At 37.0% G+C, this 72,089-nt stretch overlaps 2 protein-coding genes, 1 long non-coding RNA gene and 1 pseudogene across 9 annotated transcripts; all 4 read left to right on the top strand.

Annotated features, from left to right (window-relative positions):
• The first annotated feature begins 4,469 nt into the window (after positions 1 to 4,469).
• On the top strand, positions 4,470 to 8,173 carry LOC140864195 (uncharacterized). Of its 7 annotated transcripts, none has more exons than XR_012144151.1 (8): positions 4,470 to 5,059; positions 5,510 to 5,638; positions 5,732 to 5,795; positions 5,880 to 6,052; positions 6,277 to 6,318; positions 6,409 to 6,487; positions 7,696 to 7,791; positions 7,910 to 8,173. It is a non-coding gene; the product is annotated as an uncharacterized lncRNA (long non-coding RNA). The 7 variants fall into 7 exon arrangements; XR_012144152.1 differs by having other exon boundaries at positions 4,476 to 4,623; positions 4,824 to 4,914; positions 5,732 to 6,052; XR_012144149.1 differs by having other exon boundaries at positions 4,476 to 4,623; positions 4,824 to 5,059; positions 5,732 to 6,052.
• A 1,638-nt stretch (positions 8,174 to 9,811) lies between these two features.
• LOC140867098 (probable 3-ketoacyl-CoA synthase 21) lies at positions 9,812 to 11,280 on the top strand. Its single transcript, XM_073272178.1, has one exon. It carries the CDS (start codon positions 9,830 to 9,832, stop codon positions 11,195 to 11,197), a length of 1,368 nt encoding a protein of 455 aa, XP_073128279.1. The 5' UTR covers positions 9,812 to 9,829; the 3' UTR covers positions 11,198 to 11,280.
• A 4,027-nt stretch (positions 11,281 to 15,307) lies between these two features.
• LOC140861396 (uncharacterized) lies at positions 15,308 to 41,451 on the top strand (annotated as a pseudogene).
• Positions 41,452 to 43,171: 1,720 nt separating this feature from the next.
• Positions 43,172 to 48,702, top strand: LOC140861395 (protein GAMETE EXPRESSED 2). Its single transcript, XM_073264417.1, has 15 exons — positions 43,172 to 43,309; positions 43,390 to 43,728; positions 43,847 to 44,173; positions 44,252 to 44,461; positions 44,540 to 44,613; positions 44,693 to 44,834; positions 44,920 to 45,228; positions 45,300 to 45,424; positions 45,517 to 45,734; positions 45,821 to 46,045; positions 46,153 to 46,379; positions 46,476 to 46,717; positions 46,803 to 46,959; positions 47,099 to 47,262; positions 48,601 to 48,702. The coding sequence occupies exons 1-15, from the start codon at positions 43,228 to 43,230 to the stop codon at positions 48,700 to 48,702; spliced, it is 2,943 nt and encodes a 980-aa protein (XP_073120518.1). The 5' UTR covers positions 43,172 to 43,227.
• The last annotated feature ends 23,387 nt before the right edge of the window (positions 48,703 to 72,089 follow it).

The raw sequence follows: 72,089 nt of genomic DNA, 5'->3' as shown, positions 1-72,089 counted from the left end.
ATTTTAAATAAACATCTCAATAATTATTTTAATTATGTCAAATTATTGAATAATTAACATAGAGTCTTGCAGTAACACATCTATATCAACTCACAATGATAAAAACGATCAACTTACCGAATAATATTTATAATAACATATTTTATAATAACACAATGATAGAAACGATCAAACAATAAATTATTGTTTATAATAATAATAATAATAATGGTTAGATATTGGATTTACATATTGCGACAAACCTTCTTTCAGATAATTTGTATGTATTTCGGGTCCAAGATTTTTTATTTGTGAGGAAATATTCCTGATAAGGACTATGAAAACTGTGATCCACATGTATGTTTTCGAATTCTCAACTCCTGTTCAGAGACCGTGAAGACGACGGAACATCTAGATTGGTATTTGGAAAATGTGAATAAATTAAATACATAATAACAAAATGGCATGGCATTTTCATTAATAAGATTTTTTTTATAACAAGATTTTTTACTTTTTGAGACATGGCATTTTCATTAAATAAATTAGGAATAATAATAATAATAATAATAATAATTTAATGTTTGTAATAATAATTTTGACAATAATTATATAAAATAATTACCCAATAACAATAATATATTCGACAAGTATTTTATTTGAACGAATTGTTTGTAATAATAATAACAATAATAATAATAAGGAGATTATTATTTACACTTTAAAATTTTTATTTATATAATAAATAAATAAATAAATAAATAAATAAGCAATCAATTAATTTTAGAGAAAATCTTAAAAGCAACCAATAAATAACCAAGCTTTTATTAAAATCGTGATTGGTTAACCACAATAACAATTATTTTTTAAAAACCATGGTTAAATACATAACCACGCTTTTTAAAAAAACCGTAGTTAAATAACTACGGTTTGAAAAAATCGTGGTTAATCAACCACGGTTATTAAAACTGTGGCTAATTTAGCCACAGTTTTTTTAAACTGTAGGTACTTTGCCACGGTTTTTTAAAGCCGTGGTTATTTATCCACGGTTTTAAAAAAACCGTAGTTAAATTTAGCCACGGTTTTTAAAAACCGTGAAAACCGTGGCTAATTAACCACGGTTTAGAGAAAATCGTGGTGTTAAATAGTTACGGTTTGAAAAAACCGCCACGGTTTTATAAAACCGTGGCTAAATTAACCACGGTAACTTCAAACCGTGGCTATTTAACCACGGTTTTTTTAAAACCGTGGCTAAATCAATGGTTTTTTTGTATTGGTGTCTACTCAAGATTTGAAAATACTAAGAGTTGACATATCTATAATTTTTTCATGAAATTTTTTTAGTGATTTGGCGATTTCACATGTGCAAATTAACCCTAACTTTATGACACAAGGGCAGGATTAATTGCGGGGAAAATTGTTATGTGAGTCCAGTAAGTTGGTTCGATATTTGTCTTAGTCCAGTAAGGTGGTTTTTTTTTTAGTTTTTCTCCTTTTTCTCATCTGAAGTTACTAAATCAGTCTAATATTATTTATTTGACATTGATACTTTCCTATATGGCTCATTTGGTAAAATTAACCATATGTTCAACAAATTAAAATCAATTACGCAAAAATAAAAAGGAAACATTAAAGAAAAAATGGGATCAATATTCACAAATCGGGGGAAAACTTGTCGTTTTTTGTTATATTTTTATTAGGTATCTTTTAATGTGTGTCATATATAGCTTAATTCTAGTCACACGAGTCTTATAGTAGAAAATCAACGTCAAATAAGTAATATTCGATTGATTTAGTAACTTCCGATGAAAAAGACCAAAACTCAAAAAAATTTATAAATTAAGAAACTAAGATCAAATTTGAAAAGTTATAAAACTAAAACAAAAAACAGGTCAACTTACAGGACTAAAACTATAAATTTTATTTACTCGATCGGAATGTACGAACTTGAGAGTTAGGGAAATCTGTGGCTCGAAGTGTTCAGAAGAAGCGATGTAGTTCGGAAGCGGAGGGTGAGTTCGGAAGCTCTGAACCCACGATCGAAAGTTCTGAAGCCCCGCGGTCAGATAGGTTATGAGTTTTGATTGGGTGATTAGATGTGTGAAGTTCGAAAGCTCTGAACTAGAGTTCAGAAGGTCCGAACACTATCGAAAATAGTGAGTTGTCCAATCAAGAACACTTGTTCGCCAGTGAGGGATCGGAATGGCAATTGGAATCTCCGAAGAGCGTTCGGAACATCCGAACTAGCGATCAAAAGGTCCGATCTTCGTCTATAAATAGAGGCGAGATTTCTCATAGTTAATGTGTGTTTTAGGTGTGGGTTTTGAGCCAGTGTCCGATTCTTAGTGTATTAATCATCTGTTCGAGGGTTGGGCTTTAGCGAGGTGTTCCTAAGATTGTAGTTGAGCCATGCTTGGGTCAGGGTCTTCGATATCAGTAGGCTGACGACGGAAGCAGGTAAAATTCTGGACTCTTAGTAGCTATTAGGAGTAGATATTAGTCTAGTTAAGTCTTTTAGATAATTATTAGTGTTATGGTGTTGTCTTGACTTTTAGGCGTGGATTTTAGACAGTTGTTCTACTAGACTAGTGAGTTATGGTACGTAAGTACTGACTGAGATAGCCAGTGTGTATGCTTGTTTATGTGTTGCATTAATATCTGCATGAGATGCATGATATTACTGTTCGTGGTTTATATTGAGCATTAACATATCACGTTGAGTCTGTATATTCTTTCAAAAGATAGCCTATTGTTTCTAGAGCCGCTCAACCCTAGGGTTTCTTTGTACGATCGGGTACCGTGTTTCACCCAATGTATCGACAGAGCAGCGTGTGCGGTTTTACCCAGGACTGTTATAGTCCAAGATCAGGTTTTAGTATGTGTGGCACCCATTGTATCTTGGAGCAGCGTGCGCATACTAGTGGTGCTAGTGTTTTGAACATGATGTTCCAGATCTTGATCCCAGTTAGGGCTAGGATACCGAACCAAAATACCGACTTTTTGGGATACCGTACCAAAATATTTTCGATATATATACATTTTTTTGGTATATTGAAATTCTTTTCGGTATCTATACAGTATTAGTATGGATTTTTTCCATATCAAAATTTTGGAATTTTTATATTGGTATCGGTATGAATTTTTTTCATACCAATATTTTTTATATGGTATACCGAAAACCCACCCCTAATCCCAGTGTACCAGAGCATTCATTATTTCATGTTGCATGCATTATATTGACTTGTGTACTCGTACATTGAGTTTTGGGCGCATCCCTGTTTTTATCTCGGACATCCCATTCAATGGGACATCCCATTCTCGGACATGATTTATTCAATTGGGTTGTATTGATTACATTCTAGTGCTCTCCGATTGAATTCTTCAGGGTTGTTAGATGGTTTATGTTTTCCAAATTTTTTTAATTATCGCTGTTTAAGTTTTAAATTGCATGCGTAAGATTTGTTTAGTAGGCGATTTTGGAACAGGTCGCTACATATTTGGTGTGATTTTCCACTCAACCATTGTGATATTTATAGGAAACTTAGATCAGCTGAATGCATGGTCATGATTTTAAGGACATTGCAACCCATTTTAATATCATTATCAGTCATGGATGGGCTATTACAAACCTTGATAAATGGCTCTTCAATTTCAGAATTGAATGGGGATGAAATTCTTGGTCAAAGAAGGGGTTACATTGAGCTTAATTAAGCTGAATAATCCCTCCACAATTTCGAATTTGTGGCTTTGTTTTGGTTGCATGAATTTCGAATTTTTTCTAAGGAGCTGGTTGAATCTTGATCAATCATTTATTTAATCTCTCCTTCAGATTTTCGAAAATTTGCAAGGAAACAAAAAACTTGTGTAGGGCTTTTTGTGCAGGCATGGAAATCTTGGGTCTTCACAGTATTAAATATTTTTTGCAATTTTTAAAAATCGTTGAAAATTTTTGCAACGGTTTTTTATAAACCATAGAAATACGTTTCTATTGTTTTTTGTAACTCGTTAAAATATTTTGCTACAGTTTTTAAAAATGGTACACTACAAGAAATTTGGTAATAGACTACACCAGAAGGACTACAGTTTTTAATAAAATCGTAGTATTTTTACAATTAACTACGGTTTTTACAGAAACCGTAGTTAATGGGCGTTTTTTTAAAATATATGTCTATAGTTTTGTAAAAACCATTGTTGTTTGTGTTCTACAACATCGGTTTTGAAAAACCGTAGTCTATGAGCGTTTTTTTTTATAAATAGTCTACGGTTATTTTGTACCGTAGTCTATGAGCGTGTTTTTTTAATAAATAGACTACGATTTTTTTATCGTAGTCTATGAGCGCGTTTTTTTAATAAATAGACTACGGTTTTTTTGTACCGTAGTCTATAAGCATTTTTTTTAAAATAAATAAACTACATGTTTTTAGTACCGTAGTCTATGAAAGTTTTTTTTGGTAAATAACCGTAGTCTATCAAATATACAATAGATACATAGATACATACATAGATACAACGTAAAGAATCGTTTTTCTCTACTTCTCAAATCCCTTTCCCACGATCGATCCATTTCTCCCTAGCCCTAGCCGCCGCTTCAAGACGTCGATTCGCCGCCCTAGACGCCGGAAAACTGCCGATTGAAGCTAGACAAAGGTAAGATCTCGTTCTTTACTTCGCTCTCTATCGCAGATTTAGGAACACTTTCATGGATGCGTATCGAGCGGACGATGACGGCGGTATGGGACAAGCAAGGCGATCGCTGCTAGAATTTCTGTGAAAGTCACCTTTGACTATCTTTTTGACTTGTCTTTGGATTATTATTACGGCCGATGGATTCTATTCTATTGTACCAGTATGGAACATGTCTGAGTTCACTACAGGGTGGAATTATCACCGAGAAATTCATTTGTCAATGATGGAGTACTGTTTTGATTGGCCGAAAAGGTCCACTTATTTGTGTTGATTTGTTTTTTTTTTTCGAAATCAATGAGTTCAAATGTGAATTGCATGACATTAAGTGTTTTGTGAATTGAGAAGCGGGAGTGTGGGCTGAAGTGGCCGATTGAGATGTGGAATCACAATGTCTCAGGTGGTCACCTACTTCGATTAGTTTTGTGCGTGTGTTTCAGATTAGTACCAAGACAAACTTTTGTAGATATAAGCTTACACAAGAGATTAATGATTGATGTGACCTAATTTCTGATGGAGTAAGAGTAATATTTTTTGACCTGTGCTGCTTGTAAACAAGTGCTATTCTGGTTAATTGAATTAAATTCTAGATAATAGCATGTGTTGCCAATTACTTTCAGTGCTGCCTCATCATGAAATTTTTGCTATGGCTGTAAAAATGGATGGTCTGAGCAAGTAATAGGGAAATCGTTGGAGCATATGATAGCAAATCATTGTTGTTTCCAATAAGAATGTGATGTGTTATTATTCATCAACCTCAAAATTACAATTGGACAATTCCTGTTTGACATCCTTGTGATCAAATGTACCAGAACTTTGCATCTTGATGCTTATTTTTTTATGATTTCAGAGCGCAAGGTATGCCCATGAAAAGGAAGCTTAGGGAATTTCTGGTAACCGAGGATGCTCTTATTCCAGTTGGTACAACTATTGGTGTGCGCCATTTTGTTCGACTATCTACGAACAGTTCTTGAACCAGGTACTGTGCTATGGATTTAGGGAGATGTGTCTTGTGAGTTTTCATTTTTTCAAAAGCATGATTGTTGTTTTGACATGTTTTAAGTTACTGTAGTGAAGGATCGGGTGAATTCGCTGCGGTCAAATGGAGTCCCATCCATTGGATTCCATGAAAAGTCGTACGATCTTTCCTCAATTTCCTGTAGCATATGCAAAATTGTATTTGAATTTTAATTAGTTGCTGAGATAGAAAACACTTCTAGCACGTCTTGGGAAAGTTGCTATGTTGTCCAGTGGAAAGGGCATCCTAGTGTTCCTTATGGTTTAGTTGCACGTCTTCTCTCTGGTTTTGGCGGTTGGCCCTGTGGTGGCAGCGTACAGGACCAGCTGCCGGGAGATGAGAAAGCTTCTGCTTTACAAAATTGATATCGAGGCTGTGAGTCCTTTTTCTCACCTAATCCTTTGCAATTTCACTTTGGAAAATAAATCAATAATTAATTAGTAATTGTTCTTTTATCTCATAATTATAAATTCTTTGATATAATATATATAACATTAGGTTTTTTGCTCTGCCATGAGTGAGTTATCTGTTTCTTGCCACAATGTTTTGTCTCGAGCACAAAGTTTTTTGAACTTAATTATATATCAATGCTTGTGCAGTTGAGGAGTATTGCTTCAAAGCTGACTGGTTCAGATGAACAAGTAAGTTTTATATGATATTTGGGTTGGAATGTAAATATGTAATGGAAAAAATGATGAGATTGATATTTGAAATCTCCTTGACTGTCGTAGGGGAAGGCTCAGGGGTGCATTACTGGCATATTTTCCTTAGCTGGAATTGTTGCGCCACTTGCTTTCACTCCTTTAACAGGTATGCTGATTCCATAACCCTTAGCTTAATTGCTGTGTTTAAAATAAATTAGTCGTTGAGTCGGAATCGCTGTGTTTATGGTGGCGATCACATCTTAAATACATTTATTTACATATATCCATTTATTCACATCTTAACACATGTGTATGATACTACTAACGTGACAAGATATAATTTATTAGATTTAAAATTATGTAAGTATATACCATTAGAGTAGTTTGAACTTTGAACTCAACTAATTTGACGTCAATAAATTTTAAAAACTTTAATTTGAATAAAGTCATAAGCATCAGATATCTGATTGTTTACTTTGAAATATTTACGATCAAATTCGAGGCAATTTCTATTAATTAGTCTTATGGTCAAAATTCAATTAAAAATTGAATATCTAGAATAATTAAAAAGTCAACTAAAACTCTAAGAGTTGACGAATACACTACACGTGTCTTGATTGTAGGTGCTTGCATGGTTCGAGACTTGCCTACAAAGAGGGACATAAACCACAAGTCCCCATCGATCATCACTCTTAATTGCTCTTTGACTCTTTCTTTCTTCTTTCCTTTTTAAAAAATAAAAATAAAAATAAAAATTCAAATATATAAATTTATATGTTTTTCAAAATTCAAACTTTATCAATTTTTTCAAAAATAAAAATAAAAATAAAAATTGATAACTTCAAATCATAAATTGATCTTGAGATTTCACAGTTTATTGAGATGCTACTTTTAGAGTATTATTATCCTAATCGTATATCCATTTATTCACATCTTAACACATGTGTATGATACTACTAACGTGACAAGATATAATTTATTAGATTTAAAATTATGTAAGTATATACCATTAGAGTAGTTTGAACTTTGAACTCAACTAATTTCACGTCAGCACAGTACCTGGTATTATTCTGTGCTGTCTTGAATACTCTATATCTTTTATTGTGTGCATGTAATATAACATAGTTATCATTTTTTTATTTAATAAATTTGTTAATTTTTGGGCCAAATTGTACTATTCCTAAATCCTATTGAAGTTCTGCTTGCTCTACTTGGTTTGATACGGAAACTCTCTTATCATTGGAATCTTGTGTTGAATTGGGTTATTCCTATTGAAGCCATAGTCACCCTACTTTATCTGATATTGAAAATTGCATAAGGCAGTTTCTGGTTCAGGGAAAGCTTATTTAACTGAAATCTATTGTTGTGATCTAGATTTATAGGGAGATTTGAGAAACGTATGGAGTGGAGTACTCAGAAGTTGAGATATATAGGCGTGCTTATGGTCAGCCTTGGGGTAAATCTCGCCAGGTCTCATTCTATCTTCTCTGTAAATTGTAATGAAGTTTCAATATTTAAGTTTATTTTTCATTTTGATCTATTCATATTTGTTTTATGTTTGTTTGTTATTATATTTAATAATTCACAGTATGGAGATGCAAATTAAAGGAAAAGAAACACGTGTCTTGACCAATCATGGGAAAGCCTATTCAACAGCAAGGGAGCTAGGCTTCGAGCTAGTTTTAACAGAGCAAAAAAGATTAGGAATTTAGGACCATTTTTTAATCTATTTTTTAGTGTGTATGAAATTAGGATTCAAATTTTCAATTTTGAGTAACTGACAATACTGAAAAATTTTATATTAAATTTTATTTTCAAATTTTGAGGAATTTATAATACTGAAAATTGTATTTTTTTTTTGTTTTATACATAAAAAAAAACAAGGGTGAAAAACCGTTGTGAAAGGGGTCTTTAAAACAGTTGTTAAAGGCTATGTAGTTAAAAGTGTGATAGAAAAGACTACGGTTAAAAACCGTAGTCTTTAACGACAAAAGACTACGGTTTTTTACCATAGTCTATAACAACAAAAGACTACGGTTTTTTGTTGTTAAAGACTACGGTTTTTGTTGTTAAAGACTACGGTTTTTAATCGTAGTCTATGACCGCACTTTTAACTACATGGCTATTAACTACGGTTTTAAACCCTCAATTAACTACGTTTTTTCACTGTAGTTTTTCAGCATTTTTGTTGTAGTGGTAGCAACAATTTTGCAACGATTTTAATAAACCCTGGAAAATTTCTGCAAGGGTACAAACTGTTGCAATAAATGCGACGATTTGAGAAAAACCGTTGCAATTAATATAGTGCGAAGACCCAAGTTAGGAAAACTTTACTACTTGTGTCTTGGAAATTAAACACATTACTGCTCATTTGTGTAATGTCAATAAAAACGTATATTTTCGTACAATTATAAATATTAAATTTCACCCAAATTATCATCGCATAAAACAAAAAATTCCCAATTATTCTGATTTTATGCGGTAATTAAGTAATTCCTACCCCAATAAAATCCACAATATTGCTTAAAATTGAACTTCATGACTAGCAGATCTCGTATTTTCAAATTTCAGAGCACGCTTGCCCCTGAAAATACATACGGGAAACATTGTGGTGTACCCAAGATTTGAAAACAATGTGTTGTGTCTACGTACTCAAGATTTGAAAATACCAAGAGTTGGTATATCTACCTTATTTTTCATGATATTTTTTTAGTGTTGTGGTGATTTCACATATGCAAATTAACTCTAACTTTATTACACAAGGGTGGGATTAATTGCGGGAAAAACTGTAATGTTAGTCCAATAAGTTGGTCCGATTTTTGTTTTAGTCATAGACTTTTCAAAGTTTGGTCTTAATCCAGTGAGTTAGTTTTTTTTTTTTTTTTGAGTTTTGGTCTTTTTTCTCATTTGAAGTCACTAAATCAATCGAGTATTACTTATTTGATACTGATACACTCCTACATGACTCATTTGGCAAAATTAACCATATGTTACACAAATTAAATCAATTACGCGAAAATAAAAGGAAAAAATAAAGAAAAACAAGATCACTATTCACAAATCAGGGGAAAACTTGTTGTTAATTTTGTTATATTTTTATTATGTATATTTTAATATGTGTCATATAAGCTTAATTCTAATCACACGAGTCTTATAAATACTATTCAATTGATTTAGTGACTTTCGATGAAAAAACACCAAAACTCAAAAAAAATTCCAAATTAAGAAACTAAGACCAATTAATTTGAAAATTATTAAACTAAAACAAAAAACAGATTAATTTTACAGTACTAAAACTGCAAATTTTCCTTTACTTGTCGGATAGAAAAATGATATTTGAGTTGAGACGAACGCAGAACATGACTCCACAACAGAATTCCCTTTCCGTGTAGAAAATCTCCTTGAACAAGCACAAGCTGAGTGCTTGTCCCTCCATTTACACGCCTACCTAACAAATTTATAACTCGAAGAAAATCATATTAAACACAATTCAAAACCCATCTTTCAAATGGCAGTATCTTCAACAAACAATACTTCTCATTGTGATCATCTTGCTATAAAAAATAATCATATATGGACAGGGGTGTGCTTTATCTTGGTTGTGGCCTTATTATATCACATATTCGGGAAGAAAAAAGTGATGTATTTGCTGGATTACACTTGCTACAAGCCCCCCTACTCTTGTCGTACACCGATGTCATTATATGCGGAGTATATCGAGCAGGACGACCAGTTTGATGATGATAGTGTGGCATTCCAGATCAAGGTTCTAGAAAAATCAGGCTTCAGCGACGAAACGTCTATCGCTCCATCCTTGTTCCGGGTTCCCATCACCAAGTCCCTTTCGTTCAACAAAGATGAGGCGAAAACGGTGATCTTTTCTCTTGTAAGGGAACTCTTGGACAAATGCAGCATACGTCCGAAAGCAATAGACATTTTGATAGTAAATTCCAGCACGTTTTCCGCAACCCCATCACTCACAGCAATGGTCGTAAACAAGTTCAAAATGAGAAGCAATATCATAAGCTTCAACCTTTCTGGAATGGGATGCAGTGCTGGAATCATATCTATAGGTCTTGCAAGAGATCTTTTAAGGGTTCACAGGAACTCATTGGCCCTCATTCTCAGCACAGAGTTCATGAGCATGAATTGGTACACCGGCACGAATCGTTCCATGCTGCTTTCCAATTGCTTGTTCAGAATGGGGGGTGCCGCTATATTAATGTCTAGCAGATGCCAAGACAGAAAGAAAGCAAAATATACGTTGCAACACCTAGTCCGTACAAGTATAGCTAGAGATGATATATCTTATGCATGTATCCATCAACAAGAAGACGAAGCCAATAAAACCGGAATATCTATTTCCAGGAACATATTAAGCGTGGCAGGAGAAGCAATGAAGGCAAACATGGCCATGTTGGGGCCTAAGGTATTGCCGTTTTCGCAACAACTTCATTATGTTATGTTTCTGTTTCTGCAAAAGATGAAGGTTTTGGACAAGAGTCGGCTTTATGTGCCGGATTTCAGACAAGCTTTCGAGCATTTCTGCATACATACTGGGGGGAAAGCTGTGATTCTGGCGATTGAGAAGAGGCTGAAGCTGAAGACCGAAGACGTCGAGGCTTCCAAGATGACTCTGTACAGATTCGGTAACACTTCTTCTTCGTCGATTTGGTATGAACTAAGCTATATGGAAGCTAAAGGGAGGATAAGGAAGGGGGAGAGGGTGTGGCAGCTTGCATTTGGGAGTGGATTCAAGTGTAACAGTGCGGTGTGGAAATGTGTTCGCAGTGATATTGGGAGAGATGAAAGCAATGCATGGAGTGACAGAATCCATATGTATCCGGTGGATGTGCCTGATATCAGAAAAATGTAGGATAGTTTTTTTTTTTTTTTTTTTTTTTTTTTTTTTTTTGTGTGTGTCAAAATCTTTCCTTTTTAAGTGCATGCATGGGGTTTTTTCACAGTTTACTTTAAAAATAAAAATAAAATTTGAATTTAAGGTAAAAATGGATAGGTTATTTTTCTACCGTAACACGCCGTGTGTATAGGCATGAAAAAATCCTAATCACGCTAAAAAAAATGGCGTGTCTTCATTTTTTATTTTTTTTTAAAAAACCAAGTCACGCCACTCAAAGTGGTGTGACTTGATTGATTTATTAATGTTAAAAAAAAATAATATTAGTCACTCAAATTGTTAATCACGCCGACATAATAATAACTAGCATATTTGTACACCCATTGTGTGTGTGACGAAAATTTTGATTTTTTTTATTAAAATTAATTTTTTTAAAAAAAATTAATAAATTTATGGGAACAAAAAATGAATATTTCTTGGATTAAATATTAGTCATAAGTCTAGCTACGAGGAATAGTTAAAAGACCATGAATTAATATTGTTTTAGTTTATTTCCCACCATTTTTTTTAATAATTTGAAATTCAAATTAAAGTTATACCAAGAGACTAAGTTGGCTTCTCTAAGGCCTTCTCACTTAATAAATAAGTATAGATAATTAAAATAATAACACTTTTCTCCATCTCTCACGGTGACAGAGATATATCAATTAGAAGTATTCAAAATAGACCAAATTGAGTCAAATTATTACAGCAACCGAATTGTTAAGATCCGTTGTATATCAACTAAAAATTGATGGAAAAATTATTTTATCATCAATAATATTCATGATACAATCATTTGTTAAGTTGTTAAATCATTTTTCAATATATATCACAAATATGACTTAAAATTGACTTTTACGATTGTTGCAATATTTTTGTTGGCAAACGTACGAGATATTTGGGGAAATGGACTCAGTTAAATATTTTTTTTTTAAAAAATGACATTCCCCAGTGATTTGAATTACACTACAAAAGGTCATTTTTTTTAAAAAAAATGTTTGACCGATGTTAGATAACATAATACCCTCAAACGTACGATATGCCAAGTTTAATTATTATCTAACATCGGTCAATATTTTTTAAAGAAAATGACCTCCTGTAATGTATTTCAAATAAACTTGGAGAAGTTATTTTTTTTTTTTAAAAAATGTTTGACCTAGTCTGTTTCCTCAAATATCCCTATTTTATTTTTTATTATATATATATATATCTATATTTATCAATGTTCAATTATAAAAAACAAACAACATTTAATAAAATATTAAAATACAAAATTATCTATTTTTAACAACAAAAATAAATTAAAATAAGCTCATATACGATTAAAATACCATTTTTAACAAAGTTTGAATTCCTAAATAATCATATATATATGTATATATATACATATAAAGAAAAAATAAATTTTACACATAAGAAATAAATTTTTTATTTTTGGAAAGCACGAACCCAAAAATTTTGTTTAAAGAGAGCACAACCGTCCGAAAATTTTTTCTTTTATTTTTTACACGTTCAATTTGTCAATTGTCTCATGATCCAATACTACACCAAACCAATTGTTAGTTTCGTTTTATATCAATTAAAAATGAGTAAAAATTTATTTTATCATCAATAATAATCATATGATACAATCATTTGATAAGTTGTTAAATAATTTTTCAACATATACAAAAAATATATGACTTAAATAAAAAAAATTATAATTTATAGCCACCAAACAACGATAGATTTTTTGTGGGTCGGCCCGTCTCGTCCCGCTTGACGGATCGAGGGTAGGCCGACCACCATCTCGACGGGCTGAGAATCCTCAACTCAACTCAATCGAGTGGGTTAGGGGTTAACTAATTATTATAATAATTTTTAATTATTTAATAAAATATGATACATATCAAATGATTGTTATTATTATTATTATTATTATTATTATTTCAGCCGTGATTAGAAATTTGAGGCATGACTAATATAATTTTTAAAATTTAATAAATCAATTTAGTCAACTACGGTACGTAAGTACGGATTGAGATGGCCAGCATGATATATATTATATGTGTTGCATGAGTATGTTGATACGATCATGGATGGCTCGCATGCTGATCAAGTGACTAAGGATCCGTTGGAGATACCACGAGGACCAGTTACGAGAGGCCGAGCTCAGAAGTTTAAGGAAGCACTTCAATCTTTGTTGTTGAAGACACAAGAGGGCGTTGGATTTCTTGATATTCAATTTGGAGGGCGTTATAATCTTATTGAGGTCAAAAGAGGTCAAGAAGGTGAAGACATTGAAGACCCTGCTCGAAGCCAAGGCGCGCCCGCGCCATTATTTTGCGACAAAGAAGCGCGCCCGCGCTTACGGATGCCAAATTGATGATGTTTTGCGAGCTCTCGGCGCGCCCGCGCCTCTCTCTAGCGCGCCCGTGCCTCTCTCTAGCGCGCCCGCGCCATGTCCTTTTATATGCACCAAAGGTGTTTGTGTGTGTGTTCGGGATTTTTAATATTTTGGATTTACTTTGTTTATTTTAGGTCTTTTATTCCTACTAGGAAACTTTAGGAGATATCTTTGATATCTTTTTGATTTATTTTGCGTTATCTTTCAATATTTTGGGTTGTAATATAAATACTACAACATTCATTATTTTAATGATAACTAAGATTTTCAGATTATTGATTATTCAATATAAAATTCTCTTTAGAATTTTATCAAAGCTTTTGCTTTACCCAAAATCAAACTTATCAAAGTTTCATAGCTTTGTGGCGTTTGTCAATCGATTTTCAATTGGGTTGTCAAAGATAGGTTCCTTTGAAGGTCTAATTGAATCTTTGATTGTTTTCTATCGTGAATTCTCTGTTGCTAGTTACAGGTTCAACTAGAGGTGGAGATTCCAAAATCTGTTACTTGTTTCAAAGTCGGGACAACATTATTGAATTCTTTTGTTATCGAATTGAGGTGCGATTCGTTGAAATCGTGTTGCCTTTCATACATAATATTCATATCATTTGGTATCAAAGCTTAAGGTTTTGATTCAAGTAAGTCGTATCCTTCTTTAATCTATATTCTTTCTTCGTTCTTCGTTCATCTTTTCTTGTTCTTCGTTCTTCATCTCTCTCATCTCAAATTTCTGTGCCAATATTTCAAACTTGTTATCCAAGTCTTGTGTCTTGTGCTACAAGTTATAAATTCAAAAAAAAAAAGAGAAAATTCGAAAAAAAAAATATTCGGTCAAAAAAAAAAAAAAAAGAGACCGAAATTGTCAAAAAAAAAAAAGAAAGCAAAATAACTTGTGGTCCAAATTTCTTGTGTCTTGTGAGTCTTGGGTGCCAAGTTTATTTCAATCTTCATAAATTTCTTCTTCTTGTTTTGTCGATCTTCGAGAGTCGATCTTCAAGCGTCTAAAAGTTATGAACTTGAGAGTTTGATTCACTTTTACACAAAGCAAAAGCCTACATAAATTGAGTGGAAAGAAAAAGAGTGTTGGAGTGATTCGTTTGGAGTGATCTGTGAGAACTTGTGTGAGAAATTTTACTACTAACCTTTTTCTTGCAGGTACCATGAATCCTAATAAAGATGCTAGTGAAAGTGTGAACCAAGGAATTTCCAAGGTTCAAATGGATGCGTTGATGGGTAAATTTACTAGGGTTATGAGGTCGGAGTTGGAACCTCTTCATGAGCGGATGAGTAGATTGGAGGAGAGTAGTAGTAGTGGAAAAAAAAATAAAGATAGGAAGGGGAATAATTTTGAAGGAGATGAGGAGAGTTTTGATGAGAATTGGGATGGAGAGAGAAGAGTACATGAGGTTAGACGTAGGCGAGAAGCAGTACGAGGAAAACATACGAAGTGCAGTAAGGAGGATGGAAATATTAGTAGTATTAAGATGAAAATTTCAGTGTTTCATGGGAAGTCTGACCCGGAGGCGTATTTGGAATGGGAGAAGCGTGTGGAGTTTGTGTTTGATTGTCATCACTATTCTGACCTTAAGAAAGTGAGGTTGGCAGTGGTTGAGTTTGTAGACTATACGTTAATCTGGTGGGATCAATTAGTGACCACTAGAAGAAGGTGTGGAGAGCCGCCTATTGAGACGTGGGAGGAGATGAAGCGTGTCATGAAGAAGCGGTTTGTGCCTAACTATTATTATCGTGACATGTACAGGCGATTACAAACTCTGAACCAAGGTCCAAGAAGCGTGGAGGATTACTACAAGGAGTTGGAAACCATGATGATCCGGGCCAACATTGAGGAGGATAATGAAGCTACAATGGCCAGATTTTTGTGCGGTCTGAATAGAGAAATCCAAATCAAGTGGAGCTTCGCCACTGTTTTGATTTGGATGAGATGGTGTAGACAGCCATGAAGGTGGAGCAGCAGCTCAAGAGGAGAGGAGCTGGTCGACTTCCTACCGGTGGAGGATCATCAACTCCTTGGCGTCCAAGCGTTGCAAAACGGGAGGACAACAAGTCGGTGTCCAAGCCAAAATTTGACACCAAATTGGAGGCACCAAAACAAGTGGGTAAAGGTACACCTGAAACTACTAATACTCGTTCTAGGGATATTAAATGTTTTAGATGTCAAGGACTTGGTCATATTGCCAGTCAGTGTCCTAATAAAAAAAATTATGATTATGAATGCTGGTGGTGAGATTGAGTCGGAGAGTGAGGATGAGAAATATGATAGTATGCCTGCGTTGGAGGATCCTGATGAAGAGGGATATGATGCGGTGGTTGGAGAATTGCTAGTGACCAGGAGAGTGTTGAATGTACAACAAAAGGAGGAGGAAGAAACTCAAAGGGAGAATTTATTCCATACTAGATGTTTTGTGAATAACAAAGTATGTAGTGTTATTATTGATAGTGGAAGTTGCACTAATGTAGCGAGTTATGAGCTGGTGGAAAAGTTGAGTTTGCCTGTTATAAAGCATCCTCAACCTTATAAATTGCAGTGGTTTAATGATAGCTTGGAGGTGAGAGTGCATAAGCAGGTGGTAGTACCGTTTTTCATTGGTAAATATGTAGATGAAGTGTTGTGTGATGTGGTGCCTATGCAAGCTTGTCATATTTTGTTGGGTAGGCCATGGCAATTTGATAGAAAGGTAATACATGACGGTTTTAAAAATCGTTATTCTTTTACCTTGAAAAAGGAGCCTATTGTATTGTTACCGATGACTCCAAAGCAAGTTTTGGAGGACCATTTGAAAAAGAAAAAGAAAGAAGAGGCCGAAAAAAAGAGTGAACAAAAAAGTGAGATGACCTTAGAAAAAAATATTGAGAGAAAAAAAGTTGAAAAAAAAAATTGAGAGGAAAGAGGCCGATAAAAAAATATTTATGGCCCAAAAGAGTGAGTTGCGAGAGATTTTACATGAGCATACTCCACTTGTGTTGATTTTCTATAAGGAGTTTCTCCTTAACACAAGTGATATAGCCGGAAATCTTCCGAGCAATGTTGTTTCTCTTTTGCAGGAATTTGAAGATTTATTTCCGGAGGATTTGCCTCAAGGATTACCACCTTTGAGGGGGATTGAACATCAAATTGATTTTGTGCCCGGAAGTGCGTTGCCAAACCGTCCAGCGTATAGGAGCAACCCGAAGGAAACAAAAGAGATGCAAAGACAGGTAAGTGAACTTTTAGATAAAGGTTTTGTGCGTGAGTCCATGTCACCGTGTGATGTGCCTGTTTTGTTAGTTCCTAAGAAAGACGGGTCATGGAGAATGTGTGTTGATTGTAGAGCCATTAATAATATTACCATCAAGTATAGACATCCTATTCCTAGACTAGATGATATGTTGGATGAGTTGCATGGTTCTAGCGTCTTTAGTAAAATTGATTTAAAAGTGGTTACCATCAAATTAGGATGAGAGAAGGTGATGAGTGGAAAACTGCTTTTAAAACCAAATACGGCTTGTATGAGTGGTTGGTTATGCCCTTTGGACTAACTAATGCACCTAGCACTTTTATGAGATTGATGAATCATGTGTTGCGTGCTTATATTGGAAAATTTGTTGTGGTATATTTTGATGATATCTTGGTATATAGCAAAAATTTGGATGAGCATGTCGAACATTTGAAAATTGTGCTAATCACACTAAAAGCTGAACAATTGTATGCTAACTTGAAGAAGTGTGTGTTTTGTACAAAAGAACTTGTGTTTCTTGGTTTTGTTGTGAGTTCCCAAGGTGTCAGAGTTGATGAGAACAAGGTAAGTGCAATTCGAGATTGGCCAACGCCTACTTCTATTGGTCAAGTTCGAAGTTTTCATGGTCTTGCAAGTTTCTATAGGAGATTTGTGAAAGATTTCAGTACTTTGGCGGCACCTATGACTGCAGTGATCAAGAAGAACGTTCCATTCCATTGGGGCGAGGAGCAAGAGAAGTCTTTTAATATTGTCAAGCATAAATTAATTAATGCTCCTTTACTTGTACTACCTGATTTTACTAACACTTTTGAAATTGAATGTGATGCGTCAGGTGTAGGAATTGGAGGTGTCTTGATGCAAGGTGGGCGACCGATTGCTTACTTCAATGAGAAGCTTAGTGGGGCGTCCTTGAATTATCCTACCTACGATAAGGAGTTTTATGCGTTGGTAAGGGTACTCGAGACATGACAACACTATTTGAAGCCAAAGGAATTTGTGATTCATACGGATCATGAATCATTGAAGCATCTCAAAGGACAACAAAAGCTAAACAAGAGGCATGCTAAGTGGGTGACATTTGTGAAAACTATTCCCTACATTATCAAATACAAGCAAGTGAAGGAAAATATGGTAGCGGATGCTCTATCACGCAGGTATGTACTTTTATCTACTCTAGATTCTAAATTCTTAGGATTTGAGTATGTGAAAGAGTTATATACTAGTGATCTTGATTTTGGTGAGATATATGCGTCATGTTTGCATGGTCCAAAAGATAAATTCTTCATGCATGATGGGTATTTGTTTAAGGAGGATAAGTTATGTATTCCTAAGTCGTCTATTCGTGAATTACTTGTGAGGGAATCACATGGGGGTGGCTTAATGGGACATTTTGGTGTGGCTAAAACTTATGAAATTTTGCATGAACATTTTTATTGGCCACATATGAAGCATGATGTTGAGAAATTTTTTGAAAGATGTGTGACTTGTAAGAAAGCAAAGTCTAGACAACATCCACATGGTTTGTATACTCCACTTCCCGTTCCTAGTGAACCGTGGGTAGATATTTCTATGGATTTTGTTTTAGGACTACCGAGGTCTAAGAAGGGGAGGGATTTAATTTTTGTTGTGGTTGATAGATTTTCTAAGATGGCTCATTTTATTGCTTGTCATAAATCTGATGATGCTTCTCATGTTGCTGAATTGTTCTTTAATGAAGTTGTTAGATTGCATGGCATGCCTAGTAGTATTGTGTCTGATAGAGATACTCATTTTTTGAGCTAATTTTGGAAAACATTATGGTGCAAACTTGGTACTAAACTACTATTTTCGACCACATGTCATCCTCAAACGGATGGTCAAACTGAAGTTAATAGAACGTTAGGAACTTTGTTGCGTGCTATAATTAAAAAGAATTTGAAGAGTTGGGAAGAATGTTTGCCATTTGTTGAGTTTGCATATAATCGTAGTGTGCATTCTACTACAAATTTTTCACCATTTGAAATTGTGTATGGTTTTAATCCTTTAACCCCGTTGGATTTGATGTCTTTGCCTATGAGTGAAAGGGTTAACATGGATGGTAAGAAAAAGGCGGAATTTGTGAGAAATTTGCATGAAAAAGTGAAGGCTAACATTGAGAAAAAGAATTTGCAGTATACAAAGCAAGCAAATAAGGGAAAGAAGAGAGTTGTGTTTGAACCAGGAGATTGGGTGTGGTTGCATTTGAGGAAAGAGCGGTTTCCTGAAAAACGGCGCTCAAAGCTTCTACCTAGAGGCGATGGACCGTTTCAAGTATTGGAGCGCATCAACGACAACGCTTACAAATTAGATTTGCCAGGTGAGTATAATGTCAGTGCTACTTTTAATGTTTCTGATTTATCTCCGTTTGATGTAGGTGATGAACAAGATTTGAGGACAAATCCTTTTCAAGAAGGGAAGGATGATGCGATCATGGATGGCTCGCATGCTGATCAAGTGACTAAGGATCCGTTGGAGATACCACGAGGACCGGTTACGAGAGGCCGAGCTCAGAAGTTTAAGGAAGCACTTCAATCTTTGTTGTTGAAGACACAAGAGGGCGTTGGATTTCTTGATATTCAATTTGGAGGGCGTTATAATCTTATTGAGGTCAAAAGAGGTCAAGAAAGTGAAGACATTGAAGACCCTGCTCGAAGCCAAGGCGCGCCCGCGCCCCAGACTTGCGCACCCGCGCCATTATTTTGCGACGAAGAAGCGCGCCCGCGCTTACGGATGCCAAATTGACGATGTTTTGCGAGCTCTCGGCCCGCCTGCGCTACCTTATCGCGCTCCTGCGCCATTGTCTGCTCAACTTCGGCGCGCCCGCGCCTCTCTCTAGCGCGCCAGCGCCATGTCCTTTTACATGCACCGAAGGTGTTTGTGTGTGTGTTCGGGATTTTTAATATTTTGGATTTACTTTGTTTATTTTAGGTCTTTTATTCCTACTAGGAAACTTTAGGAGATATCTTTGATATCTTTTTGATTTATTTTGCATTATTTTTTAATATTTTGGGTTGTAATATAAATACTTCAACATTCATTATTTTAATGATAACTAAGATTTTCAGATTATTGATTATTCAATACAAAATTCTCTTTAGAATTTTATCAAAGCTTTTGCTTTACCCAAAATCAAACTTATCAAAGTTTCATAGCTTTGTGGCGTTTGTCAATCGATTTTCAATTGGGTTGTCAAAGACAGGTTCCTTTGAAGGTCTAATTGAATCTTTGATTGTTTTCTATCATGAATTCTCTGTTGCTAGTTACAGGTTCAACTAGAGGTAGAGATTCCAAAATCTGTTACTTGTTTCAAAGTCGGGACAACATTATTGAATTCTTTTGTTATCGAATTGAGGTGCGATTCGTTGAAATCGTGTTGCCTTTCATACATAAGATTCATATCATATGTGCTACTTGTTTTATATGTTTTACGGCTTTACCACATGCATGTTTTTACGGTAGACTACATCTGGTATGATGTGAGTCATGACAGTTTCCATAGGGAGCTTGTAACTCATCATGGACTCGAGGCGGGTATTTCCAGTTTTCGTATGAACCAAGTGTCCTGTTTTGGATTCGAGTCAGGATTGGGGAGATTCAGCCCCTGGTTTTGCTATCACTAGGAGCGACCATGACGGTGGAGTAGACGCTATAGTAGGTAGGAGAATATGGGAGCGGCACCACGGATTAGCTATCCGGCACAGCCCTGCATATACTTGGCGCCGTGAGCATACTGTTTTACCTTGGTTTTAAATACATTTATGTGTTGCATATATTTTATATATCATTGCTTATGTATTGAGCTTAGAGCTCACGTCCAGTATTTTCTGTATGTCTGGACACCCCATTCGACGGGAAAGGTGTAGGTGCAGGATTGAGCACCAGGAGCTTGGAGTAGCCAGTAACCAGTGAACACAACAGGATTAGCTGTAGGTTTTGATTTCCCTTAGGATTATTTATTCGATTGGATTGTATAATCGAATTTGTTTAACCGGTTGTATTCTGTTGGTCTGCTTTTATTTAAGTCTTCCGCAACGATTTATTTAAATGCATGCTTAATTATGATATGCTCTAAACTCTGATTAGGTAGTGGATTCGGGTTGGGTCGCTACATTTATTGGTATTAGAGAAGCATGCAAAGAGACTTGGGAGATAGTAATAATACTTTTGGGTTATCCTTGTAGGATTGATGAGATTTTTAAAGAGATGACGATGAGACGATTAGATTTCCCAAAGACTATCATCATCGGCAGGATTTCTAAAGATTTGACTTTTGGGATTCCAGCAAGTGCGGACAGGAGCGATGGATCATGTCCGAGTTTTCGAGACTTCTACTCATGTGGATCCTAGCTTTGGATCGAGTACCGGATGCCAGAGGCAGTGGAAGAGGATTGGTTGGGACGCACTTGATGCTTGCATCTGTACTGTCCGTACAATGATGACACTAATCTTAGGATTCTCCAATTGTAGTTGGAGAAATTTTCATAAAGACCTTCACCAGGGAATGGCTCGAGTGGCTAAGGCATGACTGGTTTTGAATGTAAGGTCATTAAATTCATGTAGGACATGATTTTATATGTATTCTTGTATCGATGCGTTCGGTAGGCACACGGGAAACTTCATGTTAATCATGAATTAGATACAAGAATAAAGCTGACGGTAGATCGTGAGCAGAAGAGGTCGACTGACATGCACTGATGCAGAGCATAGCTGGTTAGCGAGCTCGAGTTAATTTATCCGGAAGTCTTGGAAGGAAGAGATACCGAGAGATTTGGACAGGAGTATGCTTTCATTGATGCGTGTGTCTATTAGAAGCTTCATGCTCAAAAACGAAGACAAGACGATGATTTTAAATACTATATGGTTGTAATTGTAAACAGTATTTCAGTTGTAATGAATCATCAGAATGTTGTATCATTTCAAGTTATTGGTTGTACATTTTCGTTGTATTTTTGGAATACTGTGATTGTATTACTCGGGATTGTAATAAAGGAAATTGTACATAACTTGAAGAAATTATACGTGTATTATTTATTCAGCAATTCGTGAATGATTGCATGATTTTGCTAAGATTGGCATGGTTCTAGTTGATTAGTGTTCAACTATTATAGCTCATGGGTTTTTTATGAAGCCGATTGCAACTGCTTGACTTATGGTTAGTCTAGGCGTTTTCCTAGGATTGACCTAGTTAGTCAGTGGACTAAGTTAGTTCGAGTGATGAAGTGATTCATCTGGAGGCATGGGAATATTGTTCGGTCTGGGACATTGAGTTGTGTTCTAGGTTGTTTCCTTAGAACAGTAGTCTGTTTGACCTTCGTAGGTTCAGACTTCGTGATGATGGGTTTTCATCAGGAACCAGGTCCTGTATATGCCGAGAGTTGTGGACTATGACCATGATTAGACGTGATGGGGCGCGACCCTATGCCAATGTTACTCTGGGAGTATTTGTACTTCAGAGGATTACCTGGGAGCCTTTGTGGATCAGGGGATGGCGGTGGGAAGACTACTTAGTCTGTAATTTTGGTAACAGTCGCGACGTGGTATGACCTTGGATTAGATATGGAGTTTGATATCAGTGGTTTAGATATCGTCTGGTTGTTGTCAGAGATATTAGTTTGAATGTTCTGCTGTGAGAACCAGTCTTGGAGGGATTTCTTTGACGAGTGTGTACTTTGAGCAGATAAGTTTTGACCTAGGGAATACTGCTAGATGGATCTGAAAGAGTGGGTGCCCGGTGAGCCAACTTGTGGCTAAGGGCTTTGATGACTCTTTGTATAAACAATCTTTTGTTTAATATAATTTACACTTTTATTAATGGCAATGACTTTATCTTTCTTCATATTGTTATATTGTGATATACTATTGTTGTTTTGATAAAGACCTTGAATATACTATAGTGTATGTAAGATGTGGTAGAACATGGGGATGTCTATCATGAAACACATCTTATAGTCACTGTATATTCTAAATCGTTCCTAGTCGATTGAGCCGTCCGATAATAAGGATAAGGATCGCTCGAGTTTGAGACTAGCATTTGCGATGCAGAGTACCACGTTTCATTGGTAGGTAACATAGAGATGTTCGAAGCATGCAAATGGATATTCATATGATGAATGATCGAACTACCCTATCCGGACTTTCCAAGTGGTTATCACTTATCGAGTGGATAAAGTCCGCGGTTTTGGTTGTACACCATTAGTCCTTACTACTTGAAACATCATTGAGACTCTATATGCTAGTACTGTGCTTTGACTCGTTTACCGACTCTATTGGGGTCATCAGGTGTCGGGATTGGGTACAGTTACAACACATATAGGAGTCGATGCTTTGTTGTCAAGGATTCACCACATACTTGCGAGTGTGGATATCCTATGCGATCTGAGGAGATATTAGTGTGACGAATCTCTGGCCAGAGTACATGATGTGTTTTAAGAAATGGTTTCTTAGTAGCACATGCGATGTCACTATTTGATCTTCAATATGTATTGCATAGTTATCGAATCTCGAACGACTCTCGATTTACCAATGGTTGTTGATTCGATCGGGATATATGGATGAAGGGACCGTACTGTACGCTAACCAAAATCTATTGGTTCTTGCAGGCACTATCAGTGATACCTAGGGAATCATGGGGCGATGTTGCTAGGCGCTCTTACCATGATTCGATGGGCAAGTCGGAAATTGTTGTTCCGAGTCACAAGGAGTTGTGAGCCCATGGCTAGCTGTATCCCTGAACCATTAAGGGTCACACAGAGTAATGGATTTTTAATCCCCGTTGAGATAGTTAAATTTAAATAGTTAAATTTAATGAACAAAGAAGTTGGACTTCTTAATTAAGAGTAGAGGAGTAAGATTTCCTAAAATGACATAGGGATGGGCATTTTTGGAAATCACTGAATTCGGATTCAGAAAAATTTATCTTGACTTTAAAAGGTGCAAAAATGGTTTCTGTGCACATTGGTGAAATCGGTTTATCAATCGGAGTCATGATGAATTTTATATTAATTTCTGAACATGCGGGCTTTGCTTGTCGGGCTTGAACTTATGACTAATGGGCCCTAAGCTGTTAGCGGCCTACATTATAAATAAGTTATTGCAGTACAGAAATTATATACAACAGGTCACAATTTTTGAAAAACCCTAGTTTTCTCTCTAACAGTGGCCGCCCCCCTCCCCTCTGCTCAGGAAAAATCCAGCCTGTGAATTTTGAATTACAGTCTGGTTTAACGGATCAAATTCGTTAATTCTCTTCGTAGAAACTTCTGATAGATTTTCTAGTGCAATCTATCAGAGGGATTAAATCTCTGTTCGTGGACCTGATTGAAGAACAGTTCGTCCATCAGTTCCTGGGAGATACAACAAGAGTAGAGCAATCTGTTGGTGTCCATAATCTCGATTCGAGATTGGAGGTAAAAATTTATAATTGTTATTTAATTTTTACACACACAATTTAATCGTTAAGTTTTGATACCCATTATGGAATCGTTCCATATAAAATTTTTAAACTTCCGCTGCACCGGGTATCAATTCTGATTGATCTGATCGCCGTTCTCCAACAGTGGTATCAGAGCCAGGTTGCTCAGATCAAGCGATTAAACTAATCGATTGTACAAAACTTTTTAAGCCTCGGTTTTTGAAACAAAATAAATATTTTAAAAAATAAAAATTTTTTTCGGGCAAAACCCGGGCAGCGCACGGCGTTGCCCAGGGCAGCGATCGTCGCTGCCCTAGGGGCAGCCGGGCTGCCCGGCCCGAGCCCCTTTTGGGGCGCGGGCAGCCCAGGAGTGTCCCGGGCGGCCCGCGAAAAAATTAATTTTTAATTTTTAAATTAAAATTTTTATATGTTAAAATTCTATTTTTGGTCCGATCAAAAATTGTTTTTGATTGGTCCACGAGGCGTCGGATCGAATTGTTCGAGTCCGAAAATTTTAAAATTGATTTTTGGATAAATTTGAATTTTTGGAAAATTTATAAATTTTATCCGTTAAATCAGATTTTATGAAATTAATTATTTTTGGTACAATTGATGATAAAATATGATCTTATGGAAATATTGAGTAAAATATGATTTTATGTATAAAATTGGATTTTATATGTAAAATATGATTTTATATGTAAAATATTATTTTATTTGATAAAAAGATAAAATATGATTTTGTATGTAAAATAAGATTTTATATATGGAATATGATTTTATCCTTTTAATTTAAATTGCCATTGCATGTTATCCAATAAATTAATTTTGAATTAAATGTTATTGGATAAGGATGATCGATTGCCATGACCAATTTTGTAGGTGTATGTTAGGAATTTACATTTGTTTTTATTGTTGTTGGATTTATTAATGGGCCTGGTTTATGGCCCAATATGAATTGTCATATGTAATAAAAGTGGGCTTGGTTTATGGCCCGTTTCCACCCCTTAAAAATGTATCCCCTACTTGTCATTGTTATTTATTGTAAATACTTTAGATTTAGTGGAAGATGAAGATTTGAAGACGGAGGTGGGCCCAGCAGACAATAAAGACAGAAGAAATGTAAATTGGAAGCAAAATGTAATAGGATTGCATTGCATACCTGCATATTACCTAGGATTGGACTAAGGCTCGTGATTGGCAACCACGGGTCGATTAGAAATGGAATCGATCATCCTATATAATATATGATATTATTGTTGTATGCATGTTTTAGACAAAATTGTGTGAATCCGGCAAGCATACAAAATTTTAAAATGATGAGACAAATTTTCAAAATTAAAATCCCTCATTTTAAATATGATTTAAAATTGATATCAAGATAAATAAAGGAAATTTAAAATTTTTTAAATGTTCCTACCTTCCATCAACGATCAATGTATGAGATGCTACCCACGGATACGGTCCGGCTCATATTATTGGGGGGGCCCGTTCGTCGGAAAGCTGTACATTGGATCGACACATGTTGTAAGTGTAAGAGTGGGTGCCCAGTGAGCCAACTGTGTGGCTATGGGCTTTGTTGACTCTTTGTATAAACAATCTTTTGTTTAATATTATTTACACTTTTATGGCAATGACTTTATATTACTTCATATTGTTATATTGTGATATACTATTGTTGTTTTGATAAAGACCTTGAATATACTATAGTGTATGTAAGATGTGGTAGAACATGGAGATGTCTATCATGAAATACATCTTATAGTCACTGTATATTCTAAAACCGTTCCTAGTCGATTGAGCCGTCCGATAATAAGGATAAGGATCGCTCGAGTTTGAGACTAGCATTTGCGATGCGGAGTACCACGTTTCATTGGTAGGGAACATGGAGATGTTCGAAGCATGCAAATGGATATTCATAGGATGAATAGTCGAACTACCCTATCCGGACTTTCCAAGTGGTTATCACTTATCGAGTGGATAAAGTCCGCGGTTTTGGTTGTACACCATTAGTCCTTACGACTTGAAACATCATGGAGACTCTATATGCTAGTACTGTGCTTTGACTCGTTTACCGACTCTGAGGGGGTCATCAGGTGTCGAGATTGGGTACAGTTACGACACATATAGGAGTCAATGCATTGTTGTCAAGGATTCACCACATACTTGCGAGTGTGGATATCCTATGCGATCTGAGGAGATATTAGTGTGACAAATCTCTGGCCAGAGTACTTGATGTGATTTAAGAAATGGTTTCTTAGTAGCACATGCGATGTCACTAATTTGATCTTCAAGATGCATTGCATAGTTATCGAATCTTGAGCGACTCTCGATATACCAATGGTTGTTGATTCGATCGGGATATATGGATGAAGGGACCGTACTGTACGCTAACCAAAATCTACTGGTTCTTGTAGGCACTATCAGTGATACCTAGGGAATCATGGGGCGATGTTGCTAGGCGCTTTACCATGATTCGTTGGGCAAGTCGGAAAGTGTTGTTCCGAGTCACAAGGAGTTGTGAGCCCACGGCTAGCTGTATCCCTGAACCATTGAGGGTCACACAGTGTAATGGAGTTTTAATCCCCGTTGAGATAGTTAAATTTAAAGAGTTAAATTTAATGAACTAAGGAGTTGGACTTCTTAAATAAGAGTAAGGGAGTAGGATTTCCTAAAATGACATAGGGATGGACATTTTTGGAAACCACTGAATTCGGATTCAGGAAAATTTATTTTGACTTTAAAACGTGCAGAAATGGTTTCTGTGCACATTGGTGAAATCGTTTCATCAATCGGAGTCACGATGAATTTTATATTAATTTCTGAACGAGCGGGCTTTGCTTGTCGGGCCCCAGCTTATGACTAATGGGCCCTAAGGTGTTAGTGGCCTGCATTATAAATAAGTTATTTCAGTACAGAAATTACACACAACAGGTCATTATTTTGAGAGCAATTTTTCGAAAACCCTAGCCTCTCAAAAACGTTTTTGGCCGCCCCTCCCTACTCTGTCAGAGAAAATTCCGGTCTGTGATTTTGAATCGCAGTAAGGAATAACGAATCAAATTCGTGTATTCTCTTCGCAGAAAACTTCTGATAGATTTTCTAGTGCAATCTATCAGAGGGATTAAACCTCTGTTCGTGGACCTGATTGAAGGCGTTCATCGGTTCCAGGGAGAGACAACAAGAGCAGAATTGTTCTGTTGGTGTCCATTAATCTCGTTGCGAGATTTGAGGTAAAATTTATTTAATTGTTATTTAAATTTTACACACACGTAATTCAATCGATGAACGGTTGATACCCATACCATGGAAACGTTCCATGAAAAAATTTTTAAACTTCCGCTGCACCGGGTATCAATCGTAATTGGTCTGGGAACTCGCCAGTTTTCCAACAGTAAGTTGGGTGGAACTCCCATGGGATCGGCTCATATTATTGGAGGATCCACATGGCGACCGTCCATCACAACTTAATATTGATGGGTCATCTTGACATGTCACAATAAACGACGTCATATTATTGGGCCCTTATTGGACATGAGGTAAAAACGTGGAGGTTGCTTTGGAAGCAATTGGGCTCTACCTTTTGAAAATTATGGTTGGCTGATATTATTCGGGACCATAGTTTGTCAATTGGACTCCATGTTCTCACTAAGGAAAACAGTTTTCCGTTTTTACTAGAGGGTAGTGAAATCGTTAAAATAGTGGGAGTGAGATTCATAAAATAAATTTCGCCTATTTTATGTCTTAGTAAATTAATTAAACAATCACTGATATTTGTCTGTTTCTTTTCAGTATTTCATAAAGATGAATTCGCGTAATCCACTTTTCTCGATCCTCGAACAAAATAAACTGACTGGCGCAAACTATACGGAATGGTTCCGTAAGTTGAAGATTGTCTTGACTTCGGAGAAGATGCTCTACGTGTTAGAAAAATCTCCTCCGAAGGAAGCACCAGCTGACATAAGTCCGGAAGAGTTGGCCAAACTTGATACTTGGTGGGACCATGATATCAAGGCCAAATGCTATATGCAAGCCTCGATGTCTGATGAACTCCAGAGGCGATTTGAGGACACCGTGAATGCTGCTGACATTCACGTACAACTCAAGGAACTTTTTGGGGCTCAATCGAGAGCTGAAAGGTTCGCTACTGTAAAAGAGCTAATGACGTGTCGCATGTGTGAAGGGACTTCGGTCCGTGATCATGGGGTACGAGTGATTTGGCTCATACAGAAGTTGGTAACGCTTGATTTGGTGTTGGAGCATGAACTCAACGTGGACTTACTACTTCTTTTTCTTCCTTCTTCGTTTGACGAATTTGTGGTGAATTTCAATATGAACAAGATAGAGGCCTCCCTTGAAGAGATGGTCAATATGCTTGTAACATATGAATCCACATTAAAGAAGGATAAACCGGCTTTCTTGGTGGGCTCCTCTTCTTCTGCTAAGAAGGGGCCAAGTACAAAGGGTAAAAAACGTTCTACCCCACCCAAGAAAATCGAACCCGAGAAGAAGTACAAGACAAAGGCTTTAAACATGGAAAAGTCCAAGGATGTTTGCCATTACTGCAAGAAGCCCGGTCATTGGAAGCGTAACTGCAAGGAATATCTAGAGCAGTTGCGAACTGCGAAGGGTATGTTCTATATTGAAATAAATGTTTCACTTAATACTACTTTTTGGGTATTGGATACCGGATGTGGATCTCACATTTGCAATGATTTGCAGGTGATGACAAGAAGTCGCAGGCTTAGAATGGGTGAGACCCAGCTGAGGCTCGGAAATGGTTCCAGAGTTGAAGCTAAAGCTGTGGGAGATATTTATTTAATTTTGCAGAACGGTTTTAAGTTACTTTTGAGAGATGTTTTATTTGTTCCAGATTTGATTAAAAACATTATTTCTGTTTCTATGCTTGATAGAGATGGTTATTCTTGCAATTTTGTGAATGAGATTTGCAATATTTACAAGAATGAATGTTTGATTGGAAATGGACAACTTGAAAACGATCTATATAACTTAAAATTAAAAGACGTTCCAATAAATTATGTTGATAAACCGGCAACAACAAACAAAAGGAAAATCGATAGTCAAAACCCGACAAACCTTTGGCATGCTAGGCTAGGTCATATTTCCTCAAGGAGGATGAACAAACTAGTGGGAGAGGGCATGTTTGATATGTCTGATATTAACTCTCTACCTACTTGTGAATCCTGCCTGAAAGAAAAAATAACTAAATCTCCTTTTAAGGGAAAACCTGAGCGTATTCAAAATCTGTTGGATTTGATCCATACAGACGTTTGTGGTCCATTTAGAATTGGTACTCAATATGGCCACACCTACTTCATTACCTTTACTGATGATTATTCTAGGTATGGGTATTTATATTTAATAAAATATAAGTCTGAAACATTTGAAAAGTTCAAAGAATTCAAGGCTGAAGTAGAAAACAAGCTGGGTAAAAGTATTAAAGCACTTCGATCGGATCTAGGTGGAGAATACTTGAGTACCGAATTCTTAGACTATCTGAAGGAGAATGAGATTCTCTCTCAGTGGACTCCTCCTATGACACCACAGCTGAATGGTGTATCGGAGTGTCGTAATCAAACTTTTTTGGACATGGTTCGATCCATGATGAGCTTCACTGAGCTTCCACCTTCGTTTTGGGGCTATGCGCTTGAAACGGCGGTATTGTTGTTTAACAACGTCCACACCAAAGCAGTGGACAAAACACCATACGAGTTATGGAATGGCAAAGCTCCTAAGTATTCGTACTTGAGGATTTGGGGATGTCCTGCTTACGTGAAGCAGACAAAGGGAGATAAATTGGATAGTCGATCCACCTTATGTTATTTTGTAGGGTATCCGAAGAATTCAATCGGATATTATTTCTATCATCCTGCTGAAACAAAGGTGTTTGTTTCAAGGAATGCCACCTTCTTAGAGAAGGAGTTCTTATCGGATAAGAAAGGCGAGATGATGGAACTCGAAGAAATTCGAGAAGAACCCGAAATACAAAATAACGATCCTACACCTCAGGAACCATTGATAGACACGCCTATACCTAGAAGATCCGAGAGAACTTCTAGACCTCCTATTCGATATGGTCTTCTTCTTGAAGGGGATCAAGATGAACCCGATGTTGGATGTGATTCAAGAAACTTCAAAGAAGAAATTTCTGATGCGGATTCAAATTTATGGCTTGAAGCTATGCAGTCGGAATTAGATTCGATGCATACAAATCAAGTTTGGTCTTTAGTAGATCCTCCCGATGGAATTGTTCCAATAGGGTGTAAATGGATCTACAAGAGAAAGCTTGGGCCTGATGGTAAGGTATTGACCTACAAGGCGCGATTGGTGGCAAAAGGTTATACTCAAAGACAAGGAGTTGACTATGATGAAACCTTTTCACCAGTTGCAATGTTCAAGTCCATAAGAATCCTTATTGCCATAGCTGCTTGGTATGACTATGAGATATGGCAAATGGATGTGAAGACTGCTTTTCTTAATGGAGACATTAAGAAAGAAATCTATATGACGCAGCCTGAGGGATACACATCCATGGGAAGCGAGCATAAGGTATGCAAGCTTCAGAGATCAATCTATGGTCTAAAACAAGCATCAAGAAGTTGGAACCAGAAATTTGATGAAACAATAAAGGATTTTGGTTTCATCAAGAACCCGGAGGAACCATGCGTGTACAAGAAAGTAGTTAAGGATGCTGTGACATTCTTAGTACTTTATATTGATGACATCCTACTCATTGGAAATGATGTAGGGATGTTGCAGTCAACAAAGATATGGTTATCAGGTAGATTCTCGATGAAGGATTTGGGTGAGGCATCCTATATTCTAGGGATACAGATCTATAGAGATAGATCTTAGAGAATGATAGGACTCACTCAAGCAACCTACATCGACACCATATTGAAACGGTTTTCAATGGATGGGTCCAAGAGAGGACATCTACCCATGTGTCATGGAGTTTCTCTATCCAAGTCTATGTGTCCCAAGACTGATGAAGAGATAGAAAAAATGACACATGTACCATATGCGTCAGCCATAGGTAGTATCATGTATGGGATGATATCTACCAGACCGGATGTAGCATTTTCTCTGAGTGTCACGAGCAGATATCAAGCTAATCCTGGTCAAATGCATTGGAAAGCCGTGAAGGACATTCTTAAGTACTTACGAAGGACTAAGAATATGTTCATGGTATATGGAGGAAGAGAACTAAAATTGGAAAGCTATACCGACTCTAGCTTCCAAAGTGACGTGGATGACTCGAAGTCAACCTCTGGATTTGTGTTCATGCTCAATGGCGGTGCTGTCTCTTGGAAGAGTTCCAAGCAGGACACCACAGCAGATTCCACCACTGAGGCAGAATACATTGCAGCATCAGCTGCTGCTAAAAAGGCCGTTTGGATGAGGAATTTCGTCCAAGAGTTGGGCGTTATTCCTGAAGTTGTTGGTCCAGTCCGGGTGTACTGTGACAACACGGGTGCCGTTGCTCAGGCAAAGGAACCAAGGTCTCATCAAAGATCCAAACACGTACTGAGGAAATACCACATCATCCGGGAGATTGTGGAAAGAGGAGACATCACTGTCGAAAGAGTGGCCTCTGCAGACAATATCGCTGATCCACTTACTAAGCCCTTGCCAGAACCATTATTTGACAAACATCGCGAAGCAATGGGTCTACGTAGTATGACTAGTTGGCTTTAGGGCAAGTGGGAGATTGAAAGAGTGGGTGCCCGGTGAGCCAACTTGTGGCTAAGGGATTTGATGACTCTTTGTATAAACAATCTTTTGTTTAATATAATTTACACTTTTATTAATGGCAATGACTTTATCTTTCTTCATATTGTTATATTGTGATATACTATTGTTGTTTTGATAAAGACCTTGAATATACTATAGTGTATGTAAGATGTGGTAGAACATGGGGATGTCTATCATGAAACACATCTTATAGTCACTGTATATTCTAAATCGTTCCTAGTCGATTGAGCCGTCCGATAATAAGGATAAGGATCGCTCGAGTTTGAGACTAGCATTTGCGATGCAGAGTACCACGTTTCATTGGTAGGGAACATAGAGATGTTCGAAGCATGAAAATGGATATTCATATGATGAATGATCGAACTACCCTATCCGGACTTTCCAAGTGGTTATCACTTATCGAGTGGATAAAGTCCGCGGTTTTGGTTGTACACCATTAGTACTTACTACTTGAAACATCATTGAGACTCTATATGCTAGTACTGTGCTTTGACTCGTTTACCGACTCTATTGGGGTCATCAGGTGTCGGGATTGGGTACAGTTACAACACATATAGGAGTCGATGCTTTGTTGTCAAGGATTCACCACATACTTGCGAGTGTGGATATCCTATGCGATCTGAGGAGATATTAGTGTGACGAATCTCTAGCCAGAGTACATGATGTGTTTTAAGAAATGGTTTCTTAGTAGCACATGCGATGTCACTATTTGATCTTCAAGATGTATTGCATAGTTATCGAATCTCGAACGACTCTCGATTTACCAATGGTTGTTGATTCGATCGGGATATATGGATGAAGGGACCGTACTGTACGCTAACCAAAATCTATTGGTTCTTGCAGGCACTATCAGTGATACCTAGGGAATCATGGGGCGATGTTGCTAGGCGCTCTTACCATGATTCGATGGGCAAGTCGGAAATTGTTGTTCCGAATCACAAGGAGTTGTGAGCCCACAGCTAGCTGTATCCCTGAACCATTGAGGGTCACACAGAGTAATGGATTTTTAATCCCCGTTGAGATAGTTAAATTTAAAGAGTTAAATTTAATGAACAAAGAAGTTGGACTTCTTAATTAAGATTAGAGGAGTAAGATTTCCTAAAATGACATAGGGATGGGCATTTTTGGAAATCACTGAATTCGGATTCAGAAAAATTTATCTTGACTTTAAAAGGTGCAGAAATGGTTTCTGTGCACATTGGTGAAATCTGTTTATCAATCGGAGTCATGATGAATTTTATATTAATTTCTGAACATGCGGGCTTTGCTTGTCGGGCTTGAACTTATGACTAATGGGCCCTAAGCTGTTAGCGGCCTACATTATAAATAAGTTATTGCAGTACAGAAATTATATACAACAGGTTACAATTTTCGAAAAACCCTAGTTTTCTCTCTAACAGTGGCAGCCCCCCTCCCCTCTGCTCAGGAAAAATCCAGCCTGTGAATTTTGAATTACAGTCTGGTTTAACGGATCAAATTCGTTAATTCTCTTCGTAGAAACTTCTGATATATTTTCTAGTGCAATCTATCAGAGGGATTAAATCTCTGTTCGTGGACCTGATTGAAGAACAGTTCGTCCATCAGTTCCTGGGAGATACAACAAGAGCAGAGCAATCTGTTGGTGTCCATAATCTCGATTCGAGATTGGAGGTAAAAATTTATAATTGTTATTTAATTTTTACACACACAATTTAATCGTTAAGTTTTGATACCCATTATGGAATCGTTCCATATAAAATTTTTAAACTTCCGCTGCACCGGGTATCAATTCTGATTGATCTGATCGCCGTTCTCCAACAGGATCGATCTAGTAGGTACTCGAATTTTTACTAGTGATGACTAGGGGTTGCCATCAGAATTATGATTAGGGTTTCCTTGTGACAGGAGTTATCCAACATACTGGATGGGAGGATGTTTCGAGACTTCGAATAGGATAATTGCTTCATGATGATTGACTTCATCAGTAATGGATTATATCGGATGCTAAGGATTGTACAGGGCTATTTGAGACGTGAGGGAAGTGTGATTTATGCCAGTGTACGCTTGATGGTGATTCCAAGTGGACATCGTGATAGGCTACCTCAGTCTTGAATTGTTGTATAATATTAGCAAGGGATATAATCATCAGCGTGTCCGGAGATTTTAGGAATCTTTGGGATTCATTAGGTATAATTTTTGGACTTGATTAGCTGTAGCGTTCCTTTTAAATGAACGAGGCAATGGATAGTGAGTCCAGTGATTGGCTAACTCTGTCAGAGTTAGGAAGATTAAGTCTAGTGTATGAGATAGCTGTCAGTAGTAAGGCGCGAGATGGTGCCAATAGACTATAATATCTATTGTATGACTATCGAGTATAGGTGTGTTGAAACCAAAGCGAGTTGGGTATTCCAAGTGTTGGGAATAGTAGACTTGTGGCAGTTGAGTCAAGACTATTGATCGAGCCACGTAGCTAGTCTGATTTGAGTTTCACTGTTGATCTAAGCGTGAGCCACAGTATAATCGATGAGATCGATTAGTTAAGTTCAATCAGTGGTGATTAGGACATAGCGAATAGAGAAATACTTGGGACAGTATTTTGACGCATAGTGCTTAAGGGGATTGTACTTGGTACAATCTCAGAGCAGTCGGTGATTTGGGTTAATTTAGTAATCTCATACTCGGGATTGAGTATCGAAAGGGATCAAGATTTTTGCTTTGTGTGAGAATTGTCTACTAACAACGATATCAAGGGTGTCAACAGAACATTTTTACGGAGTGTTCTTATCTTGAACCGTTATGTTGAATCCGACGAGTGTTGGAAAAGCTAATGGACATTAGTAAGGGAACATCAGTTTTCTGATCGTGATATATGACATTAACTAGGATCTAGTTCTCAAGATCTAGCAGGTTGTGTCACTAGTTTCCAGCATGAGATACGTGATGCTGTTGAGATGATCGAGATAGTCGATGATCGTCTTAGTAGCCAACGAGGATTGCATTTGGAATTGAAGACTTCGCAAGATCGAGACAGATCGAATTCGTTCTTTCCAGTCAGTGAGTCACATTTGTGCAGACTTTTTGTCAAGGATATGGAGTTTTAGCAATGGACAATGGACGGATGCATGATAGGTAGCTAGTGATGATGGTGTCATCAGAGACTCCGAGGTGAGTTATACCAGGTGCAATGACTATCGAGTTTCGAGACGGAATAAGAAGCATTTCCATAGGCCAGTGTACTGTGGAATGTCCCAGTTGAGTATATTGGTGGGAGCTTGCCTTAGTCTTGATGTGTGTACAGTGATTGCGAGTATGTATAACTATTAGGAGGATTTCCATCGATTGTGATACATGGGTAAATAACCTATGGTTGAAATGATGTAAATCATCATAGCTGCAATGATTTCCATTGCGGCATATGTGTATGACTTCACAGACAAATGGTTCAAGGAAAGATTTTGTGACATAATTGTCAAGTGATGAGAATTTCATCATTGCACAATATTGATTACACCCATAAACGTAAAGTATGATTTGCACTAGGTTTGGTGGTCTGAGTTCCTAGTAGTGCTTTAGAAGCTTGTCTTTGCTTCAAGAGAGCATGGGAAGAATAACCAGTCTAGGAATCGTGTTAGGCAGTTATGTTGAAGTATATCTTTGTGTCAATTGAATTCTCCTGAGAGAGATTCGTGTGTTGCTATACATCAGGACGGTGTCGGGATGAGTATTTTGCACCGAGAATTTTTAGGAACCATTAGATGGTTAGATGCAGATAGTAATTCGACGAATGTCATAAGCCAGTAAGGTTATGACTTGGTCTTAGTCAGTCTAAGATTTTCCTTGGGACGATGATCTCGATCGAGCGAGCATTTGTATCCTTCGTGATCAGGGAGATCGTGGTCAGGAAGGAAGATTTATCAGTGTTGTGCCAAAGAGGTTTGACTAATAAGCACAGAGACTTTCAGAACCTAGCTCTGAGGTTTGAAGAATGATGAAAGTTGTTCAAGCAGTTGAAGCTTGCAGGGAATTCGACAAGATTCAGAGTGTGTCAGAAGTTATTTCGACCAGGCACTCGAGCAAGTGTCTCTAATACGTTCTCGAGGTTTTACCCTAGATTTCGAGGACGAAATCTTTTAAGAGGGGGGGGGGGGGAGAATGTAGTGACCCGTATCCGTAATTAGCGATTAATGCGTAATTAATCGTATGATCATGTTTTGATTTAGTACAACATGATTAAAGAGATTTCAGATGGATTAACATGAATTCATAAATGGAATCAGAAGGATCGGGAATGGCTCGAAGTGTGACCTGGAATAGAAGCAACATTGGAGAACGGACGCAACGTTCTAGCTAGCTGATGTCATCCATGACATCAGCAAGATGATGTCATTGCTTAAGATCGTGATGTGACAATCGGACGCAACGATGGTGGAACGGACGCAACATTGGGGGAATGGACGTTCCGTTTTGCGTCTATAAATATGGGATCCGAGGCCTCATTTCAACTCGCTCTCTCATCTTTTTTCTCTCTTTTCTTAGTCTTCTAACTTAGATCTAGGGATTTCTAGGCGTCCTATTGGGAATCCGGAAGTAACGAAGCGATCCCGGCGTCGTAGCGGAGCTGTGCCTAAGTTTTGGGGTAGTCGCCATCAGTGGGCTGACGACGGACGCAGGTATAGCTTTTGATTCCTAAAATTATTTAGGAGTATTCAATAGCTTGGTTAAGGTTTTTAGATCTTATTGAATGATGCATAGGTATTTTCATTGTAGAGCTGATGATAGGCTTGGAACCTAGAGTAGGACTCTAGAACTACTTGTAGTAAGGTACGGAAGTACTGATTGAGATGACCAACATGATATATATTATATGTGTTGCATGAGTATGTGCTACTTGTTTTATATGTTTTACGGCTTTAACACATGCATGTTTTCACGGTAGACTGCATCTGGTACGATGTGAGTCATGACAGTTTTCATAGGGAGCTTGTAACTCATCATGGACTTGAGGTGGGGATTTCCAGTTTCCATATGAACCAAGTGTCCTGTTTTGGATTCGAGTCAGGATTGGGGAGACTCAGCCCTTGGTTTTGCTATCATTAGGAGCACCACGACGATGGAGTAGACGCTATAGTAGGTAGGAGAATATGGGAGCGGCACCGCGGATTAGCTATCCGGCACAGCCCTGCATATTCTTGGCGCCCTGAGCATACTGTTTTACCTTGGTTTTAAATACATTTATGAGTTGCATATATTTTATATATCATTGCTTATGTATTGAGCTTAGAGCTCACGTCCAGTATTTTCTTTATGTCTGGACACCCCATTCGACGGGGCAGGTGTAGGTGCAGGATTGAGCACCAGGATCTTGTAGTAGTCAGTGACCAGTGAAGACAACATGATTAGCTGTAGGTTTTGATTGCCCTTAGGATTATTTTTTCGATTGGGTTGTATATTTGAATTTGTTTAACCGAATGTATTCTGCTGATCTGCTTTTATTTAAGTCTTCCGCAGCGATTTATTTAAATGCATGCTTAATTATCCTCTAAACTCTAATTTGATAGTGGATCCGGGTTGGGATCGCTACAAAAACAGGCAAATCAAGTCCAAGTCCAAGAAAGAACTGAGGCGGTTGGAGGATCAGCAAGTAATATTCCATTCATGCCAGATGCACTTTTCTAAGGGATGCCAGTCTTTGATGGTGACTCAGTGAATTATGTGGGGAACCAATGGCGACAACAGTATAATCCTTTCTATTTCTCATATAATCCAGGTTGGAGAAATCACCCGAATTTTGGGTGGAAACAGGCTGAAAATTCTGTCCAGCCATAATATTTCAATCCACCGCAGCCTCCTGCACAGCAAAGACTCCTCAGCAATCAGTTAAACCTCCACAAGTTTCTTAGGGATGGCAACGGGGCGGGTTTGGGCAAACCCGAGACCCGCCCTGCCTCCCTGTGGACCCGCCAAATTAAATATAGTTTAATTTTTATTAAATAAAAAAATTAAATAAGTTAAAAAATTAACAAACCACCATTAAATTTATTTTTCAAATTTATATTAATAATATTTAGGACAAAAAATATTTCCGCTAGTTAAAATATATCATTTTTTATTTAATTAATAATTAATAACAAAAAAAATCATAATAATATATTTTCATGTTAAAAATATCATAATATATTAAAATTATTTAAATTCAAAAATATTATAAACTCAAATTAGGGATAAAATATTGATTATGTAATATAAATAATATAATTATATATTATTAATATATATACATGTATATTTTATATTTATATTTAATTATATTTAATATATATTTTTGGCGGGGTGGGTCCGGCCAAACTCGAGACCCACCCTGGACCCGCATGTGGACCTGCTTGGCCGGGTCTAAACCCGTCCCGCTGGGCCGAGTTCAATGCGAGTCCGGGTTTAGATCTGACCCATTGCCATCTCTAAAGATGATGGACCTTCTATGCCACCGGGTTTCAAACAGTCTGAGAATGAGTCAAATCTGGAAGATATTCTTGCAAAATACATAGCTGGGAATGAGATGAGATGGGAGAATCATGATGCTATGATGCAAAGAGTGGAAACTCAATTGGGACAGTTGGCGAACCAGTTCGCTACACGGGCTCCAGGCTCACTACCTAGTGACACACAAAAAGAATCTGAAAGGCGTCAATGCAGTCATAGTAGCTGAACAAGTGAAGAAGGAGGATGTTGATGTTGAAAAAGCTGACAAGGAGAAAGAATCACCCAAGCAGAAGGGCGAGGATTCAAGAGAGAAAGGCAAGTCTCTAAAATCTAATGCTAATATTGATATCAATTCTCTCCATTTTTCCCAAAGAGCAAAGCAACTGCAACTCGATAATCAATTTTCAAAATTTCTTGAGATTTTTAAGAAGCTTCACATAAATATCCCGTTTGCAAAAGCTTTAGCTCAAATGCCCTCATATGCAAAAATTTTAAAGGAGATTTTATCAAATAAGAGGAAACTTGTGGACTTTGAGATAGTTAAACTTTCGGAGGAATTTTCTGAAATTTTACAAAATAAATTACATCCGAAGCTTAAGGATCCTGGTAGCTTCTCTATTCCTTGTAGCATAGGAAAATCACTTTTTAGCAAAGCTTTATGTGATCTTGGTGCAAGCATTAATCTGATGTCATATTCTTGTTTTGAGAAGTTAGGAATTGGTGAGGTGAAACCAACTATAATTTCCCTACAATTGGCTGATAGATAAATTAAATATCCTAGGGGGATTGTAGAGGACGTTTAAGTGAAATTTGATAAATTTATTTTCTCAGTGAACTTTGTTGTGTTGGATATGGAAAAGGATCGTGAGATTCCTCTTATCTTAGGTAGACCATTTTTAGCCATTGATAAAGCTTTGATTGATGTACAAAAGGGTGAATTGATGCTGATAGATGAGAGTGTGGTATTTAATGTATTTCATTCTATGAAATGTCCATCTAATGTTTCTAATTGTTTTCGAATTGATGCTATAGATGGTTTGTTGGGTGTGATGTGCATGAATTTATTTGTGAAGATACTTTGGAGGTTTGCTTGACCCATTCATCTCCAAGAGAGTTGTGTAATGAGGAGATTGAAGAATATGTGCAGTACTTGGATGCCGAAAAACCACTCTCAAGAACGATAAACTCAAGGCTTGGGGAGCTTGGACGTATTCCAAGAGCATTGAATCCATCAATTGAAGAGACTCCGATCCTTGAAATGAAACCTCTCCCTTCACATCTGAAGTATTTGTTTTTGCTTGATAATGATAAACTGCCTGTAATTATTTCTTCTACTTTGATAGGGGACGAGAAACAGAAGCTGACTCGAGTTTTGATAGATAATATCAAAGCCATTGGGTGGAGTATAGCAGATATAAAAGGGATCAGCTCTTCCATGTGCATGCATAAGATTCTGATGGAAGCTGATCATAAGACATCAACCCAGCCTCAGAGGCGTCTCAATCCCGCCATGCAAGAAGTGGTCAAGAAGGAGGTAATTAAGCTTTTGGATGCAGGTATTATCTACCCAATCTCTGATAGTAAATGGGTAAGTCCTGTACAAGTTATTCCGAAAAAGGATGGGATTACTGTTGTGAAAAATGAGAATAATGAGTTGATTCTCACTAGAACTGTTACGGGTTGACGTGTTGCATTTATTATAGAAAACTTAATGATGCAACCCGTAAAGATCATTTTTCCCTACACTTCATTGATCAAATTTTGAAAAGATTAGCCGGACATCCTTTTTATTGTTTCTTGGATGGCTATTCGGGTTATATGCAAATTCCTATTGCTCCTGAAGATCAAGAGAAAACCACTTTTACGTGTACTTATGGGACTTTTGCATATAAACGAATGACATTCGACATTTGTAAGCACCGGCTATTTTCCAACGCTGCATGATGAAAATTTTCCATGACATGAATGAGGATTTTATTGAGATATTCATGGATGATTTTTCAGTTTTTGGCTCTTTTTTTTGATGCTTGCTTGTTGAATCTCTCTAAGATTTTAGGAAGATGTGAAGAGTCAAATTTTGTATTGAATTGGGAAAAATGTCCTTTTATGGTGACAGAGGGAATTGTCTTGGAGCATAAAATTTCTAAACATGAGATTGAGGTTGATAAGGCAAAAATTGAAGTAATTAATAAACTTATCCCTCCATCAAATATAAAAGGGGTGCGTAGATTTTTAGGACATGCAGGGGTTCTATAGACGGTTCATTAAGGATTTTTCTAGCATCGCCAAGCCACTGACTAATTTGCTGATAAAAGATGTGTCGTTTGATTTTTCTGCTGAGTGTGTGCAAGAATTTTAGATTCTGAAGAAAAAGTTAATCACTGCACCAGTGATTGTAGCACTTGATTGGGGATCACCTTTTTGAGATAATGTGTGACGCAAGTGATACAGTTCTAGGAGCAAATTTGGGGCAGAAGCGAGAAAAAACCATTCATGTCATCTACTATGCTAGTATGACATTATCAACTGCCCAACTGAATTATGCTACAACAGAAAAAGAGCTACTTGCGGTGGTTTTTGCCATAGATAAATTCAGATCATACTTGATTGTGAGCAAAGTGATCGTACACACTGACAATTCGGCCCTGAAATTCTTGATGGATAAGAAAGATGCAAAGTCAAGACTAATTCGTTAGATTCTTCTCTTGCAGGAATTTGACTTGGAGATCATTGATAGGAAGGGCACGAAAAATCAAGTAGCAAACCATCTTTCACGCTTGGAGAAACCGATTCAGAGTAGCAGCAATATTCGTGATGAATTTTCTGATGAAAAGCTCTTTGAGGTGAACAATTTACATGATATGCTGATATTGTTAAGTGATTTTGAGTTATTTAAATTATTCAGGTATGTTCTGTTTATGGGGAGGTCATGTCCGCATTTTTATAGGCCCAAACAAAAATTTTTAACTCACTTTTTTGCTGTTTATTACTTAACGATGATTGCATGTTAATTAATCTTGATTAAGATATTGGGCCCCCACAGGTAATGACAACATTGACAACACCAGAGACAAGAGGGGTGGATTCAGGAATATTATCAAGGGAGGGCAGAAGGAGAACCAAAAATCACAAATATATATATATATATATATATATATATATAGTGCTCCAATAATGTAAATAATGTAAATAATATTGTTAGATTTTAAATTTAACTTACAATATATCCCTACAACTTTTGAAAATTATTAATAACTTCAATCGAAAAACTACAAAATATATATTTTTGAGTATAAGTAATTTATAATATTCGTATTAATTTACACAACAAAATTTTTTTTCTTCTTTGTGGTTGTTACGACTGTTAAAATCAAATTCAAACTCACAAGCTTGTAAGCTAACAATTCATGCTTCAACAATTTGTTTTCAGGTTTAAAAAAACTTAAACTCATTTGTATTTAGGTTTAAAAACTTAGTGTTTGGGTTTCAATTTTTAAAAAATTATGAGCCACAAATTTTCGGATCACTTTGCACACATTAAATAACGAAAAATAACTAAGGTTTTTTGCCCTTCTCTTGTATTTTCGTATTTGGTTCATAATCTATACTCATAAATTATAAATTTATTTTACATGTAAGAGTATTAAAAAAGAAAATCATTTCCCCTTAATGGAGCCGCCCTTGGAGACAACGCCTACTTAAAATTACACACTGGTTTATTTTTGTCACGACTTTGTTGGAAACTTGGTGGCATTAGTATAGGAAAAAATTTACCATTATATGCTGATATTGTTAAGTTATTTTGAGTTATTTAAATTATTTAGGTATGTCCTATTTACGAGGAGGTCATGTCCAAATTTTTATAGATCCAAACAAAAATTTTTAACTCACTTTTTCGCTATTTATTACTTAACGATGATTGCATGTTAATTAATCTTGATTAAGATATTGGCCCCCACAGATATTGACAACACTGACAACACCTACTTAAAATTACACACTTGTTTATTTTTGTCACGACCTCAAATCCTTTCATTATGATTTGTTGGAAACTTGGTGGCATTAGTATAGGAAAAAAGTGATCATATGGTGCTTCGTTTGTTGAAGAATGTATGTGCATATTTAAATTACAAGAATTATTGACAAAAAGTATACCAAAAAAAAAATTATAATCAGAAATTGACGGCGGAATTTGTCAAAACTCAAAACTGTAATAAGACGTGCATGACAATATTATTTTTCAGTTATTCTGTACAAAAAATTTTCCCCCTCCAACACCGCTGAATCTCTGCAGAACTTTTTCCATTAATGGCTTCCAAAATTCTTCTGCTCCCTCCGATTATATCACTAATCTCCTCCATTCTCTTTGATTCCTCGAAATCAGGTACTAATCTGCATGCTTTCATTTTACTAATCAAGATTTCTAAGTGAAAATATATATGAATGATTGTTTGAAAATTAAATGTCTCTGTTCCTTGCAGATAATTCACCAATGCCCCTTTTTGCTTTCAGTTGGCTGAATAATAGCGACATGTACATGGCGGGTGACACTGCGACTATAAGAGTGATAGTTCTTGGAAAATATGATAGTGGAAAGTACGAGTTTCCGTTCAATCCGAACATCACGGTGAATGATAAGAATGGCAACAGCAGTTACATTTCCGGCGTTTCTTTGGATTTTGGTGGTGAATTCGAGGATTGGAAGATTTCTTTTACTCCTATTATGGTGGGTTCATTCAATGTGCTGATTACTGATCATCGTTTTCGGGTGTTGGATTCTTCTTTGCACTTCGGCGTTACTCCAGGTTTTTTTTTTAAATTTTTCCCATTAATTTTCCATTTTGTATCAGCAATATAATTTCCTACGCATGCTTTAAACTTGAAGGTAGAATGTATCCAGCCTCAGGAATTTTGTCTTGGAAGGATGGAGTAGACGAGTTTATAGCTGGAACTAAGGCTGAGGTGTTGATCCTTCCAAAAGATGCATTTGGAAATAATGTATCTTCATCTAGTGAAGGGCCCATCACTTTCAACTTCACTTTGTTTGCGTCGACCAACTCAGGACTTCCCGCAGATGTGCTTAATGTAACCAACAAAGGGTGGAATCATCAAGGCTATATCAGTATCGAGTTTGTTGCAGCCACAGCTGGAAGCCTCCTACTTCATCTAGAGGTCGAAAAACAGGTGTTGGAGGGCTCTCCATTGGCATTCACGGTCAATCCAGGTTATTAACATGTTTTTCAATCTAATAATGTGAGGTGATTACCAAAATTGCTCTTTCAAATTCATTTTATTTGGATTGGCCTAGATTTTTTGACTCCATGATGATACAACTGTTACAGGAATACTGGATATTCACAGCTGTGTGGGTAAATGGAACGTTGAAACGAATTCATTTCAATTATTTTCAAAGATGGAAGCTTTCATACACCAGTATGATCAATATGCAAACTTAGTATCAGGATTATATGAATTTGATGTTGAAGTTATTGAGAAGGGAACAAATTTGTCTATGCCCATTGCTGATTTGCTCTTCAAAGAAATTGAGCCAGGCATTAAATCGTTCTCCTTCAGCTTAGAGGAGCCAGGAAACTTCACACTCGTGATAACTGACAAGGAGCACAGTACACTCATCTTCAATATGCCCTATGACTTCAGTGTGTATATAGGTGTTACAGCCCACTACTTTTAAGTTCTCTTCCTTTAGTTTTCATTTTCTTGTTTATCCTAATGCTCGACCGCGGCAGGCTATTGTGATGGGATGAACAGCATTGTCAATGGATCAGGTTTAAATGATTCTGTTGCTGGTGATACAGCAAAGTTCTCTGTTTTCTTGAAGGATGCTTATTTATATCCTTCCCCAGTTGAAGTGGAAAGCCTTCAAGTTCGAATTGTGCATGAATTTGATTATTCCCAGATTTTACATCCAAGCATTCTAATAAGGGAGATTTCCAATGGTAGAATTCATGATGATTTAGTTTAAACGGTTACATTTTTCATTAGCTTTACCGGAAACATAATTTGATCTGCTACAGGAAGCATGTCCTATGGAACACCAAATAACGGAGATTTCGATCTTATGCAGGTTGCAAATGCAACAGTCAACAATGTAGGTGATTTACAATATTTATTTCTTGAGATAGTATGCTACAGAGCAAGGAATGTTAAACATGGAGTTTTTTATGCAGCTTTCTGGAAACCAAATTCCCAAGGCTAGTGTTTTTGATGTTATTTACAGGCCCGAAAAAAGTGGTATCTACGAAATCAGTGTATTTTGTGGAAATATCCAATTAAATGATGGGCATCCGTTTAGAAAGGAAGTAAGTGCAGGTATATTTAGATTTTGCACTGCATTCTTAGCAAGATATGGTGCTGTATATGCAGATTCTTGATGCGTCTTTGTTCGGTTCTGCAGGAGTGGTTAACATGTCGTTATCAGAAGTAGTAAAATGCTCAACAAAAGTACCTAAACTGGTTAATAACGAAGTAGTTGTACAACTCAAGGATTCATACTACAATCATGTACAATCAAAACAGGCGAGGTTGAAACTAGAGATTGTTTCAATCGAAAAATCTTCCATTATGACATGGAACTTCTCAGATAATAATGATGGAACTTATACCGCTAGTTACCAGGCAAAAGAAGTTGGCACTTATGAGATTTGTGCTTCGTATGACGGAGTACATTTCATGCCTAGCCCTTTTGGGGTGAATGTTTACAACAGTAAGTTCTGTCAAATGTAACATCCATGAATTTTAATTTTCTTACTAGGCATGATATCTTGTGTCTTTCAGGTGAATATTTCCCCAAAGTTTATAATGATACAATTTCTTTGTGGGAGGATGAATCGATTGCTTTCAACGTCCTTGAAAACGATTATTTTGCTGGTGGTCATGCAGGCATTTTCGAGTACACAAAGGTAAGTCCCTTAAACTTCACAAGTTGCTGACAAGTAAACTGTGGAAGGTTGTTTCTTTCAAAATGCACATGATATATGTATAATATATGCAGCCATATCATGGTTCGCTTCTGCAGTATGGGCACCTCTTTAGATACACACCATATAAGCGATTTCATGGGAATGACTCTTTCTTGTACACGATAGCCGATGTTAATGGTAATCTTGCTTCTGGAGCGGTGAACTTATTTGTCCTCTGCGTGCCACCTCAGTTGGTTTCTATTCCAATGAACTTGCAAGCTACAGAAGACGTTGTTAGTCCCAGGTTTGGGTAAGGTGACACTTTTACTTCATCTACATCCCCGAAACCGAGGTTCAATTCATAACAGAATAATGTCTGTCTTGTTCTTTATGCAGTGGTTTCCCTGGATTTGAGATTATCTACTCTGATTTGTCCGAAAACATAACGGTTAAACTCAGTGCCCAGAATGGGATTGTGTTGTTATCTCCTATGCCAATGCTGTTTCAACCAAAATTCTATGAATTTTCCATCCAAAGAGGCGCTGGAAATGCTAATGGACTTACTTTGATAGGCTGTCTCGATTCAATCAATTTGGCTCTCCGGTCCATCAATTATTTCGGGTATGCCTGTTAATAGTACACCCATCCTAAACCACCTAACACTTGTTTTTTTAACTGTTTTCCGTCCCTTCCGTTGACTCGTTCTTATTGTGTTACTCATGTGTTAGCAAAGAAAACTTTTATGGTGCCGATGTTATCCGCATTTCTACGACAAACAAGAATGGGGAGAACACTATAGACGTTCCCATCTATGTACAGCCTATCAACGATCCGCCTGTCATAAACATACCTTCATATCTTGTCTTGGATGAGAAGAGTGATGGAATACTAATCTTTGGTGGACAAAATGGCAAGTTGGACTTTGTTACTGATCCAGATATTGTATATTTTCCGGGTAACAGCATGGACAACCGAACTCACACTGTTTCAAGATGTTATAATGTTCAGATACGAGAACCTGATTTCCGGTTAATGTAATGATGATGTTCAGGGAACAGGTCTCATTTTCTGCTCCTGTCTTCGGTAGAAGTGAGTTCTGGGTTCCTGTCAACCAGCCTTCCTGCCGAACTAATCGGTTCAACAGAAATAAAACTGAAAACTGGTAGTCATCAGTGGCAACCACTGCAAACATTTGTCACCATATCTAAGCATTTCCTGGTAAAGGCAAAAGCTATCAGATTTCGTGGTTCAATTGAAGAACTCAACAGTATAATGGAACAACTAATGTTTCATGTATGTCTTGCAGGACCCTTCTCTGTACATACTGTGTCTTATATCTAAACTCGACGAATTTCATCTTAGATTTTGTGTATTTCAGGAAGGCAAGCATGGTGCTGTCTTGACAGTGACAGTAAATGATCTGGGAAACCACGGATGCTACCCGAATTGCAATGAAATGATGACGTCATCTCTTTTTGTTCAGTCTAATATGAATCTGATCAGGAAAAGGCCAATGAGTTCCTTTGCAGCACATAGTAAGTTGTAAAATTTTAACATGATCATTATTCTATGCATTCTTAACAAATTTTTGATCATCATAGCACAGATGATGTTCAAAATTTTGTTAAGAATGCATAGGTTATTCACTTGTCTCAATCTGCTACTGTGTTGTAGCTTTTGGAGCAGTTATCGTGATCGAATCCATTTCAGTGCTTTGTTTGGGTTTGATGCTTCTGCTTTTCATATGCAAATGTGCGGTTATTCTTCTCCGAGAAAAGAAGAGACATAAAGCTCAGCATATTGAGCTCTCCAAAATCCAAGATTCATCCAAACAAGCTGTAAGTTGGCTTTTATATGTAGTTTTCATTATTTACTGTTTTGGACGCACTGGATTTATATCACCTGTAGAATATTCTCTATTAACTTTTTGTGAATAAACATTAACTTGATAACAATATAATAAGCTTATTAATCCAACTTCGTCTATTGTTTACTTGCAAAAAAAATCAAATATCTCAAATCTCAAGGCCCGTCATTCAACCCTAATTCATGGTATTAGACATCCTTAATTACACAAGGGATAAAATAGCCTAACCCATATTTGTGGAAAAAAATACCTATAAATCCTAATCTACCCTTCTTCAATTATTTTGTTTCCCTCCCAATTTCTTTCCGTCTCTCTCTTTTTTATAACTCAATTTATCAATTTTATTATTTTTGAAAAAATACATATTTTTATACTTAATAATTTTGATAAATAAAATGCCTCCGTGTGAATCAATAATAATTTAGTTCAAAAATAACTCGATCCAAATTATATGAATACAAAATTAAGCATAAGATTGTATCATAAGTGGAGGGTAAAACTGACTTTCATCCATCAATCATTATTTCAATCCCAAAATGTTGCTCAAACTTATGTAGTGTAATACAGACGTTTTGGTCACTATCATAAAGTTTTGTTAAAACATCCATTTTAAAAAAACACTTAAAAGTTCTTAAAACTAGAATTTCTAACTTTTTCGAGCTTTCGCTTCTCTATTAACTTTTTGTGAATAGACATTTAGGATAAGTTACTCTTTTCATTTCATCCCAATTATTTGGGTCCAAAATCGTTTTGGCCGCTGTCCCTGTTTTTTTTAAAAAAAAAACACATGCCAAAATGTTGCTTAAACTTATGTAGTGTAATACAGACGTTTTGGTCACTATCATAAAATTTTGTTAAAACATCCATTTTAAAAAAACACTTAAAAGAGTACTTTCTTAAAACTAGAATTTCTAACTTTTTCGATTTTTTGCTTCTAAATATTTAAAAATTTAAATAAAAGCATTTTATTAACATTTATCCAAACATCAAAATCGTTTATGTTTTTTAAAATAAAAGTTCTTAAAAAAATAAACTTATTTAATTTAACGTTTTTGTAACCTCTCAACTTCTGTATCCAAACTGGTAACCACTGTTAAAAACTACATGAAAAAGAACCAAAATAAGCTCGTTCCCAAACAATGGGGATGAAAAAAATATCATTATCATGTCAAGGGAAGTATTGAATTTTGGGAAGCAACCGCAAGTATCTTTTTCGATTAATGGTAAATGTTCTTAAAACGTGTTAAATGTATAACCCTTTTCTTCTGTTTTATTTGCTACACTATATGTATATATATTGATTTGACAGAAGGCCGTTGACTTAACTGGGAATGAGAAATTATCTACGAAGATTTCTGCTCAGTCTCTAGGTGATCGTCAAGAAGAAACCCAGCCATTGAATCCTAATTGAGCCTTGTACTACCACCGAGGACGGATTTTTATTTTTATTATTTGTATATAATACCTTACTTTTTTAATTTTAATATATATATATACTAGAAACAATGCAGAGAAAATAAACGTTGATGTAATTAGAATTCTAAACAAAATTAGTTAACTCTACAAAATTATGATGACAATTGTATTGTAATTTGGACAATATTCGTGTGAAATATTACTCATATGTAATTAATTTTGAAATAATCATATTTGTTTAATTACTTTTTTAAAAAATAGACTAAATTTTTTATCATGTCTTTTTTCATCACATCATTTTCTTTTGTTATTTATCTTACTCTCACAATAATTTTTTTTGAATCAACGATCTGCATTTTTAAAAAAAAAACAATGGTGACTTTCTCCACTACTTTCTTTGATGTAGAGTGACTTTCATTGCTATTGGGATGTTTCTACTCCTTTGTCACCTTTGATTTCTGAGACACATGTAGTTGATAACATATATTATTATAACGATCTACTAAAAAAACATTGATTAAATATTTTCATTTGTTAATGTATAATAATAACTAGGAAAAAATGCACATGTCTTGCGTGTGTAAAAGAGAAGTTAATTTATTTTTTCAAAAGCAAACATGGAGTGAGTGAAAGGTTTTTAGTGGATAGTTGATAGGAAAGGATAAATATGGAATAAATAAATTTGATTTCCTCAAAATAGTTACTATAGGAGACACATCTTTTATATAGTAGTATAGATAATATTTTTTAGCAATAAATCATCTTTTTACTAACGGTTATGACACATAGTTTAATATCTCATAACTCCTAAGTATATTGAGCATTGATATTTTTCAATTTAAATAATTTTTTTATCTTCCTCCATTATCTTCAATGATAATATATTTGATTTTCTTAATTTTTATATATCTTCTCGGGATAACTTGTGTATCCTTATTTTGAGAAAAATTCATTGCATGTATAAAGTTTAAATAGTACATATATGTAGCGAGCCACACCGGAATCACCTACTAAATCAAATACTAAGAATGAAATTAAATCTTAATTAATAATAATCAGATAATTCAGCGGAAACTTGAATACATCAAACCAAAATTTAAAACATCAGTTAAAGTATTGGGTAAGGTACAATCATATCGAATAAATCTATCAAATACAATTCTCAAATAAAACAAACAAACCAATTAACCGACAACTCAATGGTGCTGCTGCTCCTCGCCTCGGGGTTCACTCTTGCATGCGTCATCCAACCTGAGGCCTGCCCCACAGAATGAGACGTCAAGATGAAAATAAGGACGTGAGCGCTAACATCCAATACAATAAATACGAGTATACAAACATATATATGTATGCATATGACATGAACTACGTAACTGCATCAACAGGGAAAATTGATGCTCAACTGGAAGCGCCGAAGTGCGTAATATCAACATGTAAATACCCCTCTGGATAACTAGCACAAACATCCGGACCTGGATCTGGAAATATCCTAAAAGCATCACAGCCCTACGTTCCCGTCAGCCATGTGACTCATGATGTCCAACCGTCCACAAACAAGGGCTGAGCGATCCTACTAAACATGGATATCTCGAAGGAGATTCAGCTCAACGTGATACATTGACATGTAACATATGAACAGTAATACATGCATATCATGACAGATAAAATGCAACAAATAAGAATACATACTCACCTGGATATCTCAGTCAATACTTACATACCTCTATAGGTCAAGTCTATGTGTACAGCCTAGTATCCAAGCCTATAATCAAATAAATAACATATCACTTATACCGTTCTAATAACCTTAACTAAGCTAATAGATACTCTCAAATATAACAAGAGTCTCAGATTAATACTTGTGTTCGTCGTTAGCTCACTGATGGCGATGACCTCAAATTCTAAACAGAACTTCAATACGTTCCCAGTAACGCCTTACTATCGTCTGGCCCTCGATACGTTGCCTAAAAACCCCAAATATTTACTAAGAACAAGAGAGGAAAGTTGGGAAATTGGCAATTATGAATGAGGGTCTCGATACCAATTTATAGACAGAAGTTCGGAACTTTCGATCCCACCATCGAAGCTTCAGATCTCTAGCCACCGAACGCATGACCCTTGATTGAACAACTCACTGCGTCTGCAAAGTTCAAACCTTCCAAACTGCCTCTAGTCCAATCGTCAATCAGAAATCATACCCTGTCTTGTCTAGAAGAGTTTGGATCCGAACTCGAGTTAGGAGCTTTCGAACTCGAGTTCGAAGCTTCTGAACTGCTCGGTGCTTTCGAACACATAATTGCCATCCGAGCCAGTCGGATCTTCCTATCTACACATGCTCTAGTTAAGACATTCCAAACTGCTCAGACCTTAGATACCCTCCGGCCATTTCCAAACGTCCGGAATCCGATTTCCTACTTAATTTCCTCAATTAAGGGTTCCTTAATCATGTTTTAACCACTTAAACATGCTTAGATTGTTTAATTGATCGATCGGGATTCGGGTTATTACATTTTCCCCACCTTAAAAGATTTTTTCCTCGAAATAAGAAAAATCTTATGATAACAATCATTTATTAAAACAAAAGTGATGTTACAATTGAGGTTTACAACGAAAACACAACAAAGAAATAAACTGAAAACAACTCTGGATGTTCAGTACGCATCTGACTCTCTAGATCCCAATTGGCTTCTTCGGTGCCTCGGCGCTGCCACTGGACTAGAACAAGAGGGATAGTATTGTTTCACAACTCCTTGGATTTTTTCTCCAAGAAGCAAATCGGTCTTTCCACATAAGTCAGATTCTCAATAACCTCAGATGAATGTAGACCATGAGACTCGTTTGCAACATACCGTTTCAACAGAGATACGTGAAACACGTTGTGTATACTCGACAGGTACGGCGGTAGCGCTAGCTTGTAAGCTAAATCTCTAATGCTTTCCAGAATCTCAAATGGACCGATGAATCTCGGAGATAGCTTCCCTTTGAGACCAAATCTCAAAATTTGAAGAAAAGGCGAAACCTTCAGAAATATCTTTTCCCCTACCTGGAACTATAAGGGTCTACGCTTGGTGTTTGCGTAGCTTACCTGTCGATCTTGTGCAGTCTTGAATCTCTTTTTAATCTAATAGACAATATATGTAAGGCCCTAAATTAATTATTTTGGGATTAGTGGAATTTATTATTATTAGAATTAAATTGAATTGAAGGGAATTAGTTGAGCCGGGATTGAATCGATTTAATTTGAAGTTCAGGGACCGAAGTGCAAATAGGACGGTTGACTAGTCTTTGGGGGGAGTTATTAATATTATTATCTACATCACCATCACTCACTATTCTCTCCTCCCTCCCATCTCTCTCTCACGTCGACCGAGAAGAAGAAGCCATGGAAGGTTTCTCAAGCTTTTGCCCCGTCCGATTCGCACGATTCGACCGTTAGATTTCAGATTCGAGTTGAGATTCACGATCACCGCAATGAGGGCTTCATTATGACGTAAGTTTTGTTACGATCCACGAACTTTGAATTTTTTTGGGTTGTTAGAATTTGATAATCTTCGAGTATGTTGTGCTTGAGCTAGCATAGATCGTGTATTCGAAGTCGGTTCGGAAAAAGAACGAAGTTAGGATTTTATATGATTTTTGGAGCCTAATTTCGAAAATGGGTCTTTGGATTTTGATTGGATTTTGATTATATTGTTGTTTGAGAAGTTGAAATGGATGGTATATGATGGTTTGATGATGTTGATGATTTTTGGTTCGACCGTTTATAGCCGTTATACCGTCGAAATCGAGTTTTGAACTATTGATTGTTTGTTTCGGTTTGATTTCCGGGTTTGGTTGAGTTGTTGAATTGATATCGAATCCGTATGTTCAACATTTCAGATTTGGGTTGACGATTCGGGTTTGGAACGAACTTGGAAGTTTGAATCGATTCGAGAATTGAAGAACGGTGTAGCAGCCCATCCCGGATCCACTACCTAATCAGAGTTTAGGAGCATAATTAAACATGCATTAAATAAATTACTGCGAAAGACTTAAATTAAAACAGACCGGCAGAATACAATCGGATACATAAATTCGATTTATACAACCTAATCGAAACAAATAACCCTAAAGGCAAAACCTACAGCTAAATCCTGCTGTCTTCACTGGTCACTGGTTACTCCAAGCTCCTGGTGCCCAACCATGCACCTATAACTGCTCCGTCGAATGGGGTGTCTAGACATACAGAAACACTGTACTTGAGCTCTAAGCTCAATACGAAAGCAATGATATATATAATATATGCAACACATAAATGACTTTAAAATCAGGGTTAAATCACTTTCTCTGGGCGCCTGTAATACACAGTACCGGGCTAGAGAGCGACTCCGCGTGGTACTCGTATATTCCCAAGACACGAATCCTCAGGAAGAATCGCCTCGACTGATGGAAACTGTCATAACTCACATCGTACTTGATGCAGTGTCCGTAAAAACATATGCATGTGCTAAAGCCGTAACACATGGTAAACACATAGCACATACTCATGCAACACATATAATATATATCATGCTGGCCATCTCAGTCAGTACTTACGTACCTCACTACAGGCAAATCCTAGCAGTCCCACTCTAGGTTCCAGGCCTATCAACAACTCTACAATGCAAATATCCATGCATCATTCATTAAGCTCTAAAAGCCTTAACTAAGCTATTGCATACTCCTAAATAATTTAAGTAGACCATAGCTATACCTGCGTCCGTCGTCAGCCCACTGATGGCGACTATCCCGCAGCTAGGGCACACCCCTGCTGCAGCTCCACAGCTTCGAGCACTGCTCCGCTACACGAGCACTGCCTCGCTACTATGTCAGACACTGTCTGACTATACTAAAGTATATTTCCTACTCCAACTCTAAAATAAGAGTACCCAAAGCCCAAAATAGAGCTACTAGGGCGAAGGAGAGGAATTCGGAATTGGCAAGAAATGAGGAGCTCGGACCCTATATTTATAAACGTCGATCGGAAGCTCCGTTCCTCGATCGGAAGCTCCGAACGTGCAGATCGGAAGCTCCGTTCCTCCGATCGGAAGCTCCGATGCCACGTGTCAATCTCAACCACATGCAACCACACACCTGTCACCGACAGTCGATCGGAAGCTCCGATTGCTGATCGAAAGTTCCGATCTCCATGCTTCCGATGTGGTTCCGATTTGGTTCCGATGTCACCAAGATCGGAAGCTCCGATCCTGGATCGGTGGTTCCGATCCCACTCGAGTCTTGGGGTCCTTTAAGCCATTTTCGAGTGTCCTGGATCCATTTCTGAACTCCGTTAAGCCATTTGGAATTTCCTTAATCATATTTTACTTAATCTAAACATGATTACACGATTAATATATTCATTAATCGCTAATTCTGGATACGGGTTACTACATTCTCCCCCCCTTAAAAGATTTCGTCCTCGAAATCTAGGGTAAAACCTCGAGAACGTACATACAGACACTTGCCCGAGTGTCTAGTCGAAATAGCTTCCGACATACTCAGACTCTTGTCGAATCATATGCAAGCTGCATAAATGCTAAATCACAATAGCATTCTCCGAGCTGGAAACCACTGCATTACTTGATGACAATTAACCTCGCTTGACACTAACGTACCACAGCACTGATACGTCCTTCGTCACAATCACGATCTTACTGATCACGAAGCATACAACAATCCACTGGTCACCAAAAAGTCCTCAGTGCCCAACACCTCTAGTGAGGAAACACTAATCCCAACACTGTGCTGACACAACAAAGCTCTAATTCTCTTCAAGAGAATCTAATTGACACAGGGTTATACTGCAACATAACTGCTTAACATGATTCCATAGACTGATTATCCTTCCCATGCCTCACCGAAGCAAAACAGCTTCCCAAGGGCAACACTGGGAACTCAGACCATCCAGTCTAGTACAAATCACAGTTCATGTTTCTTAGTATAACTCAGCCATAGGTTATTCACCCAAGAATTCCCAATCAATAGACATTCTCCCGATAGTTATACTTACTCGCAATCACTGCATACAAATCAAGACTAAGGCAAGCTCCCACCAATATGTTCGACTGGGACATTCCACAGTACACAGACATATGAAAACGCTTCCCATACCGTCTCGAAACTCAACAGTTGCAAGCGTTTGGTATAACTCAACTCGGAGTCTCTGATGAAGCCATCATCGCATACCAACCTCCCAAGATTTAAACACACTGATCCTGGGACTAAATCCCAACAGATTCTCAATAGTCAAATAGCTTCCCTTGCTCAACTCATCAGCCACAGCAATGAAAAGACTAATTCGTTGATTCTCTAGCCGATCCTGGGAAACACTTGTCCTCTAATAGCTGGTCACACAACGCTTCTGACTGTCGTCATAGCTGGAACGTAAAATCTCTGACAAACCGTCAGCACGGATGTGATTTACTGACTGGAAAGGACAAAGTTGCTGCATCGCTGTCTTGCGAAGTCTTCAATTCCCACAACAATCTTGTTGACCACTAAGCCGATCAACGACTGCTTCGATCATTTCCATGATCTCATGCACCACATGCTAAAATTTAGTGACACCCCTTGCTGGATCTCGAAAATAGACCCCAGCTAATGTCACACCTCGCGATCATACTACTGATGTCCATATGAGTATCCAATCCTCAGTGGATCCCAAACTCCAATGGTACACTTAAGACATCATCACAAAAGCACTATCCTGGAAGTTTACCAATTCCTTCACTTGTGTCTCCTGTCAAGTTAACCCTTAACTTGACCCTTCAAGTCAATTGAAACTCTTTGGTGAATTAATCTCCGGCAACCTAGAGATTTCAAAGCACCACCTGCTCCGAGACTGTACCAAGTACTCATCTCTTAAGCATTAGAACGACAAAATATTATCCCAAGTATTTCTCGATTGCTACATCCAAATCATCACCGATTGGACTTACTAATCGACCTCGTAGTTTTACTGATTGATACTCACACTTATCAAATCATATAACCACTGATCGTCAACACCTAAGTGGCTCGATCAATTTCTCTTGACTCGACTGTCCCAAGTCTACTATTCCAAACACTGGATTACTCAAAACTCTTTGGTTTCAACAAACCCACGCTTGGTAACCGAACCATAGCTATTAGTAATCTAATGACACATCCTCGTTTATTACTACTGACAGCTGCCTCGTACACTGACTTAACCAATCTACCCTGACAAAGTAAATCAATATCCACTAGTAGTCATTAGCACAAATCCTGCACCGTCTCATCACTACTACTCGTTGTCTTGTTCACTCGAGATGAGCATCAAGACAAACCAAGTTCAAGAAGCATAACTAACGAATACCAAAGATTTCCACAATCTTCGAATGCACTCCTGATCATATTCCTTGCTAAGACTGTACGACAATTCAAGACTTAGGGTAGCTTACCACGATATCCCACCTAGACAACCACCAAGGCTTCACGGGTATAGGCCATGCTTCCCTCAGATCTCAATAATCCTTGTACAATACTTATCATATGATCCAACACTTGATGAAATCAATCATCATGAAGTAATTCTCGTATTCGAGTCGAAGTCTCGAAACTGCATCCCATCCTGGATCCTGAATAATTCCTATCACAAGGAAACTTTATCCACAACTCTGATGACAACCACATGTCATTTGCTGGTAGAATTCCATCCACCTACTAGATCCACACGTCTAGAAGTAATCCAAAGGTCAAACTTATCTGCTCATAGCACACACTCGTCAAGGAAATCCCTCCAAGACTGGTTCCTATAGCAGAACACTATTACGGATATCTCTGACACACCAGACGATATCGAACCATCAATATCAAACCTGATATCTAATCCAAGATCATACCCTGTCATGACTGTCACCAAATCCCTAGACTGAGTAGCCTTCCCACCGCCGTCTCCTGAAGCACAAAAGGATCCCAGGTAATCCTCTGAAGTACAAAGACTCCCAGAGTAACACTGGCATAGGGTCACGCCCCATCACGTCTAGTCATGATCATAGTCCACAACTCTTGGTATATACTCGACCCGGCATCCTGATGAAATCCCATCATCGCAAGTCTCAACCTAACAAAGGTCAAACAGTACACTGTCCTAAGAAAACAAACTAGAACAAAATCCAATGTCCGAAAACGAACAATAATCCCATGCCTCTAGATGAGTCCACCCATCGCTGACACTATCTTAGTCCACTGACTAACTAGGTCAATCCTAGGAAAACACCTAGACTATCCGCAAGTCAACAATCACCGTTGGCCCTACTCACATCCCATGAGTCACCACAGTTGAACACTAATCAACTAGGATCAATGCTAAACTTAGCAAAAACATGCAATCATCAACGAATTGCTAGATTAATAAAACATGTATCATTGCTTCAAGTTATGTACAATTTCTTGATTACAATCCCTATGTAATACAATTACAGTATTCCGAAAATACAAAATGTACAATCAATAACTTGAATGATACAACCAAATCTGATGATTTATTACAACTGAAACACTGTTTACAACTACAACAATACAATATTTAAATCATCGTACTAGTCTTCGTTCCTTGAGCATGAAGCTTCTAATCGACACACGCATCGATATAAGCATACTCCCGACCAAGTATCTCTACATGTCCTCCTACGAAGAACTCTGGAGAAATGGCTCGTGATAGCTAACCAGTTATGCTCTGTGAAAGAGTGGGTGCCCGGTGAGCCAACTTGTGGCTAAGGGCTTTTATGACTCTATGTATAAACAATCTTTTGTTTAATATAATTTACACTTTTATAATGGTGTTTACTTTATCTTTTATCATATTATTATGTTGTGACATACTATAAGATGTTTAGATGAAGACCTTGAATATACTATAGTGTATGTAAGATGTGGTGGCACATGGGGATGGCTATCATGAAACACATCTTATAGTCACTGTATATTCTAAACAGTTCCTAGTCGATTGAGCCATCCGTTAATAAGGATAAGGATTGCTCGAGATTGAGACTAGCATTTGCGATGCCGAGTACCACGTTTCGTTGGTATAGAACATAGAGATGTTCAAAGCATGCAAATGGATATTCATACGATGAATGATCGAACTACCCTATCCGGACTTTCCAAGTGGTTATCACTTATCGAGTGGATAAAGTCCGCGATTTTGGTTGTACACCATTAGTCCTTACTACTTGAAACATCATTGAGACTCTATATGCTAGTACTGTACTTTGACTCGTTTACCGACTCTATTGGGGTCATCAGGTGTCGGGATTGGGTACAGTTACGACACATATAGGAGTCGATGCTTTATTGTCAAGGATTCACCACATACTTGCTAGTGTAGATATCCTATGCAATCTGAGGATATATTAGTGTGACGAATCTCTGGCCAGAGTACATGATGTGTTTTAAGAAATGGTTTCTTAGTAGCACATGCGATGTCACTATTTGATCTTCAAGATGCATTGCATAGTTATCGAATCTCGAACGACTCTCGATTTACCAATGGTTGTTGATTCGATCGGGATATATGGATGAAGGGACCATACTGTACGCTAACCAAAATCTATTGGTTTTTGCAGGCACTATCAGTGATACCTAGGGAATCATGGGGCGATGTTGCTAGGCGCTCTTACCATGATTCGATGGGCAAGTCGGAAATTGTTGTTCCGAGTCACAAGGAGTTGTGAGCCCACGGCTAGCTGTATCCCTGAACCATTGAGAGTCACACAAGTAATGGATTTTTAATCCCCGTTGAGATAATTAAATTTAAAGAGTTAAATTTAGTGAATAAAGAAGTGAGACTTCTTATATCAGAGTAGAAGAGTAAGATTTCCTAAAATGACATAGGGATGGGCATTTTTGGAAATCACTGAATTCGGATTCAGAAAATTTATCTTGACTTTAAAAGATGCAGAAATGGTTTCTGTGCACATTGGTGAAATTGGTTTATCAATCTGAGTCACGATGAATTTTATATTAATTTCTGAACATGCGGGCTTTGCTTGTCAGGCTTGAACTTATGACTAATGGGCCCTAAGCTGTTAGCAGCCCACATTATAAATAAGTTATTGCAGTACAGAAATTACACAAAAAAAAACAAGGCATAATTTTCGAAAAACACTAGGGTTTTCTCTCTAGTGGCCGCCGCCCCTCTCCTCTCTCTGTCAGAAAATCCAGCCTGTGAATTTTGAATTTGCAGTCTGGTTTAACGGATCAAATTCGTTAATTCTCTTCGTAAAAACTTCTGATAGACACTACACCAAATAATGGTATCAACAACACCTAAAAGACAACGGTTTTTTTGAAAAACCGTTGTCTTTTGGTCTTTAACAACAGATTTTACTAAAACTGTTGTTATTGGTCTCTTTTTAATGAAAAACAACAACGTTTTTTTAAGAACCGTTGTCTTATATGTGTCAACGACAACGGTTTTTTAAAACCGTTGTCTATGAGCGCGTTTTATATGGCCTACAACAACGGTTTTAATTAACCGTTGTCTATGAGCGGGTTTTTTTAGGCCTACGACAACGGTTTTTATTATCCGTTGTCTATGAGCGGGTTTTTGGAGTTCTACGACAACGGTTTTTAAAACCATTGTGTATGCGTGTGTTTTTTAAGCTCTACGACAACGGTTATTTTTAACCGTTGTCTTTTTTTATTATTTTATGTAGTTTAAGACAACACTTATCTTTAATCCGTTGTCTTTGCTTTGCTTTTTATTTTTTTATTTTTTTATTTTTTTTAAACACACATGTATATGTATATATATATAGAGTAATTTTCAGCTGCCCAACCATTCCTGTCCAACTCGTTCCCGACCACAAAAACCCACTATCGGGTTTTAGTTTTTTTTTTTAAAAAAAATTTCGTATCACTAAAACCCACTACCGGGTTTTAGTGATCGTGGATGAGTTGGACATCATTGGTTGGGCAACTGAAAATTTTTATATATATATATATATATATATACAGTAATGAACACCTGCACCTTAGGATGCAGGATTTTTCGTGTGCGACCACCGGGTTTTAGTGCATTTTTTTTACACTAAAACCCGGTGGTCGCACACGAAAAATCCTGCATCCTAGAAAAATTGTACCGGGTTTTAATGTTTTTTTTTATACTAAAACCCGGTCGCACATGAAAAATCCTGCACCCTAGGGTTCAATTGATCAAAATTATATATATATATATATATATATATATATACACACACACACACATATAATACACAATCCTCTTTTTAAATACACGATCCTTTTTTTAAACACACACATATATATATACACAATACACAATATATACACAATCCTTTTTTTAAAAATACACAATCCTTTTTTTAAACACACACATATATATATACATATATACACATATAATACACAAGCCCTAGCCCAACAATATTCTGTCGCCCCGGCCCCGTTCACCCACGATTCTTCTTCGCCTCCTCTCTTCTCTCCGCTTCTCATCCTCACTAAATGGCCACTCCTCTAAGCAAATCGCACAACCTTCACCTTCATTTTCATGGCTTCATTTTTTTGGAATTTTGCAGGAGTCGGGATGAGAAGAGCTCCGCAAAGAGGCGCGAAAAAAATTCAAGGAAATCTCGATGTTAAGCTCTCTTCTTAGGCGAAGCTCGGCTCTCGATAGACCCAAGGAAGTTAATTGTGAAATTCACCAAAATAATTTCGTCATTATTTGGAATTCAGATTTTGGATGTTTCTGCGAGCTCTTCTGAATCTCTGTATGTATTCGTCTCTCTGATTCTTCCATCCCTTATCAGATTATTCTTAAACCCTAGATCCGCACCAATATCTGTTTATTTTTTGATTTTTTGAAGCTTCGGAGGATGGCGGGCCCTTCACTTGCTGAGGAAGAAGTCGTCAAGAGGAACACGGATTGCGTTTACTTTCTGGCTTCTCCTTTAACTTGCAAGAAGGTCCATTTTTTCGTTTTTTTATTAGCTTGCATCTTGTAGCTGCGGAGACCGGATCTTTATGTGGGATTGGAAATTTGGGTTTAATTTGAGCCTTGGGGATTATTAATATTATGCCTGAAGCAAAAAGATTTAACAATTGGGGTTTGATTATTTACGTTTGCAATTAGTTTTGCTGGTAGAGAGTGGCGAAATTTGATGTGCTCATAGAGAAGTGTCGTATGCCTGCTATTCGGCAGTTATGCAGTTTTATACGCTTTAGTTTAGTTGCAATTAGTTTTCCTGGTTTCTTCTTGAGTATCACCCAGTACTACTTTGATTTTCTATTCTGGCATTTATGCAGTTTTATACGCTTTAGTTTAGTAATTCGATAGAGCTATGTTAAAATTCTTGTAATTTCTTCCATACTATCAATCTTAGAACCCCGATTTTACTGTCTTATGACTGTGTTTCTGAGTTTAGAGTAAAAGAAATTACTCTAGTTTACTGTCTTAGAACTCTGAGTTTACCCCGAGTTTTATACACACTGAATTCTTTTTAGTTATTCGTGTTAAATGACTACACTTTGAAGTTCATCGATTCTGGCTTGTTCTTATAACTTGTTTGGAACAGATGATTAGTATGTTAGGTATAGATCTCTTGATTCCTGGCAGATCACGAGGCATGGGGGAACTTGCTGAAATATATATATGTCTCCTACAAATTTAAGTCTATTTTGTTCCATTTTCGTATTCTCAAGGTATGAGTGAATGTATGGAAGGTATTTTGTTCCTAAGGCAATTTGCTATGCTCTAGTTTGTCTAGCTGAAATATAAATATCTCTACGATCGTAAGTGTTTTTTCACAATTTCTCTTCCTGAGGTAGTACTATAATATAGTTGGGGGAAATTTAATACCATTTATTTCATTCTTTATTATATAAACGCGTCATATAAATTGATACAGCCAACTATAAAGCGGCGTCGTGGCTGAGATTCAAGAGAGTTTGCTTAGCAAATCGCTATGGCCACCTTTTTCTGGGTCCTCCTCCCCCTCACTTTTTCAGGTTCTTTTTCATATTGCTTTATGTGTCTTTTGATTGATTTTTTTACATTTCAATCTTATCTCAAGGAAAAGAGACATTTTTTGGTCGAAAGATTGTGTTTTTTATGTGAAGAGTAGTGTTTTGTTTTCTTGTTTATGATATTCTTCACATTAAAAACCGTGAATTGAGAAACGGGTTCTTGAATTTTGAGGTTTTGGTGAAGGAGTTGGTTTTATTCTATCTCATGTGGTGGTGGTGGATTCTTTGATTAAAAATAAAGCACTATTTTATATATATATTGAACGATGCCTGTGATTCTTGTTCTACTATGGTTATTGATAAAGATGGCATCTAAATTAAAATATACAGTTCGTGTATTTTAACAGCAAGAAATGATATATGGTTCGGGTATTGACTTCTGTTGCATGCATGCAACTTATGTAATATTATTAATTATGGATTGAGTTTTCTCATGGTTCTGTGAACATAGATAAATGTACCCTTTGCCGATACATTAAAAAAACTGTTTTGCATGTTCCAAATATACTTAAAATTAACAATATCGTATGTATATTTAACTTGATACCTAGTGATATTGTTTTGTTTCTTTTCCTTTTTGTGTTCTGAGCAACATTGATAGATTAACCATTTGATTATGTTAAGGGATGATTTTGTCGTCAAGTATTTTTATGAGAGAAGGCTCACAGAACAGGTATTTTGACATGTATTTTAGTTCTGAATTTTTGTAGGGTTGTGCTAATGATTATGGAATATTGTGGAATTCAATATTGGGATTTTATGCATTTGTGTAGATCCGGTCTTTGGTGGCTGAAGTTGCCGAATTACTTGAAGGGGTAAGACAAAATTGGTTTTAATTTTATATCCATTGATTGGATCTTAATGTATGAGATATATCTGGTTCTGTTTATATATATACCTTTCTATATTCGCATATGATGTGATGACAAGTATTTTTTTTCTGGCGATTGATTTGTTTGTATTGGTAACATAATTTATGGTTTTTTGGTATGTTATAACAAAGTGCAACTATCTCCCAATATGGCGGTGAGATGCGTGCATACATCCTATATTAGTTGGAGTCATAGTTTTTTTGTGTGTTTTTAATGTGAATTTGATTTTGGATGATTAGGAACTCAAAAGAAATCCCATGGGCTGGAGCTGGAGCTGGAGCTGATTTTTTTTGTGGAGTCCACTGGAGTTTTCACAGGCGAAGACAAGGTTGCTTGCACATTTGAAGGTTTTCCTTTCAATAACCTGAAATAAATTTCTCTTGAAAGTAACAAGCTCAAGAATTAAGTGTTCCCATGTTCGTTTTATCATAGTGTACTTTTGATTTTACCGTATTTGTTTTTTGGCTCTCTGATGTACTATTAGGGAGGTGCGAAGAAGGTTGTGATTTCTGCCCCGAGTAAGGATGCTCGTATGTTTGTTGTGGGTGTGAATGAGAAGGATTACAAGACAAATATTAATAGTGTCCAATGCTAGCTGCTCTACCAACTGTCTTGCCCCATTGGCTAAGGTTTATACATTAAAAGACTTGACACCAATCACCTTTGCTTAACAACTCTTTAACTTTACTTTATCAGGTAACCAGAAACCTACTTATCCTTCCTCCAAGCCAAAAAGAGTGGACTGGGATAAATTGGAGGCTTAAGTAAAAAATGAGGTATATTCATGATGTAACATCCATCACCTTTATCGTTTCGCCCGGAATTAGTCCATAACTCATGAATCATCCCATTAATCACGTGTGACAATTCTCTTGTTCTGTTTCTATCAGGAAAGGATGAGAAGCTTGATGGCGATGCAACTTTGAACAAATTTTTCCGAGACATTTACAAAGATGCAGATGAGGACACTAGAAGAGCCATGAGAAAATCTTTTGTATGACCATCACCTTTTTTCATAAACCTAAAATTACTTAATAAATCATCTACATAGGAATTCGGTTATGTATAATTTGAATTGCCGTGTGATACATTTTTCAGGTTGAATCGAATGGGACTGTGTTATCAACTCAATGGAAAGAAGTAGGGTCAAAAAAGGTGGACGGAAGCGCCCCAGACGGCATGGAATTGAAGAAATGGGATTAGTGAGGTTATCAGATTATTTATGACATACTTTGCTTTTGCTATGAAGTTGTTTATATTTTATTTGGTTAAATTTAATGAATCCAGTTTGCATATTTTTATGCATAAACTTGTGTTTAATTACCTCGAGAGATTGGGTTGCCTGAAAAAAGCATTAAAGATTCTTGTATGATGAAAATGCAGCCATTTCTAATTTTTGTGAAATTATTTATGCTTGTGATCTAATATAGATAGCTGAAACCACTAGTACATAATTTGGAATTCAATGGTTGCAATGGGATATTATTTACTTGAAGTATTCACCTTCTTAGCTCTATTTATCAGATGCATATTTTTATCAAGTAGAGTACACGTGACTGAAGTGTGCAATTCATTGCTGGAGCTTTTCCCGGAGGTGTATCTTATGGATGGATAAACTCAAATTATAGGAATTTTGGATTCTCATTTAAATTTTATATTTTTTTTTTCAAACTGAATTGATCTGTAGAATTCAGAGATGGGATTCAATGAAGTGTACAATTCACTGCTGGAGATTTTTCGGAAGGTAAATTTTGGCTTCAATATAATAATCCACTATCATTTTTGTTCTCGTTGAGTAGGTATTTTTGGTTTGTTGTTCACTTAATGGCTCTACCCCTTTCTTTTCTGAAATATCGAGACCAACTACACCTTTGACTGAGAAGAGTTCATCGGGCTGGTTTATGTCGACACCTTGGGATTTAGCTTTCCACAGGTCCCTAAGATAGCCACGTGCATTGATAATATACTTGATAGGCTGATACTTGTTAAATTTTTGCAGAAAACATTATGTCCGGCTGGTTTATGTCGAGTTCACTACGATAAAGCTGCTAAATAATTGTTTATGGTTGTTTTTTAATTATTTTTTTACTTGAGGCTTGTGTTTTGATCTTGTTGTATAATACTTTTGGAATCAAAAGTATTTGTATTTTACATATACCTAAAATAATGTTAATTTGCTTATGATATCAAACAAGAAGGCAGATCCATGCTAGTATGAATTAAAGTTGGGAGGCTAGCTTATTGGGATGTGGAGTGAAACTTGAAATGGTGTGTGGTTTGAGTTATTGGGATGTTGTGGAGTGGAACTTGAAAGTGCCAAATCCATGGTTTAGCTTGTGGCCTGTGGGTTGGTCGGAGCCCACAGTTTGTCAACTATGTCTACTATATTTTATGAATTCAATCAATACAAATGCAAAATGAGTTGAATAAAATCTGCACTGCCTTCCTTTTTGGAGTTGCTGAGTTTTTTTCTTTTATTTTTTTCCATGACAAGCAAGATATTAGTTTGATAGTTGAGATTGGATTCCATGTTTAAATTGGTTTAAGATTTTGTTGATAATTTTGGACTGAGAATGTGTTTTCTTGTAGGTAACTCGGGAGTAATGCATAAGGGGTTTTGATACAAGGATTGGGCTGTGTTTCAGATCGCCTTGGTAATACGTAGAAGTCCTCTCGTGAACATCGTTATCAAGAACAAACACATGATGATTTATGTTTTGATACAACCATCTTTTGGAACCCGGCCCGAGCCCCTTTTTGGGGCGCGGGCTGCCCGGGATCGGCCCGGGCGGCCCGGGAAAATTAATTTTTTATTTTTTTAATTAAAATTTTTATATGTTAAAATTCTATTTTTGGTCCGATCGAAAATTGTTTTTGATTGGTCCACGAGGCGTCGGATCGAATTGTTCGAGTTCGAAAATTTTAAAATTGATTTTTGGATAAATTTGAATTTTTGGAAAATTTATAGATTTTATCCGTTAAATCAGATTTTATGAAATTAATTATTTTTGGTACAATTGATGATAAGATATGATCTTATGGAAATATTGAGTAAAATATGATTTTATGTATAAAATTGGATTTTATATGTAAAATATGATTTTATTTGATAAAAAGATAAAATATGATTTTGTATGTAAAATAAGATTTTATATATGGAATATGATTTTATCCTTTTTTAATTTAATTGCCATTGCATGTTATCCAATAAATTAATTTTGAATTAAATATTATTGGATAAGGATGATCGATTGCCATGACCAATTTTGTAGGTGTATGTTAGAGAATTTACATTTGTTTTTATTGTTGTTGGATTTATTAATGGGTCTGGTTTATGGCCCAATATGAATTGTCATATGTAATAAAAGTGGGCCTGGTTTATGACCCGTTCCCACCCCTTAAAATGTATCTCCTACTTGTCATAGTTATTTATTGTAAATACATTATACTTAGTGGGAGATGAAGATTTGAAGACGGAGGTGGGCCCAGCAGACAATAAAGACTGAAGAAATGTAAATTGGAAGCACAATGTAATAGGATTGCATTGCATACTTGCATATCACCTAGGATTGGACTTAGACTCGTGATTGGCAACCACGGGTCGATTAGTAATGGAATCGATCATCCTAAAATATAATATATGATATTATCGTTGTATGCATGTTTAAGACTAAATTGTATGAATCCCGCAAGCATACAAATTTTAAATGATGAGACAAATTTTCAAAATTAAAATCCTTCATTTTAAATATGATTTAAAATTGATATCAAGATAAATAAAGGAAATTTAAATATTGTTTAAATGTTCCTACCTTCCATCAACGATCAATGTATGAGATGCTACCCGCGGATACGGTCCGGCTCATATTATTGGGGGGCCCGTTCGTCGGAAAGCTGTACATTGGATCGACACATGTTGTAAGTTGGGTGGAACTCCCATGGGATTTGCTCATATTATTGGGGATCCACATGGCGACCGTTCATCACAACTTAATATTGATGGGTCATCTTGACGTGTCACAATAAACGGCATCATATTATTGGGCCCTTATTGGACATGAGGTAAAAACGTGGAGGTTGCTTTGGAAGCAATTGGGCTCTACCTTTTGAAAATTATGGTTGACTGATATTATTCGGGACTATAGTTTGCCAATTGGACTCCATGTTCCCACTAAAAAAATGTTTTTCGTTTTCACTAGAGGGTAGTGAAATCGTTAAAATAGTGGGAGTGAGATTCATAAAATAAATTTCGCCTATTTTATGTATTAGTAAATTAATTAAACAATCACTGATTATTGTCTGTTTCTTTTCAGTATTTCATTAAGATGAATTCGCGCAATCCACTATTCTCTATTCTCGAACAAAATAAACTGACTGGCGCAAACTATACGGAATGGTTCCGTAAGTTGAAGATTGTCTTGACCTCGGAGAAGATGCTCTACGTGTTAGAAAAATCTCCTCCGAAGGAAGCACCAGCTGATATAAGTCCGGAAGAGTTGGCCAAACTTGATAAATGGTGGGACCATGATATCAAGGCCAAATGCTATATGCAAGCTTCGATGTCTGATGAACTCCAGAGGCGATTTGAGGATATCGTGAATGCTGCTGACATTCATGTACAACTCAAGGAACTTTTTGGGGCTCAATCGAGAGCTGAAAGGGTTCGCTACTGTAAAAGAGTTAATGACGTGTCGCATGCGTGAAGGGACTTCGGTCCGTGATCATGGGGTACGCGTGATTTGGCTCATTCAGAAGTTTGTAACGCTTGATTTGGTATTGGAGCATGAACTCAATGTGGACTTATTACTTCTCTCTCTTCCTTCATCGTTTGACGGTGTTGTGGTGAATTTCAATATGAACAAGATAGAGGCCTCCCTTGAAGAGATGGTCAATATGCTTGTAACTTATGAAGCCACTTTAAAGAAGGATAAACCGGTTCTCTTGGTGGGCTCCTCTTCTTCTGCTAAGAAAGGGCCAAGTACAAAGGGTAAGAAACGTTCTGCCCCATCCAAGAAAACCGGACCCGAGAAGAAGAACAAGACAAAGGCTTCAAACATGGAAAAGTCCAAGGATGTTTGCCATCACTGCAAGAAACCCGGTCATTGGAAACGTAACTGCAAGGAATATCTAGAGCAGTTGCGAACTGCGAAGGGTATGTTTTATATTGAAATAAATGTTTCACTTAATACTACTTCTTGGGTATTGGATACCGGATGTGGATCTCACATTTGCAATGATTTGCAGGTGATGACAAGAAGTCGCAAGCTTAGAATGGGTGAGACCCAGCTGAGGCTCGAAAATGGTTCTAGAGTTGAAGCCAAAGCTGTGGGAGACGTTTATTTAATTTTGCAGAACGATTTTAAGTTACTTTTGAGAGATGTTTTATTTGTTCCAAATTTGATTAAAAACATTATTTCTGTTTCTATGCTTGATAGAGATGATTTTTCTTGCAATTTTGTGAATGGGATTTGCAATATTTACACGAATGAATGTTTGATTGGAAATGGACAACTTGAAAACGATCTATATAACTTAAAATTAAAAGACGTTCCAATAAATTATGTTGATAAACCGGTAACAACGAACAAAAGGAAAATCGATAGTCAAAACCCGGCAAACCTTTGGCATGCTAGGCTAGGTCATATTTCCTCAAGGAGGATGAACAAGCTAGTGGGAGAGGGCATGTTTGATATGTCTGATATTAAGTCTCTACCTACTTGTGAATCCTGCCTGAAAGGAAAAATGACTAAATCTCCATTCAAGGGGAAACCTGAGCGTAGTCAAAATCTGTTGGATTTGATCCATACAGATGTTTGTGGTCCATTTAGAATTGGTACTCAATTTGGCCACACCTACTTCATTACCTTTACTGATGATTATTCAAGGTATTGGTATTTTTATTTAATGAAATATAAGTCTGAAGCATTTGAAAAGTTCAAAGAATTCAAGGCTGAAGTAGAAAACAAACTAGGTAAAAGTATTAAGGCACTTCGATCGGATCGAGGTGGAGAATACTTGAGTACCGAGTTTTTGGACTATCTAAAAGAGAATGGGATTCTCTCTCAGTGGACTCCTCCTATGACACCACAACTGAATGGTGTTTCGGAACGTCGTAATAGAACCTTGTTGGACATGGTTCGATCCATGATGAGCTTCACTGAGCTCCCACCATCGTTTTGGGGCTACGCGCTTGAAACGGCGGTGTTGTTGTTGAACAACGTCCACACCAAAGCAGTGGATAAAACACCATACGAGTTATGGAATGGCAAAACTCCTAAGTATTCGTACTTGAGGATTTGGGGATGTCCAGCTTACGTGAAGCAGACAGTGGGAGATAAGTTGGATAGTCGATCCACCTTATGCTATTTTGTAGGGTATCCGAAGAATTCAATCGGATATTATTTCTATCATCCTACTGAAACAAAAATGTTTGTTTCAAGGAATGCCACCTTCTTGGAGAAGGAGTTCTTATTGGATAAGAAAGGCGAGATGATGGAACTCGAAGAAATTCGAGAAGAACCCGAAATACAAAATAATGATCCCATACCTCAAGAATCTTCAGAGGACACGCCTATATCTAGAAGATCCGAGAGGACTTCTAGACCTCCTATTCGATATGGTCTTCTTCTTGAAGGGGATCAAGATGAACCCGACGTTGGATGTGATCCAAGAAACTTCAAGGAAGCAATTTCTGATGCGGATTCAAATTTATGGCTTGAAGCTATGCAGTCGGAAATAGATTCGATGCATACAAACCAAGTTTGGTCTTTAGTAGATCCTCCCGATGGAATTGTTCCAATAGGGTGTAAATGGATCTACAAGAGAAAGCTTGGGCCTGATGGTAAGGTATTGACCTACAAGGCACGATTGGTGGCGAAAGGTTATACTCAGAGACAAGGAGTTGACTATGATGAAACCTTTTCACCAGTTGCAATGTTCAAGTCCATAAGAAAATCCTTATTGCCATAGCTGCTTGGTATGACTATGAGATATGACAAATGGATGTGAAGACTGCATTTCTTAATGGAAACATTAAGGAAGAGATCTATATGACGCAGCCTGAGGGATACACATCCATGGGAAGCGAGCATAAGGTATGCAAGCTTCAGAGATCAATCTATGGTCTCAAACAAGCATCAAGAAGTTGGAACCAGAAATTTGATGAAACAATAAAGGATTTTGGTTTCATCAAGAACCCGGAGGAACCGTGCGTGTGCAAGAAAGTAGTTAAGGATGCTGTGACATTCTTAGTACTTTATGTTGATGACATCTTACTCATTGGGAATGATGTAGGGATGTTGCAGTCAACAAAGATATGGTTATCAGGTAGATTCTCGATGAAGGATTTAGGTGAGGCATCCTATATTCTAGGAATTCAGATCTATAGAGATAGATTTAAAAGAATGATAGGACTCAATCAATCAACTTACATCGAAACCATATTGAAAAGGTTTTCAATGGATGGGTCCAAGAGAGGACATCTACCTATGTGTCATGGAGTTTCTCTATCCAAGTCTATGTGTCCCAAGACTGATGAAGAGATAGAGAAAATGACACATGTACAATATGCGTCAGCCATAGGTAGTATCATATATGGGATGATATCTACCAGACCGGATGTAGCATTTGCTCTGAGTGTCACGAGCAGATATCAAGCCAATCTCGGTCAAATGCATTGGAAAGCCGTGAAGGACATTCTTAAGTACTTACGAAGGACTAAGAATATGTTCATGGTATATGGAGGAAGAGAATTGAAATTGGAAGGCTATACCGACTCTAGCTTCCAAAGTGACGTGGATGACTCGAAGTCAACCTCTGGATTTGTGTTCATGCTCAATGGCGGTGATGTCTCTTGGAAGAGTTCCAAGCAGGACACCACAGCGGATTCCACCACTGAGGCAGAATACATTGCAGCATCAGCTGCTGCTAAAGAGGCCGTTTGGATGAGGAATTTCGTCCAAGAGTTGGGCGTTATTCCTGAAGTTGTTGGTCCAGTCCCGGTGTACTGTGACAACACGGGTGCCGTTGCTCAGGCAAAGGAACCAAGGTCTCATCAAAGATCCAAACACGTACTGAGGAAATACCACATCATCCGGGAGATCGTGGAAAGAGGAGACATCACTGTCGAGAGAGTGGCCTCTGCAGACAATATCGCTGATCCACTTACTAAGCCCTAGCCAGGACCATTATTTGACAAACATCGCGAAGCAATGGGATTGCGTAGTATGACTAGTTGGCTTTAGGGCAAGTGGGAGATTGAAAGAGTGGGTGCCCGGTGAGCCAACTTGTGGCTAAGGGCTTTTATGACTCTATGTATAAACAATCTTTTGTTTAATATAATTTACACTTTTATAATGGCGTTTACTTTATCTTTTATCATATTATTATGTTGTGACATACTATAAGATGTTTAGATGAAGACCTTGAATATACTATAGTGTATGTAAGATGTGGTGGCACATGGGGATGGCTATCATGAAACACATCTTATAGTCACTGTATATTCTAAACAGTTCCTAGTCGATTGAGCCGTCCGTTAATAAGGATAAGGATCGCTCGAGATTGAGACTAGCATTTGCGATGCCGAGTACCACGTTTCATTGGTATGGAACATAGAGATGTTCAAAGCATGCAAATGGATATTCATACGATGAATGATCGAACTACCCTATCCGGACTTTTCAAAGTGGTTATCACTTATCGAGTGGATAAAGTCTGCGGTTTTGGTTGTACACCATTAGTCCTTACTACTTGAAACATCATTGAGACTCTATATGCTAGTACTGTACTTTGACTCGTTTACCGACTCTATTGGGGTCATCAGGTGTCGGGATTGGGTACAGTTACAACACATATAGGAGTCGATGCTTTGTTGTCAAGGATTCACCACATACTTGCTAGTGTGGATATCCTATGCAATCTGAGGAGATATTAGTGTGACGAATCTCTGGCCAGAGTACATGATGTGTTTTAAGAAATGGTTTCTTAGTAGCACATGCGATGTCACTATTTGATCTTCAAGATGCATTGCATAATTATCGAATCTCGAACGACTCTCGATTTACCAATGGTTGTTGATTCGATCGGGATATATGGATGAAGGGACCGTACTGTATGCTAACCAAAATCTATTGGTTCTTGCAGGCACTATCAGTGATACCTAGGGAATCATGGGGCGATGTTGCTAGGCGCTCTTACCATGATTCGATGGGCAAGTCGGAAATTTTTGTTCCGAGTCACAAGGAGTTGTGAGCCCACAGCTAGCTGTATCCCTGAACCATTGAGGGTCACACAAGTAATGGATTTTTAATCCCCGTTGAGATAATTAAATTTAAAGAGTTAAATTTAGTGAGTAAAGAAGTGGGACTTCTTATATCAGAGTAGAAGAGTAAGATTTCCTAAAATGACATAGGGATGAGCATTTTTGGAAATCACTGAATTCGGATTCAGAAAATTTATCTTGACTTTAAAAGATGCAGAAATGGTT

This window comes from Henckelia pumila, chromosome 4, assembly GCF_033568475.1.
Source record: "Henckelia pumila isolate YLH828 chromosome 4, ASM3356847v2, whole genome shotgun sequence".
NCBI classification, from domain to species: Eukaryota; Viridiplantae; Streptophyta; class Magnoliopsida; order Lamiales; family Gesneriaceae; genus Henckelia; species Henckelia pumila.
This window is presented reverse-complemented; position numbering and strand designations above follow the sequence as displayed.

What these genes read in the sequence shown, in the direction of transcription:
- LOC140867098 (XM_073272178.1), top strand. Translation starts at nt 9,830, where the DNA reads ATGGCAGTATCTTCAACAAACAATACTTCTCATTGTGATCATCTTGCT.
- LOC140861395 (XM_073264417.1), top strand. Translation starts at nt 43,228, where the DNA reads ATGGTGGGTTCATTCAATGTGCTGATTACTGATCATCGTTTTCGGGTG. An exon ending in TAGAAAGGAAGTAAGTGCAG is followed by an intron (nt 44,835 to 44,919) that starts GTATATTTAGAT and finishes TCGGTTCTGCAG; the next exon opens with GAGTGGTTAACATGTCGTTA. An exon ending in TGGGGTGAATGTTTACAACA is followed by an intron (nt 45,229 to 45,299) that starts GTAAGTTCTGTC and finishes TGTGTCTTTCAG; the next exon opens with GTGAATATTTCCCCAAAGTT.